Here is a 71,414-nt window from a genome sequence, read left to right as displayed (position 1 = left end):
ACTGGCCATGCACTGCCCACTCAGGTTAGGCCCAGGCCTATGATCCATTTTATGAAGCAGGGGTACCAGGACAAAATTGGCTAAGTGGGGCTGCCACCTATGTCACAATGCCACTCACTCACTCTTCACAATGGGGAGTGGGACACTGAGGTCAGTCCTGAGCAGCAGAGCACCAGTACCTGAACCAGACCAGCAGGAGCTTCAGTGCCCACACCTGGCAAGGAGCTTCAGTGAGGGTATGCATAGGGGATTCAGCCGGGGAAGGGAAGAGGGGAACCCTGGGGCAGGGGTGACATGAGGGGCTTTTCCTAGAGCTCAGCGATGGGTTCATTTGGCCCTGCCTATCACCAAAAAACTTGGTGGCAAAGCACTGACCAGTGACAGCTCCATGGCCCGAGCTAGGGGAGCAGAGCTTGTAGCTCAGTCCCAGGGCTAGTAGCCAGTGAGCCTGGTGTGGAGACAAGAGACCGTCTCTGACAAACTGCTCCCTGTGCCAGTCTGTTACCAGAGTGAATCCAGAAACTTGTCACCTGCAGCTCCTGGTCCTGGGCAGCCTCTCTAGGACCAGGGCTTGTAGTGTCAGAAACTGCAGCATGGTGTATTACCACCTTTACTTTGTGCTGCACTGTGCCCCTAACTCCTGCACTTTGCCCAAACCCCTGCACCGCCCTCCTGCACCCACATGGGGAAATAGAGCAGCTGGCACTGCTGATTGCTCCCCCCTCAAATGTTATGGGGGGAGGGATAGCTCAGTGGTTTGAGCCTTGGCCTGCTAAACCCAGGGTTGTGAGGTCAGTCCTTGAGGGGGGCATTTAGGGAACTGGGGTAAAAATCTGTCTGGGGATTGGTCCTGCTTTGAGCAGGGGGTTGGACTAGATGACCTTCTGAGGTCCCTTCCAACCCTAATCTTCTATGATTCCTCTGCATACCCCTAGGGGGGTAGGAGCAACATCAGGGCTCCCTGCATTCAGGTCACTTTCCTCACTTGGGCAGTTTTCAATTAACAAAACTAGAAATTAAATCAAACAAACCCCGAAAACTTCCTGTTATTAACACTGGTGTAAGGTTCCCCAGTGACAGATTCAGCCCTTTCAGGATGTCAAGTTCATCAACATTAAAATTTCTGTAAAACCAGGAAATATAGAGTTAATGTACATGGCAACACAGCCTTAATTCTGCCCTCTTTGAGAGATGATCCAATACAGACTACAGATTTTCTTCACACCATACTTAGCTGATGATGTTCCCTTGCCCGTTTCATGTTACTAATGTGAAGTAGCTGCTGTCAAATAAGCAGTTGGGACAGTATGTCACTTTCCTCCATGCGGCTCTAGGCCCATTTTGTATAGATTTATCATGACGTTGGCCCTTTCAGTGCCTCAGAGCTTGTTTTATTATTAAAGAAGGTATCCAATGCTAACCACAGGAGTTAACCATGGTTTTAACGATACTTTGAGAAACAGTATGGAAGAAGTTAAATCATTCCCAGCACTCACTGTACAGCACCACCCATTGTTGACATTAATTGGCAACAATCAGTAAATTTTGTAGCGTATACATTGGCTTCAGTGAGGACCTGAGTAGGGAGTGAAGCACTGTAGGGGCACCAGATACTCAATAATTCTTATGTGGAAGGATCCACACTGCACGGATTTCAGTCCCTTCACATGGAAGCAGTGGGAATTCCTGCCTTGTGAACAGGTAGACAAATGAGGAAAATGATGTAACCAAGCAGAGAAGAACTCAACAGAGAGCCACAAGGGAGTGAGGAAATCTTCCCTTTCATTATAGCTTGATCAAGACAACAAGAGAGATATGTGACTTTGAAAGATAGAAGTTAAAATCAGGTCGCACTATTCCTATTAGTGTCCCTTTTTTGCATACTTTGTAGGGTCCTTGATGATCTGTGACCACAATATCTTCTGTGCAGCAGTTAGCAACTTGGCTGACTGGGGTCAGTGCAGCCCACAAGTGGCATGAGGTGATAAGTCCCTCTGCAGGTTTAATAGGCATCAGGTAATAAAATCCCCAAACCCTTACTCCCTGGTTTGGGAACACAGTTCAGGGGGTCTCCCAAACTATTTCTCAGACCAGCTAACTAAAGGATGGCGCACTCACAACTCTGCAATGGATCCTCAGGTTCAGAGGTGACTCTGGACTCCTCAGTCACTGCAGAGGGGCTGATGATCACTGCTGGCAGGTGTTCCCTTCATGCAGGAGTCAGACTGCTTCTGGTCCCAGGATTTCCACTCCCACAAAGAGATGCAGGGCTAAAGGTGCAGAGTACAATAACTCTACTAGAAATCCAAGCTTTAGCCTCCTACTCCAGTGCACTGACACACTCCCAGCAGCAGCCCTGGACTAGAGCAAAAATGTGGAGCCATGGCATGACTGATCTCACCTGGGGAGCTGGAGGGCTAACTCGGCTGGGCTGGGATGGGGGATATTTCCCTACAAAGCTCTCTAAACTGGGAATCACCTTGGAGTGGGAAAGGCCCAAGCTGAGGGATGTTGCCTTCATGCAGGCCTGAGACTCACCAGCCCCCACACAGCCAGTCCTGCTCTTTCTGTGGCTGGCTCCAAACTGGCTTCTCCCTTTCCGGGAGAAAGCATCTCACGCTAGCTCTTCTTCTCAGACTTTCCCTGGTCAATTATTTGACTCTGCTCCCTCCTCTGAGCAGGCCCAGCTGCCTGCCATCCTCCCACAAACCAACAGGGCCCCTGTTGTTATACATAGTGTCTCTCCTCTCTCCAATGGAGCTCAGCCCCCAGTTGCTATGATGATTTGCTATGATGAGTACGGTTACCAAACCTTCTGTACCGTCTGCCAGGAATGACCAGGAGTCATTCCCATTTTTACCCAGGTGCCCCCAGCCGACCTTACCGAGGCTAGCCAGGAGCACTCACGGGCTGCTGCTGATGATGGATAGCAATCACATTGTACCTTCTGCTACCGAGAAGAGGATGCTGGTGTTCAGCGCTGCAGCACCCCATCTACCAGCAGCATGCAGTAGACATATGGTGACATTGAAAAAAGGTGAGAAACGATTTTTTTCCCTTTTCTTTCGGGGGAGGGGGAAGGGTGTAAATTGACGATATACACCCTGAAACACCCGGGAAAATGTTTTTGACCCTTCAGGCATTTGGAGCTCAGCCAAGAAAGTAAATGCTTTTCGGAGACTGCGGGGACTGTGGGATAGCTGGAGTCCTCAGTACCCCCTCCCTACCTCCATGAGCGTCCATTTGATTCTTTGGCTTTCCGTTACACTTCTCACGCAGCACTGTGCTGAGTCCCTGCTGTGGCATCTGTCTATCATAGCCTGGAGATTTTTTCAAATGCTTTGTCATTTCGTCTTCTGGAATGGAGCTCTGATAGAACAGATTTGTCTCCCCATACAGCGATCAGATCCAGTATCTCCCATACGGTCTGTGCTGGAGCTCTTTTTGGATTTGGGACTGCATCGCCACCCATGCTGATCAGAGCTCCACGCTGGGCAAACAGGAAATGAAATTCAAAAGTTCGCGGGGCTTTTCCTGTCTACCTGGCCAGTGCATCCGAGTTCAGATGGCTTTCCAGAGCGGTCACAATGGTGCACTGTGGGATACCGCCCAGAGGCCAATACTGTCGATTTGCGGCCACACTAACCCTAATCCGACATGGCAATACTGATTTCAGTGCTACTCCTCTCATCAAGGAGGAGTACAGAAATCAGTTTAAAGAGCCCTTTATATCGAAGTAAAGGGCCTCATTGTGTAGACGGGTGCAGGGTTAAATCGGTTTAACGCTGCTAAATTCAGTTTAAGCGCGTAGTGTAGACCAGGCCTCAGATGCATGAAATAGTTGGAGGAGACCCTGCCACCACCATGGATACCTCCAAGGAGCCTGAGTCACAGGCCCTACCATGAACTGTATGGATGAGGATGGGGGACATGCAATTGGAGGGAGAGGGGGTGTTCAGTTACACCATGAGACAGGACTGGTTCAAAACTCCACCACAGTTCAATCAGTCCCAGCAGTCAAGCACAGGTGAGCCCCATGCAGGGGAAGGAACCTCAGTAAGCATGTAAATATATTTCACATTAAATTGATGGTGCCTCCAACTTAACAGGACACAGATATTGACTTTTTTCATTAATTTACTTGTACTGGAAAAGGTAGAGATGTTATCTGCTTTTCATCCCCCTGCAGAGTTTGGCAGGGGAGCCATGCAGAGCAGTTTGTTTATGTACACGGGGATGTCCCTTGCATCCTCCTGAGAGTTCTCAATGAACCTTTCATGAAGGTCCTCTGAATGTTTCTAGGGATGGCAGCCTTATTTCTTCCTCTGTAGTAGGACACATTCCCATGCCATTTGGCGATATGTTCAGCAGGCACCATTGCAGCAAACAGGCTTAGTGGCATACAGGCCTGGGCGGCTCCAGGACAACAGCAGCAGCTATGCTTTCTGCAGTGCTCAATTAGCCACTGGGACAATGGGGCTCATGCCCAGGGGGATCCCCAAAAATTTCTGCCAAATTCCTGGCCTCCGGGTGGGTGGGCAGGCGAGCGGGGAAAGCCCCAGCACCTTGATACCATCCCCGGCAGAAGCCATGGGATGGGGGAAGCCCCAGCACCCAACCCCACTCTCTGGCAAAAATGCAGGGTGGATGAGGCAGGAGAAGCTCCAGTGCCCTGGTCCTCGTCCTCCACAGAAGTGCGGGGAAATGACAAAGGAAGCCCCAGGACCCCCTTGCAGCCCCAGGACTGGAGAAGCTTTTACTCCCTCCTGCAGCACTGGGGCATGGTGGGGGATAGAGCTTCTCTGGTCTTGCGGCCATGGGAGGGGGGCAGAAAGGAGCAAATGGATGGAGGGGGCTGAAGTGGGGGGCAGAATGTGGGAAACCCTGGGTGGAAGAGGGATGGGCCCCGGGGAAGGGGCAGAAAGAGGCAGGTCAGTGGGTGGGGTTGCAAGCAGAAGGGGTAGAATGGGGGCAGGATTGCAGGTGGAAAGGGTGGGGAGGGGACCCCCACTTGCTCTGGCCCAGGGCCCTAGGAAACCTTCATCTGCCTCTGGCTCTGTTCCTTTGTTACACTCAGGAGTGAAATAGCTAAAATCACCACTGACTTTGGAAAATGGTTCCAGTATTCCGTGCCACTGCCCTATACTCATAGTTTCATGCAACTGAATAATTCTCTCTTCATTTCTCTGACCTTGGCAATCCAGGGTCACCATGGCTGGTGCTGTGAGTGAGGGCTGTGCACAAACACTGTGAAGCAGAAGTGTCAATAACAGGCAGTGCCTGTGGGTAGCAGTGTGTGGAGACCCTCGGCCCACCCTGCCTAGGAGCCCCGGGGAAGTGCCACAGCACCCGCCCCCGAGCTTGCACCCCCACCTCTTTCCCACAGCCCCCTTCTGGCCCCCAAACTCCCCCCAGAACCTTCACCCCCTCTCTCCACAGCCCCTCCTGCCCCCAAACTCCCTGCAGCTCTCACCCCCTCCTATACCTCCAGCCCTTGCCCTGGCCCAGAGCCTGCACCCCCTCCCTCTGCACCCCCTCCCATCCCCAAACTCTGTCCCAGAACCTGCACCCCTCACCCACTCCTGCACACCCACCCCCTGCCCTAGCCTGGAGCCTGAACCCTGCACCCTGCACCCAAACTCCATCCCAGAGCCTGCACCCTCATCCCCTTCCCACCACCCTCTCCTGCCCCCAACTCCCTCCCAGAGCCTGCACCCCTCACCCCCTCCTGCACACCCACCCCCTGCCCTAGCCTGGAGCCTGCACCCCGCACCCAAACTCCATCCCAGAGCCTGCACCCCAGACCCCCTGTAATGATGCGGTTCTGGTGGGACCCAACTGAGAGTGCCAATTCAGGACAAATCACTTAAAACAGGGCTGTTACAACCAAGGTGGGGGTTTTTCCACCTCTAAGGTAAACCAAACCAGCCAGACAAAGAGGACTTTGGTCTCACCCCACTGGCTAACCACAAGTCACACAAGCAATTCCCTTAGACACTCCATTTTTCCAGTATCACCCCCAGTGCCACTCATCCTGGGGATGAATTGTTATGAAAACCAACACCCCAATTAAAAGAAAAAGGTTCTCTCAATCCCAAAGAATCAAGCCCCAGACCCAGGTCAATATACAAATCAGATCTTACCCACAAATCACGCTGTTGCCAATCCTTTAGAATCTAAAATCTAAAATTTTATTCATAAAAGGAAAAAATATAGATGAGAACTAGAATTGGTTAAATGGAATCAATTTCATACAGTAACGGCAAAGTTCTTGGTTCAGGCTTGTAGCAGTGATGAAATAAACTGCAGGTTCAAATCAAGTCTCTGGATGTATCCCCCGCTGGGATGGGTTATTCAGTCCTTTGTTCAGAGCTTCAGTTTGTAGCAAAGTCCCTCCAGAGGTAACAAGCAAGACTGAAGACGAGATGGAGATGAGGCATTAGCCTTTTATAGTCTTTTCCAGGTGTAAGAACACCTCTTTGTTCTTACTGTGGAAAATTACAGCAAAATGGAGTCTGGAATCACATGGGCAAGTTTCTGCATACTTTGCTGAGTTACAAGGCATATCTGCCTTCTCTCAATGGGTCAGTTGTGTAGCTGATAGTCCTTAATGGGCCATCAAGCAGGCTAGGTAGAGCTAACACCAACTTGTCTGGGGTGTCACCAAGAAGCACAGCATAAGTTTGAAATACAGACAGTATAGAGCCAATACTCATAACTTTAACTACAAAATGACACATGCATACAGATGGCATAATCATAACCAGCAACCTATAACCTGGTCTTAGACACCTTATATGACCCCTTTACATAAGATTTGGTGCCATTACAGGACTTTGGTTGCAACCATGTTCTATATGGTCCCAGATTATGTCAATAACATCACATCGCCTGCCCCCACCAAACTCCATCACAGAGCCCAACCTCTCACCCGTCCTGCACCCCAATCCCCTGCCCCAGCCCAGGGCCTGCACTCTAGACCTCCTCCCGCCACCCAAACTCCCTCCCAGGGCCTTAGGCAGGTGTGGGGAGGAGTTGGAGGGGGGCGGGCTCTGGGCATTCTGGGCACCACCAAAATTTCTACAAACCTGCTGCCCCTGGCTGTGTTTTGTGGATCGCAGTCTAAGGGTGTGTCTACACTACAACAGCTACAACAGCACTGTGCCATTGTAGCATAGACACTTCCTACATCAATCGAAGTGGTTTCTCCATTGAAATAGTTAATCTACCTCTCCAAGAGGCAGTAGCTAGGCTGGCAGCAGAATTCTGCCATTGACCTAGCTGTGTCTTCTCAGAGGGTTAGAGTGACCTAAATATGTCACACACAATGTGAAATTTTTCACAGCCCTGATCAATGTAGCTAAATCAACCTACATTTTAGGTGTAGACCAGAAAGAATAAGGGTATGTCTATACTGCAGCCTTTATGCTGCGGTAGCGCTCTAGTGCAGATGCTTCTGGAATCATTAACAGGAGTTTTTCCACCACTGTAGTTAACCCACCTAACCAGGGAGATGTTGTCTAGCCATGGCACTCAGGGCATGGAATGTTTTGCAGCAATGAGTGATGTAACTGGGTTGGTCTAAGTTTTGAGAGTAGATCAGACTTAAGAGGGCTTTGCCTGGAACTAACTGAAAACATAGAAGCTGACAGCTGTGTGTGTGTGAGAAGCAGAAAGCCAAGAGAGCGCTAGTGAGTGTGGTCATCTTGGGAGGAAACTGAGGCCTTGTCTACACTACAAGACTATTTCGAATCTACTTAAGTCGAATTTGTGGATTCGACCTTATGAAGTCAAATTTGTGTATCCACAGTAAATACACTAATTCGAATTTCTGAGTCCACAGTAACGGGGCTGGCGTCGACTTTGGAAGTGGTGCACTGTGGGAAGCTATCCCACAGTTCCCGCAGTCCCCGCTGCCCATTGGAATGCTGGGTAGAGCTCCCAATGCCTCCTGGGGGAAAAATGTGTCAAGGGTGCTTTTGGGTAACTGTTGTCATTGAACCGTCAATCACGCCCTCCCTCCCTGAAAGCTCCGGCGGGAAATCTGTTCGCGCCCTTCTCTTGTCAGTTACATCGCGTACGCCACAGCACTGCGAGCATGGAGCCCGCTGCGATCATCGCTGCACTTATGGCCGTTGTCAACTCCTCACACCTTATCGTCCACCTCTTCCACAGTCAGCTGCTGAGAAATCGGGCGAGGAGGCTCCGGCAGCGCGGTGAGGACAGGAATTCACAGAGTGGCGCAGACCTCTCACAAAGCAGGGTACGCCGCGCCGTGGAGATCATGGTGGCAATGGGTCAAGTTCATGGTGTGGAACGGCGATTCTGGGCCCGGGAAACAAGCACGGACTGGTGGGACCGCATAGTGCTGCAGGTCTGGGATGAATCACAGTGGCTGCGAAACTTCAGGATGCGTAAGGGCACTTTCCTTGAACTCTGTGACTTGCTGTCCCCTGCCCTGAAGCGCCAGGACACCCGGATGCGAGCAGCCCTGAGTGTGCAGAAGCGAGTGGCCATAGCCCTCTGGAAACTTGCAACGCCAGACAGCTACCGGTCAGTAGCGAACCACTTTGGCGTGGGCAAATCTACAGTGGGGGTTGCTGTGATTGAAGTAGCCCACGCAATCGTTGAGCAACTTCTCTCAAAGGTAGTGACTCTCGGAAACGTCCAGGACATCATAGATGGCTTCACCGCGATGGGATTCCCAAACTGCGGTGGGGCTATAGATGGGACTCACATCCCTATCCTGGCACCAGCCCACCAGGCCAGCGAGTACATTAACCGAAAGGGCTACTTTTCAATGGTGCTGCAAGCACTGGTGGACCATAGGGGACGTTTTACCAACATCTTCGTTGGGTGGGCGGGCAAGGTTCATGACGCGCGTGTGTTCAGGAACTCTGGTCTGTTTAAACGCCTCCAGGCAGGTACTTTCTTCCCGGACCACAAAATAACGGTTGGGGATGTGCAGATGCCTACAGTGATCCTTGGGGACCCAGCCTACCCGCTAATGCCCTGGCTCATGAAGCCCTATACAGGCGCCTTGGACAGAGAGAAGGAACTCTTCAACTACCGGCTGAGCAAGTGCAGAATGGTGGTGGAGTGTGCTTTCGGACGTCTCAAGGGGAGATGGCGGAGCTTACTGACTCGCTCGGACATCAGCGAAAAGAATATCCCCGTAGTTATTGCTGCTTGCTGTGTGCTACACAATCTCTGTGAGAGCAAGGGCGAGACCTTTTTGTCCGGATGGGAGGTTGAGGCAAATCGCCTGGCTGCAGTTTACGCTCAGCCAGACACCCGTGCTGAGAGAATATCCCAGCGGGAAGCGCTGTGTATCCGGGAGGCTTTGAAAGCAAGTTTCCTCGGAGAGCAGGGTAACCTATGACTCTCCACTTGCTTTCAAGAGAAACTGACCCTGGGCCTGTGTCTGTATGTGTCGATTTCGATCTGCGGTTACATACCCCGTTCTCCAAGTTTCCCCCACTTCCAAAGCACGTTTTAAAGCAAATTAATTGTTACACTCATTATTAATAAATCTTTGTTTTACTTTGCATTTCTGTTCAGGTGTTGAAACATGGACGCATACTGTGCTGGGCACGGTGTGCACTGATGTACAGACCGCTTGTTCCATAGAGGAATGACATCCTCCTGCTCCTACATAGGTCTCTGGGGTGGGGGACGGTTGCAAGTGGTTGTGCATGAAGGGGAGGGATTGCAGGAAGGGGTGGGTTTGCAGGAAGGGGCGAGTGGTGCCTTCTTTGGATAGGGGTTTGGATGACGGCAGTGGGCTGCGGGTTTGGGTGTAGGAAGGGGTGAGGGGTGTGGGGGAAGGGTGAGTATCTGTCCGTGGATGAGGGCTCTTGTTGGGGCTCAGGGCAGCGGAGAGGCTCGTTGCTACGGTGGAAGTGCATGGTAAGGGCAGCGTGCCTTAACATTAAGGGGGTGGCAGGCGCTAGGACCCTGGACAAGCATACACATCACAGAATGACCCGGGGCAGCATACACCACACAGAGTGACCCTGGTGCCTACTGACTGCAGTGTGTGTGTGCCCTGCAGTTGATCATGCCCCCAAGTCTGTACCCTGGTAATGTAGGCTATACCGTGCAATTATAAATCCCCTCCCCCCCCCCATACACAAAAAAATCCTCTGACACGAAAGACGTGACCGAAACAGTGAATAACAGCAAACAGCTTTTAATAATCTAATACACAGTGGGGGGATGAAACTTGGATTTGGGACTGGGTGAGCCTGTAAGGGAAGCACTTCTACAAATTTATAGCATGAGAGGTGTGTGGTACATTAGCGCTATGCAGTGGTGCAGTGACAGTTCTCACGGCCCCTACCGCCCCTCCGTCTTGTACTTTTGGGTGAGGGGGGGGGCAGGACTTCTTGGCGGGGGAGGGCGGTTGCAGATACACTGCAGGGGGGCTCTGTCCTCCTTCCTGCGGTCCTGCAGAACATCAACAAGGCGCCGGAGCGTGTCCGTTTGCTCCCTCATTAGCCCAAGCAGCGTTTGAGTCGCCTGCTGGTCTTCCTGCCGCCACCTATCCTCCCGTTCGATGTGTGTGCGATGCTGTTGACATAGGGTCTCCCTCCACTGTCTCTGCTCTGCCGCCTCGGCTCTGGAGCAGGCCATCAGTTCCGCGAACATCTCGTCCCTAGTCTTTTTCTTTCGCCGCCTAATCTGCGCCAGCCTCTGCGAGGGGGATGCCGGGGCAGTCCGGGAAAGAGCCGAAGCTGTGTGATGGGAAAAGTAACTGATTTCCTTGAACAGATACATGTTTGCGAACAGTGAACACAGTCTAGTCAGTTTCTCTGAACAAGACCATACAGGGCAACAAGTCTCACGAGATCTCAGGACAAGTTCGAGATTTCGGAATACGCTCTCATTGGCTGCGCCATTGCACAGGAGAGCGGACAAGTGGGGAGAGACAGCTGAATCCATCTAGCAGACAGTCCTGGTAAGCCTTACAGTACATTCTGCTTATCAGTTAATGGATAGCTGTGCCCTCCCGCTAAAGGCAATCTGGAAATCATATACTCTGACCCTTTTCCAGCCACTCCCGCCAGTGCACGGGAAAGATCAATGTATGCTTTTCCTATGTGGCCTACAACACGTGTCTGTTAAGCGAGGGTCATTGTTATGCAAAGTAAAAGTCAACCATTCACAACAGTAACAATACACTAATTGCCCTAATTAGATGCAGCATTTCATGAACGAGATCACCCTGATGCGGGTCCCTCGGAGTCACAAAGAGCGGATGCTAAGGGAAGCCCTGCAGAGACCAGGACCATATGCGGCCATGCTTGTGGAGGCGATGATTCCCATCTACATAAGGATGTCCTGGCGCGGAAGAGTGTGCTTCCACGGAGCACCCAACAAGGCACCTCTCCCCAGGAACCTCCTGCGGAGGCTTTTCGAGGACCTAAATGAGACCTTTCTTGAATTGTCCCTGGAGGATTATTGTTCAATCCCTATATGTGTGGACCTACTTTTCATATAGTTTTTCATTGAAAATTTTATATATAGTATTTCTATTTTTTATACCTGTTTTATAAAAAATAAATGTTTACATGTTTATAGCACTTACCGCCTGATCCTTCCCCTGATTCAGAGTCCGGGTTAACAGCCGGGGAGGGTTGGTAGGGGATCTCTGTGAGGGTGATGAAGAGATCCTGGCTGTCAGGGAAAGCGGTATTGTGTTCGCTGTCGCCTGCGCCGTCCTCCACAGACCCTTCCTCATCTTCCACATCGGCGAACATCGAGGAGGAACTGTCCAGGTTCACTATGCCATCCACTGAGTCCACGGTCACTGGTGGGGCAGTGGTGGCAGACCCACCGAGAATGGCATGCAGTGCCTCGTAGAAGCGGCATGTCTGGGGCTGGGCTCCGGAGCGTCCGTTTGCCGCTCTGACTTTTTGGTAGCCTTGTCTCAGGTCCTTGATTTTCACGCGGCACTGCATTGCATCCCGGCTGTATCCTTTCTCTATCATTGCTTTGGAGACCTTCTCGAAGGTCTTTGCATTCCGCTTGTTGGAGCGCAGCTCCGACAGCACAGACTCCTCGCCCCACACACCGATCAGATCCAGGACTTCCCGTCTGTCCATGCTGGGGACCTCTTTCTATTCTTGGATTGGCCGGACTCCTCTGCTGGAGAGCTCTGCATCGTTGCAGGTGCTGCGGAGCTCGCCCCGATGTCCAGCCAGGACGTCAGATTCAAAGTGCCCAGACAGGAAAAGGAATTCAAATTTTCCCGGGTCATTTCCTGTGTGGCTGGTCAGAGAATCCAAGCTCCGACTGCTGTCCAGAGCGTCAACAGAGTGGTGCACTGTGGGATAGCTCCCGGAGCTACTAAGTTCGATTTGCATCCACACCTAGCCTAATTCGAGCTAGCCATGTCGAATTTAGCGTTACTCCACCTGTCGGGGTGGAGTACCGAATTCGAACTAAAGAACCCTCTAGTTCGAATTAAATGGCTTCCTGGTGTGGACGGTTGAGCGGTTAGTTCGAATTAACGCTGCTAAATTCGATTTAAAGTCCTAGTGTAGACCAGGCCTGAGAGACAGAGCTTGCTTCAGGCACATGGTACCCTGGAAAGGCAGACTTGGATTTCTGGGTAAGGAAACTGTTTGCTGCTCTCTGTTTCTATTGTGTTCAGGAAACTACTGTGTTCAGGAAACAGGACTTTGTGGACAGACTTTGTAAATAAAAAAGATTCCACCAAAGGAAAACCTGATTTGTAATTTCTCCTCCCAATTGAAACAACCTAGCAGGCCCCAAATACTGGCTAACAGCTCAGGTCAAAGTAGCAACAGTATAATTCAAGTCAGAATCTAGACCTGTGGTGGCAAATGAGTTGATGGAAAACATTTGCAAGGGACCACAGGCAAAGAACCCGTGCAGGAGAATAGACTGTTGCAAGTTATAGACTTCAGCATATCCAGCTTTCTGTGCCAAATACTCCCCTTCTCCCCGAGCTGACACTCCTCTCCCTGCAGTCAGGCAAACCAAACTCAGGATCCCTGACTCATGTTTGCCCCCAGCAAATCCAGTCCATAGAGTGATCATGAGCTCAGTATTGGTCCACGGAGAAAACATGATGGGAAGACACAGAGGCAGCTGAAAGTGAGTAGAGGTGAAGGATTGTTGATTTCTCTTCTGTATATGGAGTTTTACAAAGTTCAAAACTAAAATCTTCTTTCTAGGTCTTCTCTGGTGTTTTGAATGGCCTGGATTGTAAACTTTAGATTGTAAAGTAATAAAGCTTAAACAATTCACCATAAAATCACCCTTCAGTTCAAGGGTTGCTCCTGATTAATGAGTTACTGAGGTTTTTTTGTGGTATCACGAGCACACAAGCTGCCTGTGACCTTAACCCCAGGAGCCCCTGTAACTGGTCCCAGGTGGGTGGCTAGATGTTCACCAAGACAAATAAATTCACTACAATAACCCAACTGGGTTTAGTTCCCATCTATTCTTATTTCAGTGCAAGTGTTTGTTGACATCCTTATTATGAATGAAGAATGTCCTGGTTTGATTGAGGGTATGTCTACACAGCATGTTGGGGTGGGAGGGTGTGATTCTCAGCTCGGATAGACATACTCTTAGCACACTAAGAATAGCAGTGCATCTGTGCCAGCAAAGGTGGTGGCTTGGGCTAATCAGACAGGTGCAGTCCCTCCTTACCCCTGGGTGCTTACTGTGTAGACAAAGCCTTAGTTTAAGATTTTTCATTCATTTGTTTGTTTCCTTCCTCACTTTTCCTTTCATTCCCTTTCTGCTTCTTCCCATCCCACTGCCCCCATTCTTTGTGTCACTTAATTCCTTCTTCCTTCTTTTTTTATGTTCCTCCAGCTCCTCCTCCCAGCCTCTCCTTTTCCTTCACCTCACTCTGCTCCTGTAGGCAGCTGATACAAGGTGCAACAGGGACCTCCCATTACCAGCAAAACCATTTCTGATGCAGAGCAGGAGGCAGAGAGAACAGAAGCCAAGAGAGCCGAGCAGCCATGGCCTCAGTGACACCTGTAGAGGAAATTCAAGATGAAATCAAATGTCCCATCTGCCTGAAGTATCTGACAGACCCAGTGTCCATACACTGTGGGCATAACTTCTGCCGAGTCTGCATCACTCAGTACTATGAGACATGGGCAAAGGGGGACTATGACCCTGTGTGCTGCCCCAACTGCAGAGCCCTCATCCAGAAAGGGTCTCTCCGGCCCAACTGGCAGCTAGCGAATATAGTTGACAAAATTAAACACATGGATTTAAAACCAGGAAAAGAGAAACTGTGTAAGAGACACAATAAAACCCTGGATCTGTTCTGTGAAGAGGACGGGGAAGCCGTGTGTGTGGTTTGTGAGAGATCCCCAGAGCATGGGGCTCACACAATGATTCTCATGGAGGAGGCTGCCCAGAAATACAAGGTAGGAAACAGTCTGGATCCTGGTTAATTCAATCCTTCCCTTTTCTGACTAAGCCTCTCACATCCACAGACTCTCCCACTTTCCCAGATTTTCTGTCTCGTGCTCTACCTAAATCTCTCCATTGCATGACCCCCTCCTTCTGGACAGGTGCAGGGAGCCCTGGCCACCGATGCTGCCCCAGCCTGTCAACGCCGCACCGTTCATTAGAGAGATGTGGGCACTTTCCTCACACACAGGATTGCAGCTGGAGGTGTTTGTGCTGCTGCCAGGCCAGGGATGGAGGGAATGGGCTTCTCCCATAGGCACTGACTCTGTGGGTGCTCCGGGGCTGGAACACTCATGGGAAAAAAATAGTGGGTGTTCAGCACCCACCAGCAGCCCCCAGATTAGCTCTTGCCCCCCAGCACATCCCACCTGCTGATGGGCCCCGTCAATCAGCTCCTCCCCCTCCCCCCAGCACCTCCTCCTCACCACTGTCAGCTGTTCAGTGGCATGCAGTAAGCACTGGGGAGAGGGCAAGGAGCAAGGGTGGGGGGGTGTTCGGGGGAGGGGCCAAGAAGAGGCAGGGCAGGATAGAGCAGGGGTGGGAAGAGGCGTGTTGGGACTTGGCAGTAGGGGTGGAGTGGGGGCAGGGCCTCGGGCTGAGCAGGAGTCAAGTACCCCCTGGCAATTCTGAAAGACTGGCTGCTCCCACCACACCCCTTACAGGCCAGGCACTGCCAGCAGGGCATTCACATTCATGGTAAGCACAGCAGCCCTCGCTGTTGTATGGAACATAAGTTCAGGAGTGGACTTAAGACCTCTTACCTAGAGACCCATCTCTGGAGCCACCTGATTAAAAGTGACCCTCAGGTTTCATTATAAAAAATTCAGGAACCAAAAAGTAACTTTCTAGCCCATAGGATTGAAAAGAAAACTTTGAAAATGTGGCCCAAGCAGAACCGACACAATGACATGCGCCTGAGTCTGTAGAGAGCCTGAGACAAAAGCTCTGAGAAGAGGGAACTGTCCCATGGATCTCAATGGGTGTGTTCACTTCCAGAACTACTGTTCTGGGGTCCACCTCTCCCCAGCCTGTGTGTGGCAGGAAGGAAAGAGATCAGTGGCCTCAGCAAGAAAATATACATGATACACAAATCTGTGCTGGCAGCTTGGCAGTCCCTGCCCCCAAAGAGCTTTTAATCTATTAAACTGAGTAGAGACAAAGAGAAGGTGGGAGGCAAACTGGGAGGGAGCAGCATGTCCCATTTGCTCTCCCTGTCTGAAACATGGGTTCTGTTCACGTGGTGCATTAAATAGACCAGAGCCATTTACTTTCCATCCCGGCTGAGCTGAGCACAGCGCAGGATCAGACAGGGAGGGCAGAGATGGCTGTAGGACATCTTTTCACCTTCGGTGGAGCCTGCTCCTCCCGGGGCCTGGCTGGATCACTGGCTTCAGGGGCTGCTCTAACTCCCACTCTGCTTCCAGGAAAAAGCTAACAATCGATCCAGATAAACACACACCAAGGGGAGGTAGGAAGCCAGCTGGGAGCAGCGTGACTCCTTTGCTCTCTCTGTATAAAACACACTGTACAGGGGCTGTCGACATTTTACATTGAACAGGCAACAGTGAGTTACCCCACCCCTACTACCTATTCCCATTTATCCACATCCCTCGCTCCTCTTCTCCCTAACAACCCCCTCCACACACCTCCACAGCAAGCATTTGGATGTGTAATTTATTTACTTTTCAAAAATAGTTTGGCACTTTCTGAATTTTTGGCTGTGCTCAGATTGCATTTCCCCCAAATAAATAAATAAATAAATAAAAATACTCCTTTGGCAGAGGCAGGCAGTAGCAATACCCCCTGCCTCCCCTTGAAATTTGTGATTTCTGCCAAGAGCAGCATTAGTGTAAATGAGAATCGGGCATTTAAAACACTGATTCCAGATTAACCACCTTTTTAGCATTTAAATTTAATATCACTCCTTAAACACATAGTCCATGCCCCTGCAGGCTCAGCATCACAGGCAGGGGTGCTGGAACCAGGGGGGGCCAAGAGGCCCATGGACCCCTCACTTTCAAAAGTGAGAGGGCCAGAGGCAATGTTTTTTGGTGGGCATGCTGGATCAAGTGCCCCCCCCCCAAATTGGCCTGCCTGGGGTGCTGGGGGAGGGGAGAAGAGGGGCTCTATCTGCCCCCTGCCTGTGCCCCTGGCATGCTCATCCCCTGTACCTGGCAGCTAGGCCTGGGCGGGGAGCAGAAGGGGTGGGACCAGCGGCTTCTCACAGCAGCCTGCCCCACCCAGGCCCAGGAGCTAACACCCTTCCTCCTGAAAGTCCCGGGGGGTAGCACAGCAGGAGAAGGAAAGACACCCCCCTGCAGTTAATGTGGGGGGGAGAGCGTGATGGATCCAGGCTGGGCAGAGGAGAATCGGGGGTGGTCAAGTGTCCTCCCCTTTAGATCGTGCCCCCTCCCCCAAACGGCCATGCCCATCCCCTTTTTAGCATGGGCGTAGTAGCCTTGGGCAGGTGTGGAGTGTTGGTGGCAAGGTGATAAGGTGAGCAGCTTATCATCCCCAGCCTCTTCCCAATGGTCCTCTTGCTGGAGCCTTCTGCACCAACTCTTTCCCCCAAGGCCCCACCCCCTGGCCAGGCCAGAAGCTGGAGCCAGGCCATGATAAGAGCCACCCAGGGAGACCAGGCTGCTGTGGGAAGCCCTGCATCCCTCAACACCAGCACAGGGACTGATTGTGGGACCAAAGTCCTACTGGGACACTTTTCTGAAAAGCCTCAAGAGCTGTAATGTTACCAGTGAGCTCTCACACAGTGCTGGGAGGCATCAGATACAGTCTATGTTGTCCTCAGTGCAGAGAAACTGGTCAGCAGAGAACATAAGAACGGCCATACTGGGTCAGACCAAAGGTCCATCCAGCCCAGTATCCTGTCTACCGACAGTGGCCAATGTCAGGTGCCCCAGAGAGAGTGAACCTAATAGGTAATGATCAAGTGATCTCTCTCCTGCCATCCATCTCCACCCTCTGACAAACAGAGGCTAGGGACACCACTCCTCACCCATCCTGGCTAATAGCCATTAATGGATTTAACCTCTATAAATGTATCTAGTTCTCATTTAAACCCTGTTATAGTCCTAGCCTTCAGAACCTCCTCAGGCAAGAAGTTCCACAGGTTGACTGTGCGCTGTGTGAAGAAGAACTTCCTTTTATTTGTTTTAAACCTGCTGCCCATTAATTTTATTTGGTGGCCCCTAGTTCTTATATTATGGGAACAAGTAAATAACTTTTCCTTATTCACTTTCTCTTCACCACTCATGATTATATATACCTTTATCATATCCCCCCTTAGTCTCCTTTTTTCCAAGCTGAAAAGTCTTAGTCTCTTTAATCTCTCCTCATATGGGATCCATTCCAAACCCCTAATCATTTTAGTTGCCCTTCTCTGAACCTTTTCTGAAGCCAGTGTATCTTTTTTGAGATAAGGAGTAGTCAAGATGTGGGCGTACCATAGATTTATATAAGGGCATTATGATATTCTCTGCCTTATTCTCTATCCCTTTTAAAATTATTCCTAACATCCTCTTCATTTTTTTGACTGCCGCTGTGCACTGCGTGAATGTCTTCAGAGAACTATCCACGATGACTCCAATATCTCTTTCCTGATTAGTTGTAGCTAAATTAGCCCCCATCATATTGTATGTATAGTTGGGGTTATTTTTTCCAATGTGCATTACTTTACATTTATAAACATTAAATTTCATTTGCCATTTTTTTGCCCAAACACTTAGTTTTGTGAGATCTTTTTAAAGTTCTTCACAGTCTGCTTTGGTCTTAACTATTTTGAGTAGTTTTGTATCATCCGCAAACTTTGCCACCTCACTGTTTACTCCTTTCTCCAGATCATTTATGAATAAGGTGAATAGGACTGGTCCTAGGACTGACCCTTGGGGAACACCACTAGTTACCCCTCTCCATTCTGAAAATTTACCATTTATTCCTACCCTTTGTTCCCTGTCTTTTAACCAGTTCTCAATCCATGAAAGGACCTTTCCTCTTATCCCATGACAGCTTAATTTACATAAGAACCTTTGGTGAGGGACCTTGTCAAAGGCTTTCTGGAAATCTAAATACACTATATCCACTGGATCCCCCTTGTCCACAAGTTTGTTGACCCCTCAGAATGTCCTACGAATAGCCGACTGGCTGAGTTTACAGGCAGCAAAGGGAGCAGGAAGGGAGAAGGGGTGTGGGGAGCACCTAGAGTTTCTCAGCTGTTCTGTGAAGAGGATTAAGCCCCCAGGTGTGTGATATGTGACAGATTCTGGGCTCACACCATGGTACCCATAGAGGCCTGCCCAGGAGAACAAGGTAGGGCACTTCTGTCCAGTCTATTTCATTCTAAATAGAATTTTAATTACAAGTTATTTCACCACAACTTGCCAGTTATACTTGATTTTTCCCTACTACAGCTACCGATGTAACCATGTCATTCAACTCTGTCACACCTTAATTGTATGAAAAATGGCATTGAAAGAAATGTACAGGGCAATATGGCAAAAGAGGCAAAAATGAAGATATTAAAGATTATGGTTGTGGGAAACATTTCTCTGGGGAGCTGAAGCTATTTCAAATCTAATTCCAACTCAGCTGAAGCTGTTGAATGATCAGTAAGGTTTAAATCACATGAGCTGCAGGCCAGTCTCTGATAGATTGTTGCCTTCAGAATGGAAAAGGAGGGGTTACAAGCTGTTGTTATTGTTTCTGATTTGAATCCCAGTGTTTATTACTGTTATTTACATAAAAGAATCACAGTGTTTATTACTGTTATTTACATAAAAGTAGCCCCTAAAAACCCCAGACAAGATCTGATTTCCATTGTACTGGGCTCTGCACAAAACCCAGGGAGGGACAATCCCTTCTCTGAGCAGTTTACAGTCTAGCAGACAAGACAGAGAAAAGGTGGGAGAGGAAACACAGGTACGGAGAGGGGCAGTGACTTGCCCAAGGTCACTCAGCAGGTCAGTGTCAGAAGTGGAAATAGAACCCACCTCTCCCAAGACTCAGAGCCCTAATCGCTAGACCAGTAGTTCTCAACCAAGGGTACGTGTAGCCCTGTCACTGTGCAGAGGTTGTTCAAGGGGCACATCAACTCATCTAGATATTTGCTTAGTTTTATAACAGGCTTCATAAAAAGCACAAGCAAAGTCAGTACAAATTAAAATTTCATATAGACAATGACTTGTTTATACTGCACTGTTTACTATATGCTGAAATATACCGTAAGTACAATATTTATAGTCTAATTGATTTATTTTATAATTATATGGTAAAAATGAGAAAATAAGCAAACTTTCAGTAACAGTGTGCAGTGACACTTTTGTACTTTTATGTCTGATTTTGTAAGCAAATTGTGAGGCAAAACTAGGGGCTATGCAAGGTAAATCAGACACCTGAAAGGGGTACAGTAGTCTGGAAAGGTTGGGAGGCACTGCACTAGACCATTTTTATGGCCTACCAGCACTTGCCAGTAATGAACTGTGGCCATTAGGAGTGCAAAACTCGTTGATAAAGGTCCCAGGCCCAGCAGGGAGATGAGGTTTCCCACTGGGAATCTGAACTCCTGTGCTGCTCCATGGGGGTTTAACTCCGATGATGGTCTGAACTAGAAGAGGTGACTGTGCTAAACACTGTGTGGACCGCGAGCACCTTGAGTCCACCCACAAAAGGGCTCCAGAGAAAAAACAACCTGTCAAAGAGGGTTTGCCCTTGTGCTTATGTAAGCAGGGAAAGGGGCCTGCTATTGTGGGGAGCTTTCCTGGCGTATACACTACCCCGGTGAAGTGGGCTAGCGAAAGGATCTGAGTCCTCGCTCCCCCTTCCTTTACCCAGAGGCCTGCCTGACCTCAAGGGCTCCCCTTCCACTCTCCTGTGTGGCAGAGTCCATGTAAGCCCAACAACGCTGGACCCAGGATTCCTGGGGGCTCAATCCACAACCTTGTTGTGGTCACTTAGGGCAGGGGCTAGGGTGTCCACACTCCAGGGTGCGCTTTCTGCCTGGACACTTCCCTGACCCTCTGATCATTACATATAGTTCAAGGCAAATACAATTTATTAAACAACAATCAATTAAAAAAATAAGGAAAAATGGGAAAGGTTAAAGGAAAACACATCACCCCTTTCTGTTACACAGGGTATGTCTACACTACAGGATTATTCTGATTTTAGATAAATCGATTTTTGGAAACAGATTGTATAAAGTCAAGTGCACATGGCCACACGAAGCACATTAATTCGGTGGTGTGTATCCATGTACCGAGGCTAGCATCGACTTCCGGAGTGTTGCACTTTGGGTAGCTATCCCATAGTTATCCCATAGTTCCCACAGTCTCCCCTGCCCATTGGAATTCTGGGTTAAGATCCCAATGCCTGATGGGGCCAAAAATTTGTCGCAGGTGGTTATGGGTAAACGTCGCCAGTCAATCCTCCCTCCGTGAAAGCAACGGCAGACAATCATTTTGCACCCTTTTCCCTGGATTGCCCAGGCAAATGCCATAGCATGGCAACCATGGAGCCCGTTCAGCCTTTTTTCACTGTCACCGTATGTCTACTGGATGCCGCTGACAGATGCGGTACTGCAGTGCTACACAGCAACATCCCCTTGCCTTTGCAAGTCAGCAAAGACGGTTGCCAGCCATACTGTACCGTCTGCTGCTTTGTAAGTTGACAATGATAGTTGCCAGTCATACTGTACCGTCTGCTGCTGTCATGGGTGCTCCTGGCCGGCCTCAGTGAGGTCGGCTGAGGGAGCCTGGACAAAAATGGGAATGACTCCCCAGGTCATTCTCTTCTTTAAGTTTTGTCTAATGGAGAGTCAGTCCTGCCTAGAATATCAGGCAAGCCTACTAAAGAACCAGAGAGGCAAATGTCTGCTTCAGGTCAGAGCCCCAGACATCCCGCAGAAATGATGAGCTGCATGCCATTCTAGGGGGTGCCCCTGCAACAATCCCAGTCGTTGCTTCCCTTCTCCCCCACCCCTCCTGGGCTACCGTGGCAGTTATCCCCACATTTATGTGATGAAGTAATAAAGAATGCATGAATTTGAAACAACACTGACTTTATTGCCTCTGCAAGCAGAGATCAAAGGGAGGAGGGGAGGGCGGTTGGCTTACTGCGAAGTAGAGTGAACCACCATTCTGCACTTGCTCAACCTATAGCTGAACATGGGAATCTGTGATAAGCACTAGGATAGAAGCACAGGCAGGACTGAATCTCCATTTGTGTGTGGGCCTTTGGTTGAGACTGGTAAAATACAAAATGTCCCAGAATATGTATGTTGGGGGACAGTTCTAAACAACAGCTTAATTTTTTTATTTGCAGCAAAATGTAGAGGTCTAAGTATCTGATTGTGAGCCCTGGTAGCAACGGGTAGGCACGACCGCACGGTGCTGCTGACTGGGAGAGCAGCCTGAGGCAGAAGCCTCCAGCTAGCATGATATTCCAGGCAGGACTGAATCTCCCTTATACAAAGCTTAAAGAAGAGAATGACCTGGAGTCATTCCCATTTTTGCCCAGGTGCCCCCAACTGACCTCACTGAGGTCATCCAGGAGCACCCATGGGACAACAATGACAGATACCAGTCCTAATGTACCATCTGCTGTCGGCAAGGCAAGGCAAGGCAAGGCAAGGGGATGCTGCTGTGTAGCGCTGCAACACCGTGTCTGCCAGCAGCATCCAGTAGACATACGGTGACATTGAAAAAAAGGCAAGAAACGATTTTTTTCCCTTTGCTTTCACAGGGCGGGGGGCATGGAGGGGCTGACGACATATACCTTGAACCACCCGCGACAATGTTTTTGACCCTTCAGGCTTTGGGAGCTCAGCCCAGAATTCAAATGGTCTTTGGAGAGTGCAGGAACTGTGGGATAGCTACAGTCATCAGTCGCCCCTCCCTCCATGAGCGTCCATTTGATTTTATTGCTTTCTGGTACACTTGTCTCTCAGCTCCTTAGGTTTCACGCTGCACTGTGTTAAGTCCCTGTTTTGGCCTCTGTCCATCACGGCCTTGGAGATTTTTTCAAATGTTTTGGCATTCCGTCTTTTGGAACCGAGTTCTGATAGAACAGATTCATCTCCCCATACAGAGATCAGATTCAGTATCTCCCGTACAGTCCATGCTGGAGCTCTTTTTTGATTCTGGGACTGCATGGTCACCTGTGCTGATCAGTGCTCCACGCTGGGCAAACAGGAAATAAAATTCAAAAGTTTGCAGGGCTTTTCCTGTCTACCTGGCCAGTGCATCCGAGTTCAGATTGCTGTCCAGAGCCGTCACAATGGTGCACTGTGGGATAGCTCCCGGAGGCCAATACCGTTGAATTGCGGCCACACTAACCCTAATTCGAAATGGCAATGTTGATTTCAGCGCTACTCCCCTCATCGGAAATCGATTTTAAGGGCCCTTTATATCGAAGTAAAGGGCTTCATTGTGTGGATGGGTGCAGGGTTAATTCGATTTAACGCTGCTAAATTTGACATAAACTTGTAGTGTAGATCAGGCCACAGAGACATCACAACCAGCAATCTCTGGAATGCAAGGGCAGTTCAGAGTCTGTTCCTCACACATCCCAGGCCTCCTTCTTAGGCCCTGGCTGTGCTGCAGGGATGCTGAGGGTCGGACACTTGCTCTGGTGCTGGCCACATGCCCTCAGGCTCTAGGTGGCAGGACCCTTCTTCCCAGCATCAGCCCCCGTCCCCCTCAAAGTCTGGCCTGCAAGGTCTCTTGGATGGTGGGGTCTCCCTGCGCTGAGCCTGTGGCCCAGGGTCCCCCTCACTCTATCCAGATGGCTGCTCACCGCACCTGGCTCCGGACTGCTCCAGCTCCAGCTCCACTCTGCCTCAGCACTGATGCTGCTCTGCCTCCAGCCCCAGGGGCTGCTTCTCTGGCCCCTCTGGCTCTGGTTGTTTCTAGGGCGACCAGACAGCAAGTGTGAAATATCAGGACAGGGGGTGAGAGATAATAGGAGACTATATGAGAAAAAGACCCAAAAATCAGGACTGTCCCTATAAAATCAAGACATCTGGTTACCCTAGTTGTTTCAGTTCTTCCAGCACAGGACTGCTCTCGGGGCTGCTTCTGTGGCTTTTGTTGCTGCAGTCCTGCTCCCAGCACTGACCTGCTCCCAGGGCTGCTTCTCTGGTTCTCTGGCTGGCATGACTCTGCTCCCAGCTCAGCTCAGGCCCCTGCTCCTTACTTAGCTCAGCCCCACTCTGTCTGAGCCAGGCAATTCCAGCTCGCTCGGAGGACGGGAGCCCCCTGGCCTCCTGACTCCCTGATTAGCCTGCCCGCCCTGTCAAATAGGCTGACCTGGAGCATTGGCCTCTCCCCATTTCCCCTGGGGACTGGCAGTCTCAGGGACCAGGTCCTGATTTCCCATCGACCCTTCCCCTTTCTTTTGGTGCTGGGAGATAGCCAACCAAAAAACTAACCCTGAGTTTTAGTAATGAGCCAGCGCTCCCCTTTCAGTTAGATCAGTTCTGTCCAACCTGTAGAATCTCCTGGGGTTAAGGGCTGAAATTCAGTGGTAGTTGGGCTCCTTTGAAAATCCCAGCACATGTGTCTAACCCCTATATTTGTCTGGGATCTGTATCACTTTTTAAGAAAATCTTATTCTTATACTACCATGTGAATCCATTTTCATGATGGTTTAACTCAATGAAGAAAGAGGACAAATAATGTTTAACAGTCTGAATGTACAACTCTCCCAGTCTCCATTAATGAGATTTCATTTCCTTGGTATCTCTGATGTCATAAACCTAGCAGGGCCAACTGTCTTGGATTTGGGGTGGACACTCTCAAGCTCAGACCACTCAAATTGTTTTGTCTCTTCAGGAAAAGATCCAGGCCCATTTGGAGAGTCTGAGGGAAGACAGAGAAAAGCTGCTGGGATTTAAAGAGACTGGAGAGGGAAAAAGTCAGACGTATCTGGTAGGTTCCCATTGTGACTAACCTGCAGGGACTTGCAGTGGGACATCTGTTTGTAGGCAGTTTCCTCTGTGGCCTTGGGGAATGTGGACTTCTTTCTGTTTCTCCATGACCATGGGTGGTTGTGTTAGAGTTGTGTGTCTGTACACACACATACACATACACTGGCCCTGAGAAACCCTCTTCAACATCATATTCTGCAGAATCTAAGACAATCTAACTCATTCCAATTAATCAGTTCATTTCTAGCCCTTGTGGCTTTCACAAAACTCCCAAGGTGAGCGGACCGTATCCCGTACAGTGCTCACTGCCGATGTCTGCAGGCATTTCTTGGGTTGTTTATTTCTTTTTCTCTCCTGGCATCTCTGTCAATGTAGTGCTGAGTCCTGCCTGCTGCTGCTCTGGATCAGGATAGGCACAGACCTCTAATAACAGTGTGCCAACCATGTCAGAGTTGGAAACATCCCATCAAGAGATATTAGGGCCAAATGGGATGGTGTTAGAAAATCCTTTCCTTAGTATCCACAGAGTATAGGCAAGTGTTAGACATCTTAGAGTTTGCAAAGAAATTCTCTCTCCTGCGCACTCAGAACTCCAAGAAAGGACCATAGACTCTCTCTCTAACCCTTACCTCTCCTTTCCTTAAAAAACCCCAACCAGATTCAGACACAAACCGAGAGGCAGAAGATTGTATCTGAATTTCAGCAACTGCAACAGTTCCTGCAGAAACAAGAGCGACTCCTGCTGGCCAGGCTAGAAAACCTGGAAAAGGAGATTTTGAAGATACAGAATGACAATGTCACTAAACTCTCTGAGGAGATTTCCTGTCTCAGTGACCAAATCAGTGAGCTGGAGGGGAAGTGTCAGAAGCCGGCAAATGAATTCCTGCAGGTGAGACTGAGTTAGAAAAATCCCAAATCCATGCAAAGGGACAGGACAGCTCTAGACATTTCGCCGCCCCAAGCAGGGTGGCATGCCGTGGGGGGCGCTCTGCCGGTCGCTGGTCCCGCGACTCAGGTGGACCTCCCTCAGGTGTGCCTGCGGAGGGTCTGCTGGTCCCACGGTTCCACCAAAGCGGAGCCCTGCCTGACGCCCTCCCAGCGACCAGCAGAGCACCCCCCGCGGCATGCCGCCCCTGGGCACTGGAGTCCAGCAGTCAGAGATCACAGTGTAACGCAGTGTATGCATTGCTGAAAGTGAATTATGGATGCTCTTTGAAGAATTACAGACTCATTTATATCAGAGATGACATTAAGTCAGCAGAACCATGGCTCCGGAGCCAGGGCAGTGCCTCTTTTCCTCAGCTGAAAAATCTCTTCCCTGCGATCCCTGATGGCAATCATGGCATGTGGGACTAAGGTTGTTTTTCTGTCTCTCTCCCCTCTAGGATTTCAGAAGCACCTTGAGCAGGTACGTGGCTCTTTCTCTCTCCCTTATGTTTCACTATCCTATGAAAGGGCTTGGAGAGCATGTTGCCTGCACATTTCCCCTGGGCTCTACAGCAAAATGTGAGGCAGGGTCACATTTTGGAAACAAATCTTGGTGGTGAACTTAATCCTGAGGTTCTCACTCTTTTATAAAGGACTCTGGAATTATCTATTCAGTGGGAAAGATTGACCAAAAGTAGTTCCTGAAGATGTGACATCATTGAGGGACTGGTTGCCTCACAGTTCTGGGAATGCAATACAGGCCTTTCACCTCTAGGGCACTAGTTACAATCATGCCCTTGTCAGCAGTGTCCAAGCATCTTTTCCCTCTGGGGACTGTTGGAGACCTGTGTGAAATGAGCTGGTATCGAAGGGTCGGGGGAAGTCTGAGGTCTCAGTCTTGTTCCTGAAAGAAAGATCCCATAACACTATGTACGCAAGAAACATGAGAACATACCAGGATTAGCGCATGGAGACGAAGGAGTGAATTGGTCATGGAGACTCAATTCCCTTTTTATCTGCAGATCTGCTCTGTTCAGGCCAGAGTGAAGAACATAAATGGGGTCTTTGGGGAAAGGTTGAACAGACATGGCCTATGCTGCACCTGCTCTGAGGTTGAGAGAAGTGGGGGAATTCTAACTCCAGGCCCCATAAAGCATTAGCTTCCCCAGTAGCAATTAATTATAATGAGTCAGTGAATTAAATGTAACAATGTGAAATTCTCTCTGTCCAGGTGTGAGAAGGGGAAGTTCCAGCAGCCAGTGGAGATTTCTCCTGAGCTGGAAAAGAGACTCAGTGATTTCTCCCAGAAAAATATTGCTGTAGCGGAGACTCTGAGAAAGTTCAAAGGTACGCAGAAGGGATCTAGGAGGAGAAATCAGTATTTGGGTCTTCAACTGTGGGAGGAGATGGTCTCTGGCCAATTGGTTCATAATCTATTTAATAAAAGGGGGAAATAGCTGAATTGAGCAGATATAGCAGGGATCTGTCAGCAAGGGTGTATTACCCTGATTCACTCTATGAGCTTTGGTAACATCATTAAGGTAAAAATATAGCAAAATTTGGAGTACCTCAGTTTCTCTCTCTCAAGTACAGAACTGCAGAGCACGTGCTCCAGAGCTGTTTAGCCTCCCCATATACTGCTGATCTCTCTCCAACTGTTTTTCTCATATAATTAAAACATAGTTATGTCAGTTAAAAGTAGGACTGCCATTATGGATATGACAGCCTGAAATCTCATCTCCTATATACTTTCCCTCTCCAGACACTCTGTGCTGCAAACTGGAGACAGAAAGAGGGAAATTACTACGATCCTTCAGACCAGGTGAGATTTCAGGGGGAGATTATCATTCCATTAAGAGAAAACACATATGAAAATATTTTCATGAAAATGCAGCTACAGTTACAAACCAAACCAACACTGACCATGACACATGGTTCTAAAAATAACATGCAAACATGAAATACTAAGAAGATCCCATGCTGAAGTCACACAAACAATCCTGATACCAATTTCAATGGTGCATCCATCGATGCACCCACTGATGACCAGAAACAGTCTCACTGACCAACACACACTTACCTTGATGTTTCCAGACACATCCAGATGCCTTTGAAATATTTAATTCGGAGGGTTGTGACATTCCTCTCCTTTCCCCTGTGTGAGGGGCTCTTTCCCATTGTTCTTCGCCTGCATCCCGCTTTCTCCTCAGGGGGAATCTCTGGGATCACACACCAAGGGGGAGCTCTGCAGGAGATTTTCCTTTAACTAACAGAAAATTGCTATGGAAACAACTCTCCTCCATACCAATAACCAGACACATTCTCACTGCCCAGCCCCTGAACCACCTTAATTGTGACCTGGTCATTTGTATTGACATCAACAAGCCGTCTAATTCAAGGCAGTCAGTGGAGAGATCTCCCTGCTCCTGGCTGTCACATCCTCCAGCTCTTCTCCAGCATCCTACCTTTCCTTTGGGCAGGGTTGGGCTCAGCTGCTTTGTGGGTTGGGGAGATAGTGTCTCTCTAGCGCTGTCACCTGCAGCCCTCTCATCTCTCTGGGCTGGAAAGGGGCTGCCCCACCCAATGGCACCTCCTACATCCTGGCCTTGAACCACTGGCTCTTCCCCAGTGCTGCATCTTCACCTCTTCTCTTTGGCCTGGGAGTGGAGGATGCATTGAGGAGAGGAAGCTTCCTTTTGGGGTTCAGAGTTGGTATCTGCCTCCTATTCTCCTTCCTAATAAAAAGCTTCTGGTGCCTTCTTTGCTGTGTCTCTGATGCTGGGAATGAAGCAGCCCCAGCTATGGAACAGGGAGCTGCAGCATCTATAGCCAAATTAGAAAGTACAAAAGTGGTTCCTTTTGTACTTTCCAAAACTACCTCAGCTGAAGAACTGCAGTGACATCTCTGCTGAAGCTCATGCACTCAGCACAGAGGCAGCTCTCTGGGATCCAGGATCCCAGCCAGAACAGGGCTGCCTGGGAAGTGTGAGAAATGGACCAGGACTGAGCTCTGCCCCTAACAATCTGATTCTCTCTCTCTCTCTCATCAGTAAATGTGACTCTAGATCCAGACACGGCTCATCCCGTCCTAGTCCTGTCTGATGATCAGAAAAGTGTGAGATGGGGAGACACACGGCAAGATCTACCAGACAATCCTGAGAGATTTGACACTGAGCTCTGTGTGCTGGGCTGTGAGGGGTTCACCTCAGGGAAACATTCCTGGGAGGTGGAGGTGGAGGATGAGGGACACTGGGCTGTGGGAGTCATCAGAGAATCTGTAAGGAGAAAGGGAGGGATCAGCCGTAACCCTCAGGGGGGGATCTGGGCTGTGGGGCAGTGGGGGGATCAGTTCAAAGCTCTCACGTCTATGGAGACCCCACTGCCCCTGAGCTGGGTCCCCAAAAGGATCCAGGTTTTTCTAGACTATGAGAAGGGGCAGGTGACATTTTTTGATGTTGATAAGGAGGCCCCAATCTTCACTTTCCCACCAGCCTCCTTCACTGGGGAGAGAATCCGTCCCTGGCTCTGGGTATGGGGATCCCAGCTCAGACTATTTCAGTTACAGGGGGAATAGCCATTGGGGACCCTGAAATCATCCTCTTTAGCCTCACACACCCTAGTTACCATGACCCTGGAGGACTTCTCTCTTCCTCAAGACTTTCTGCAATGCAGTCTCAAGGACCCTGGATGATCCATGGGCTCTCAGGTCTGGACTGTCAAACCACAGGGATCAGGGAGAAGCCAATCTCATCACCCCAGAGATTGTCCAATCTGTTTCTCATTGTTCTCTATGGTCCAGGAGGATTCTGGGGATCCTGGGTCACCGAGTGTCACGGAAACGTGGGAGACTAGGCCAATGGAAATGAAAAAAATAGGCTTTTCTAGCCATAGTCATCCTAGTGTCTATGACCTTGGAGGACTGTCATCTAACTAACCCCTCACTCATCTCTCTGACTGTGGAGGACTCATGTCCTCCCAAACCCCAGTACCTCATCTCCCTGCCAGGAGCAAAAGAGATGGGAAGGGTGTGTGTGAAAAACTCTTCTAGCTGCAGAAGGAGTAGATATACGAGGAGGGGAAGGGGTAGATTGTCAGTAAAGGGAGAAGCCTGAGGAAAGTGGCGGAAAATGAAATGAAGAGTGAAAGCAAAACAATCCTGAGAAGGGAAAATGCTCAGAGGACACAGAAAGAGGATAGGAAAAACTCAGGGGAGAGAACTGGAACCTGAGGTGGAATGATCTGTGAATGTGACTAGAGAAGAACTAAGGAGACACAGAGAAATGGATGGAAAACGTGCTATAAGAAATGATGTGTAGAACTGGATAGAAAAGGAGTGAAGAAAAGAGAACACAAGAGGGATGTGAAGATTTATAAAATGGTGCTGAAATTCAGACTGGTTATGAAAATTCCTTCTCAGCTCCTTTTGAGCCTGACATTTACTTAAGAGAAACGAAGCATATTTTTTCCTTGTTTATTTCCTTTTTATTTCCCAGTTGTAATTTTGAAGGCAGACATGGGATTCCCCCTCACCCCCAATGGTTGTGTCACCCCAACAGCAATGGGGGGGGGGTATGTGTGTGTGCCAATCTGATGATATCCTGAGCTTTACTGTACTATGTTGCTATGCAGCCTGCATTCTGTGCCATGAGCTTTATATAAAGGGTATGTCAGGAATTGTTCAGCTGTGCTCTGGAGAGAGCTGGTTTGGTCACTTCAACTCTCAACCACCAAACCTGCCAGTGTGACACCAGCAAACAAAATATGTGGCAGATATTTGCAGTGTGGGACACTTGGGTTTTATGGCTCATCATTCCACAATCAACAGCCCATAATGGTTTTAATGATTGTGTGAATTAAATAAACTATTTAAAAAGAAAACTAAGATATATACCAAATGGAGGCACACAATTACCACTCCCACAGCAACAGAGTTTGTATTATGACCTCTCTGGTTCCCCACACTCATCTCCACCACTGGAACAAGACAAGAAGAATTGCTATTATGTGTGAGGACCAACCACTGGAGAGGGATTTGACAGACACATTGACAGTGGATTACACAAGGGCCTACTAGACAGCTTAGAATATTAGAGATCAGGACATGGGGGTTCTCTTCCTGGCCTCAGTGTGGGGTAATGATAACCATATTATTTCTATTCTATACATTCATTCTGCAAGGCAGTAGAAGGGAGTGGCCATTGTGCAGTGGTGAGTAGTGACAAGTAACCAGATCATGTGTATTGTCTTTTGCTATGTTAGAGCTGAAAACACTTCTTTCCTGGGTGTCTGGCTGGTGAGTCTTGCCCACATGCTCAAGGTTTAGCTGATCACCATATTTGGGGTCGGGAAGGAATTTTCTTCCAGGGCAGATTGGCAGAGGCCCTGGGTGGTTTTCACCTTCCTCTGCAGCATGGGGCATGGGTCACTTGCTGTAGGATTCTCTGCACCTTGAAATCTTTAAACCATGATTTGAAGACTTCAGTAGCTCAGCCATAGGTTAGGGGTTTATTACAGGAGTCAGTGGGTGAAATTCTGTGGCCTGCATCATTGTACAGAAGGTCAGACTAGATGATCATAATGGTCCCTCCTGACCTTAAAGTCTATGACTCTATGACTTGTGGTGGGACAGCATTTCTGCCTACCTTGCATCACCTTAACTCAGCCCTCTAGTGACTCCAGACAACAATCACAGGACTTGGATTAAGGCATGTTAGTGTGTGTGGACCCAGATTAGATGTAAATGATATTTAAAGACACAATCACTTTTATTCCACCACATGTGTTGAGTGATTCGGTGTCTCCTATTTATTTTTTTAAATGCCTCCATAGCATGGAGCTCTCTTCATAACATCACTGGCTCAGATTTCCAAGACCTGCCTGTTATTTTGCAATTTGGGCCAGACCCAGGGAGGGGCTGGATCCTGAGTCTCTTTGATATGAATTGTGGGTGCTCAGCAGTTTGTGGAACTGGGCCCTACATGTTTGTATGTTTAAATGTCTTGTTGTAAAGTTACTTTCCTGAACAGTGGAAAAGAGCCAGGTTCTGTTGCAGAGTCTGAGGCTGAATCCCAAGATACTACAGCTCATCTGAGGGAAGAATGATATTGATGGGTCTCTGAGGCTATAATAACAAATATCATGTGTTTTAATGATTTGTATGCTAACGTGAGAGTAGAACACTCACTAATGACTCCCTAAAAGGCAGCGGATTGATGGCTGATTAGAGTCTTTGTCAGAAGTGAAGCCCAGGGCACAAGGAAGTTGGAGAGATTCCATCAGAGACACCCAGAGTGAACTTCACTTCAATGAACAAATCCCAAGTCTTTCGTCTCTCAGCAGGTGAAGTGAAGGGCAGGGAACTGGCTGCCACCCCTCTCCCTGGGCTCCCAGCACAGAACAGCTCCCACACTCCAGGGTGTGTCCCTACCTGTATGTGTGCTGGTGAAAGTGCAGGCTGGAGCTTGGGAGAGGGCTTGGCAGGCTGGTCACAGTGTAAAGGGAGCCCAGGCTGGTGGGTCAGGGGGACTCAGCAGTACCCCACTTCCAGGTGGCACCCCTGGGAGAACCCGTCACACTATGATCAGGGAAAACCAATACTTTCTTGTTGTTAGCGATCCATTCTCAGTGGGTGACGTTATTTTCCCTTAAGGCAAGTGCAGCTTTAGCCACAACAAAGATCTTGTTGGAGCAAGTCTTCTGTCATTGGAAATGCCTCACTAAGGTAGAGTCTGACAGAGGAACACATTTTACTGGACAAATGTTCCAAACATGTTTACAGTTGTTGAAAGTGCAACAAAATTGTGTATTCCCTAACGGCCTCAATTGTCAGGGATGGAAGAACAAAGAAATCGCACCATCAAACTAATGCTGCGGAAACTGGTAGATGCCAATCGATGTAATTGGGACACCCTGATTCCAATCATTTAAATGACACTCAGGGCAACTCCAGCTGCTTCAACAGATCATATAACCTACCTTTGAGGTGATGATTTGGTGAATGATGTGAATGCCAGAGCATCTTTTGTGGTTACCAGTGGCACACAGCCAGAGCCAGGGGCGGCTCTAGGCACCAGCAAAACAAGCTGGTGCCTAGGGCGGCAAAATGTAGGGGGCGTCCCCTGCTGCCGGGGAGGGCGGGAGGCTGGGCTGGCGGACCTGCCGCAGTCATGCCTGCGGCAGGTCCACCGGAGCCCGGGACGAGCGGACCAGCCGCAGGCATGACTGCGGAGGGGGCGCTCGTCCCGCGGCTCGGCTGGACCTCCCGCAGGCATGACTGCGGCAGGTCAACCAGAGCCGCGTGACCACGGCACCCGCCGCAGTCATGCCTGCGGCAGGTCCGCTCGTCCCAGGCTCCGGTTGACCTGCCGCAGTCATGCCTGCGGGAGCTTAACCGGAGCCGCGGGAAGAGGGGACCCGCCGCAGGACCGGGGAAGGGCGGCGCAGCGCACCGCGCTGCTTGGGGCAGCCTGATTTCTAGAGCCGCCCCTGGCCAGAGCGAGTTAAATTGGAAACCTCTCTGCAAGCATTACAAAAACATTTGAATCAGATTCACTTGCAGGTAGCTGTTAAAGTGGGAAAATCCAAACAGAAGGCAAAAGCCTATTTTGATAAAAGCCAAAAAGAAAATACTTTTACCAAATTAAATTGGAAATCAGGTTATGCTCCTATTATATGCTGTACCAGAATACAATTTATGTAACCAATGAACAGGCCACACTATATTCTGGATAGACTCGGTTAGTCTGTATAGAGATTCAGCATAACATACACACACAAAAAGAAAGAAAGATAGATAGAAAAGATCAGTAAAGAGATTAGCATAATAGAATTAAAGTTGTACCGGAAAAGAACTATTTCTCCACAGGCAGAGGAACCAGAAACACTGACTACAAAAGAGGAAGCAAAGGATCAGAGATAGCCAGGGGAAAAGAAAACAAATGCATGTCTTAACACTGATGTGGTATTATTGCCTTAATACTGCACTTCAGACCAAACAACAGACTGTTCCAGTGCAAGAAGAAACAAGAATAATCGAGGTGAATCAGAATGTTATGTTGGAACTAAACTCAAACTTGCCTATTAAAACTCCAAATGCAATGATAACAGTGATCTGGGTGCAATAACAAATAAAAACAAGATCAAAGACTAAAAGGAATACCACACCTTTCAACTGACATTTTCTTTGAATGCAATTATCAACCAGCACAAGGACAATTTATACATAAGATTTGGGATAAAATGTTGTTTATCTAGTTGACTAATAGTACAACTTTGGCAATACATAAGTTACAGAGTCACATGTCAAGTCTGTATAAATTGGAATTACATTTTGTATTAAAGGATAAGTGAAGATTTGTATTGTGGAAAAATTTTCCACTGGAGGTCCAGAGATGTGGAGGAAGGTATGTGAATTATTTTCCAAAAATTTTAGGCTAATGCTTCTTCCAACTATTCATAACAAGTTTTATCAAAAGGTGAAAAGAGTAATTGGTAAGAAACTTGTTCTTGAATCCGACATAAAAGAAAATGAGCAAATGCGTTTTGTGGTTTAGAAAGGAGAAAAATTTCTCCTTCAGTTAAGAAATCTGGGGGGTGGAGGGGAGAGAAGGATAAAACATATATTACAAGTGAAGGTAAATCTTCACCAATAAGTAGGGGAATCCCATATGAATCATGAAAAACAAAACCAAATGTCAAAGCTCAATTAAAAAAAAGGTGGCACATTGACCATATATAACCTAGGTTATGAAAATGAAGGAAAATATGAAGCTTGTATCCAAATTAAGTCTTTGGGTAGTATAAAATTCATTAATAAATATTTTAAAGTAAAGGTACAGGCAATAGTAGTGGGCAAGAACTATGATTCACAGGATCCTATGGAATATCCATTTCCACAAGATGGCCTTGCTAGTGGTCTCACTGCTACACCTATACCAGAGGAATTAAGTACAATTTATTCATATCCCTGTTGTGTTAAATGTAGCTACTTGGCAAATAAGTAAATTTAGTTACTGTAAGAATACTAAGGTTGCATCTTTTTTTTTCAGTACTCCTCGTAGATAAGATTACCACTTATCAATGAGTACAGAATATTTCCAATTTAGGTATCAAGATACAAACTAACATTGATGTTTCTAGAAGAAAACAAGGAATTAATTCTTTTGGAGTTTTGAATAGTATCACAGGTTTATTTGGCACAGAAATGTCAATTTGGAATAAGGTTAATATTGAAAGAATCAAAAAGCATATCAATTATGTGATTCAGGAAGACATTAACAAATTAACCCACTGTTAAAGGGAATTTATGGCTTAGCAACTGAAAAATCATTTATGGTGTATAATATGCATGAAATAACCAAATTGTTTAATTCAACTCAAAATAAGTTTAATCAATTGATAAATATAATAATAATAATCAGAAAAAATCATTGTTTTGGAAAAGAAATTATTTGTTCAGTACATGGTGAATATGTAATTAATAATAATGTATTAATAATACCTTATAATTCTTAAAACTGAAAGAAGTACCAGAATTAATCAGAGATCAGAATTGGTATTGCCCACATTGTATTAAAAAACATGGAGGAGAAAGAATCAAATGGCAAACTAAATGTAAAAAAAATTATCATTTGTTGCAGTTAGAAACTTGGGATCTGTAACACCACATCCAAATCATGACACGTTATTTAAGAACATACTGTACCGTCTTCCATTCGCAAGGCAAGGGGATGCTGCTGTGTAGCACTGCAGTACCGCGTCTGCCAGCAGCACCCAGGAGACATATGGTGACAGTGAAAAACAGGTGAGAACCGATTTTTTCCCATTGCTTTCACGGGGGGGGGGGGGGGGGGAGGCTGACGACATGTACCCAGAACCACCCGCAACAATGTTTTTGACCCATCAGGCATTGGGAACTCAACCCAGAATTTAAATGGTTGGCAGAGACTGCAGGAACTGTGGGATAGCTACAGTCATGAGTCACCCCTCCCTCCGTGAGAGCAACTGCAGGCAATTGTTTCGCACCTTTTTTCCACGCAGATGCCAAAGCATGGAGCTCGCTCAGATTGCCGTGGCAGTTATGAGCACTGTAAACAGCACACGCATTATCCTTCAGTATATACAGAACCGGAACCTGCAAAGGCAGGTGAGGAGGCAATGGCAGCGACGGCAAGGCAGTCACGAGAGTGATAAGGACATGGACACAGACTTCTCAGGAATGCCGATTCTGGGCCTGGAAAACAAGCAAAGACTGGTGGGACCGCAGAGTGTTGCAGGCCTGGGATGAATCCCAGTGGCTGCGAAACTTTCTCATGCGTAAGGGAACTTTCATAAAACTTTGTGACTTGCTTTCCCCTGCCCTGAAGCGCAAGAATACCAAGATGAGAGCAGCCCTCACAATTCACAAGTGAGTGGCGATAGCCCTGTGGAAGCTTGCAATGCCAGACAGCTACTGGTCAGTCAGGAATCAATTTGGAGTGGGCAAATCTACTGTGGGGGCTGCTGTGATCCAAGTAGCCAAAGCGATCTTTGACCTGCTGCTGTCAAGATTAAAAGCAGCAAAGAGTCTTTTGGCACCTTATAGACTAACAAACGTTGCATGCATCCGATGAAGTGGGTATTCACCCATGAAAGCTCATGCTCCAAAATGTCTGTTAGTCTATAAGGTGCCTGTCATGGGTCTACCCTCACTTGAAACTGGGCGGTTTCAAAGTGAGGACCCGCATGTCACCATGTCAAAGGTCTCACCCCCACTTGGAGCTGTTCGGCTCCAATGTGGGGACCTGACTTGGTTTCCCTCTAAACTAAAATCCTAGTTTAGATCTAGTAAGCTGCCACCATGTCATGGGTCTACCCTCACTTGAAACTGGGCGGTTTCAAAGTGAGGACCCGCATGTATTCTGCCACCGTGTCCTATGGGATCTCACCCCCACTTTGAGCTTGTGGGTTCAAAGATGGGGACCCGCAGGTATTCTGCCACCACCCTAACCCTTAGGGTAGAGTTCCTTCTCGCTGCCACCACTCAATTAGGAAATGTGAATTGAGACACAGTCCTTCCCCAAAATCCTAGGGGATTCCAAGAGCCCCAAATCCATGGAGTTCTTACACCCAGGAGAAACAAACCATTCCCCCTGCTTCCTCCCCCCCTCCCTTTTCCTAGGAGAGATACCGGGATCCAACTACAGAGGGATACCTCCCCCTCCCCTTTCCCTGAGAATCCACCCAAGGAAAGACCAACAAGTCCTTAATAGAAAAGAATTTATTAAGAGAACAAAAAGAAAGTACAGAATCTCTATGAGCCCAAGCTGGACACTCATAGGGTATAACCTTATCAATCTCTGGAGAGAATCCCCTCTCCCCCTTTTCTCAGTAAAAGTAATATCAGCAAACAGGAATAAAGCATTTCCTTTAGCAAACACACAATTGCAAATATAGAAATCAAATCATAAGACTAATTCGCCTTTCTAATTAATACTCACTATTAATTAGTAGAAACTACTCCAGGAGAACTTGGAGACATGACTGTCCTCTGTTAGATCCAAAAACAGTTCTCACACAAAGAACACAGACAAAGGCTTTCCTCCACAGAGATTTGAAATTATCTCGTCTCTGATTGGTCCTCTGGTCAGGTGGTTACCAGGTACTACATGTTAACCCTTTACAGGTAAAAGAGACCTTAACCCTGATCTGTTTATTTATGACAGTGCCACAAGACTCTTTGCTGCTTTTACAGATCCAGACTAACACGGCTACCCCTCTGATACTATCAAGGGTAGTGACTCTGGGAAATGTGCAGGCCATAGTGGATGTCTTTGCTGCAGCGGGATTCCCTAACTGTGGTGGGGTGGTAAACTGAACGCATATCCCTATCTTGGGATCGGAGCACCAAGGCAGCCAGTACATAAACCAAAAGGGATACTTTTCAATGGCGCTGCAAGCACTGGTGGATATCAAGGGACGTTTCACCAACATCAATGTGGGATGGCCGGGAAGGGTTCATGACGCTCACATCTTTAGGAACTCTGGTCTGTGTCAATGGCTGGAGCAAGGGACTTTCTTCCCAGACCAGAAAATAACCATTGGGGATGTTGAAATGCCTATATTATCCTTGGGGACCCAGCCTACCCCTTAATGCCATGGCTCATGAAGCCATACACAGGCAGCCTGGACAGTAGTCAGGAGCTGTTCAGCCATAGGCTAAGCAAGTGCAGAATGGTGGTAGAATGTGCCTTTGGACATTTAAAAGTGCGCTGGCACAGTTTACTGACTCAGACCTCAGCGAAACCAATATTCCCATCGTTATTAGTGCTTGCTGTGTGCTCCACAATATCTGTGAGGGTAAGGGGGTGTAAACGGGCCGACTCACCCCTGCCGCGCCTCCTGCTGGTTGGTCTCCGAATTTCACTAAGTCCGGCCCTGGAGCGCCCTCGGCAGGCTGGTGATCCCCCTGTCCGCAGGCCCCGTGTCCCTCGCTGGACCCGGTGCCCCTTTAACTATAATTGGGTCTCCCCCCTCCCAGGGGAACCCCCACCCTACTATCCCCACTTTGCCTCAGTAGTGGCCACTGACAGTCATGGTCTAGCCCCACACCCTGGGGCAGACTGCAGTATCAGCCCACTCATCACAGGCAATAGGGGTTTGGACCTGCTGCTTTGTCCTACCCCTGGGCCGCCCTCTGCAACTCCCAGTACCTTTGGCCCTTTGCTAGGCCGCAGCCTGGGGCTTTCCAGGCTGGAGCTTCCCTAGCTCCTCAGCCTGTCCCCCAGCCCTGCTTCACTCAGGTATCTAGCCTCAAGTCCTAAGCAGCCAGGCCCATCTCTCTCTGAAGGCAGAGAGAGACTGTCTGGGCTCTGGCTTCCCTGCTTCTTATAAGCCCCAGGGCTTCAGTTTGGGGCATGGCCTCCAGCTGCAGCCACTTTCCCAATCAGCCCAGCTCTGTCAGGCCACTTTTAACCCCTTAAACCCCCGGAGCAGGGTCCACCCTGCTACAGGGGGAGACATTTATGGTGGAGTGGAGAGGTTGAGGCAAATTGCCTGGCCGCTGATTACACGCAGCCAGACACCAGGGCGATTAGAAGAGCACAGCAGTGCACAGTGCGCATCAGAGAAGCTTTGAAAAACAGTTTCATGACTGGTCAGGGGGCTACGGTGTGAATAATGTGATGGGGAAAGGAGTCCAGGAGAGCTGGCTGTATTTTAAGAATCCTTATGGAGGTTGCAGGAACAAACCATCCCGATGTGTAGAAAGAATAGTAAATATGGCAGGTGACCAGCTTGGCTTAACAGTGAAATCCTTGCTGATCTTAAACACAAAAAAGAAACTTACAAGAAGTGGAAGATTGGACAAATGACCAGGGAGGAGTATAAAAATATTGCTCAGGCATGCAGAGTGAAATCAGGAAGGCCAAATCACACTTGGAGTTGCAGCTAGCAAGAGATGTTTGTTGTCAGAGGTGTTGTCAGATGCTACCGGTGTGGTGCTCTGTCCTCTCCTTGTTGGTATCACTCGGCTGCGTTCGTGTGTTCCCTCTGTGTGCTGCCCCAGCTCTGCGCAGATAGCTGACACAGCAGACCCAAAGAGAACCCCCAATGACCACAGAGTCTAGTAAGGTACGAAGGCACGTCGACCAGGTTTATTGCCGTATTGGATACAGTAGTAGTTCTCCGCAGATTACTTAGTCTACCGAGCATACTACAAATATGTACCCACAGTCAATGGACTTGGCTCAGTCAGTGGTGGGACTTTCCACTGCCCCCTACGCCGGACAAAGACACTGCCCCAGGGATACATTCTTATACACAGGTACAAACAAGTTACACATCACTCCTGACGTATGAGGTGCAACCCCTCTACGCAGCAAGGTACAACCCCTTTACGTAGTAAGGTGCTGCCTCTCACCTTGTACATGTTGGTTCGATCAAAACAACTCTATCCATCATATTACCCTTTTGCCCCTGTCATTGGGATGGGCCAGCCTGTTCTTTGTTATCTGTGTGGAATGTGCAAGTATGTGAATGTTCTGATATTTAGTGTTCAGTACCTTTTAGGTACGTATTTGCTTGCAGCATCAGCCCTTTCCTTGCCAGCTTCTGTGAGCAGGGCCTGCCTCTGGCTCACAGCTTAACTTTGCTTTATGTTAGCAAAGTCTTGACCATTACTTTAGTTCAGGCCTCAGGCCTCATACCAGGCCTCTGATACCAAGGTTTATATCTTAGGGCCTCCTCTTACTACAGACAAGTGCAGAGGCCTGCATTTAGGATGTAAAAATCCCACACACTGTGACAGACTAGGGACCAAATGGCTAGGCAGCAGTTCTGCAGAAAAGGACTTAGGGGTTACAGTGGATGAGAAGCTGGATGTGAGTCAACAGTGTGCCCTTGCTGCCAAGAAGGCTAATGGCATTTTGGGCTGTATAAGTAGGGGCACTGCCAGCAGATCGAGGGATGTGATCATTCCCCTCTATTCGATATTGGTGAGGCCTCATCAGGAGTAGTGTGTCCAGTTTTGGGCCCCACACTATAAGAAGGATGAGGAAAAAATTGGAAAGAGTCCAGCGGAGGGCAACAAAAATGATTAGGGGGCTGGAGCACATGACTTATGAGGAGAGGCTGAGGGAACTGGGATTGTTTAGCCTGCAGAAGAGAAGAATGAGGGGGGATTTGATAGCTGCTTTCAACTACCTGAAAGGTGGGTCCAAAGAGGATGGAACTAGGCTGTTCTCAGTGGTAGAAGATGACAGAACAAGGAGTAATGGGCTCAAGTTGCAGAGGGCGAGGTTTAAGTTGGATATTAGGAAAAACTTTTTCACTAGGAGGGTGCTGAAGCACTGGAATGGGTTACCTAGGGAGGTGGTGGAATCTCCTTCCTTGGAGGTTTTTAAGGTCAGGCTTGACAAAGCCCTGGCTGGGATGATTTAGTTGGGGATTGGTCCTGCTTTGAGCAGGGGGTTGGACTAGATGACCTCCTGAGGTCCCTTCCAACCCTGATATTCTATGATTCTAAGAGGTTGATGGGGAAAATTCTTCCATCAATCTAGTGCTGGCTACATGGGGATTTAGATTGGCTTAACTACACCATTTTCCACACCCCTGAGTGATGTAGTTATGATAACCTAATTTTCAAAAGTAGACCAGCCCTTAGTGTAAATGAAAATCAGGCCTGTGAAACACTGATTCCAGATTTAGTATCTCTCCTTAGACAAACAAACCCTCCTCCTGCAAGTTCAGCATCCCAGCTGGGCACTGATGCCCAAGTAAAGCTCCAGAGACCCATCAGCAGAGGGGTTAGTTGCAAGATCAGAGCCTTATTGGTACATTTTTCATAAAAGCCTCGAAGGCTGGAACATCAATAACTGGCTCTTTCCAGCTCAGCAAACAGCATGAGTCAGTTCCAGGAAGGGAAACACCCAGTTATTGTTGCAGGCGGGGCATATTTCTGAGTTCATAAAAGTGAAACTAACCCTGTTACACTGTCAAGAGGGAGCCATGGCTTCAGAGAACCCCATGGGAATTCTCCAGTATGAAGCTACTTGTCCCATCTGTCTGGAGGATTTTAAAGACCCAGTAATTATAGACTGCGGACACAATTTCTGTCGAGCCTGCATCGCCCAGTGCTGGGAGGGATCCGGTACAGCCGCCTCCTGCCCCCAGTGCAGAGAAACTGTGCAACAGAGAAACCTCAGGCCAAACAGACAGTTGGCAAATGTCCTAAAAATAGTCAAACAACTGAATTTACAGATAATGAAGGATGCAGGAGGGGAGAGAGTGTGTGTGGAACACCAGGAGCCGCTCAAACTGTTCTGTGAAGAGGATCAAACCCCCATCTGTTTGGTGTGTGATAGATCCCGGACGCACAAAGCTCACACTGTGGTTCCCATAGACGAGGCTGCCCAGGAGTACAAGGTAGGGAATCACTGTCCAGTCTAATTAATTCTAATAGAATTTTAATTACTGGTTAATTTCATCACAACTTGAAGGTCACATTAAATTTTTCTCTATCACAGCTATTGAGGTAACTGCATTATTCAGCTCTGTAAAACCTTCAGTGTATGAAAAATTATATGAAAAAAATGTACAGGGCATGGTGGCAAAAGAGGCAAAAACAAAGGCATTAAAGATCACAGATGTGGGAAACATTTCTCTGGGAAGCTTTGAAGCAATTTTGAAACCAGTTCCCACTGGTGAGATAAGGAATCTTACAGCCCAACTGGAACTGTTAAATGACCAGTGAGGTTTAAATCACATGAGCTGCAATCTATGTGAGAGAGTTGCCTTCAGAGTGGAGAATGGGATGTTACAAGCTGTTGTTGTTATTACTGATTTGTATCTGTGACCGTGGTTGCTGGGGGGACCTCATTGAGATTGCTTAATCAGGGCAAACTGCAAAGAATGGGGCAGACGATCCTCAAAACTAGTGGTTATTTCTAATAATTAGATTTACCAATTCAGCAACAAAACAGCTTCTACAATATCTTACTGGTTACCCAGAAGCCAAAAATACAGTTCCCTTAAAGCAATCCAGCCTTGGGCTCCCACCCAGACACCCAAGTCAAATATGATGAGGATCACTGAAGATTTTATTCATCATATAAGAAACTTCTACCAATCCCAAGGGATCAGACACATCACCCACCAGGTCAATGAATATTTCAGATCTTACCCAAATACATGCTTATAGCCAATTCTTATTAACCAATCTAAGATTAATTGAAAAAGAAAAAAGACAGAGTGTTGTGATTAAAGATCATTATACATGCAGATGTTCCTAGGTCAGTTTCATAGTAGAGGTGGTGAGCTGTTGCCTTATAACAAGTTCTTTCAGAATCAGTTCCAAAGGTTATAGTTCAATAGGCAATCCCTGTAGAGCGTTTAAATTCTTCCAGGGTAATCCAGGCTGTAGCTGTAGCTCAGTCTTGCAACTCAAAACTTCCCATGGTAAAGTCCAAGCAGACTTGAGATGAAAGGATTGTGGCATTAGAGTCTTTTATAGATCTCTGGCAGGCTACCATAGCCTCTTGATAGCAGTTAACCCAGCAGGGATTCCTTGGGTGAAGAATAAGTGATGTGCATTGTCCTTTGACGTAAAACCTCCCATAATTAGTTGCATTGATTAGCATAAGGCTATTAACTATTCAAAGATAGTTTGCTACAAACTTTAAAGAGAAATAAAGACAATGATGTTATTACACCCAATTTTCATCTAAATGCATGGGTGGTGGGTATAATAGGCCAAAGGAGGCTAAGCCTCCCCAAACAGCTGCTGATCTGCTGCCTTTGGGAAAGCAGATGCTTGGGCCATGGTCCCGCTTGCACTCCACCCCGAGGTCCCATCCCTTTGATCTCTGACTCAATAGATCATAGTAATAGACAGGAAAAGAAGTTTCGTATCCACCAGCTAATAAAAATCATATTGTGAAGCTTCTAACAGATAACGGTAAGCACAGACAAATATAGTTAGTATTTACTTCTAATTCTCTAACAATACAGACTTGCATTTCAAACATTCTGGTCTGCTAACATGGCTTTGATAACTATCCACAAGAAATGGCCCTGATTACCATTTCTGTATCTCTTTAAAGGTTGAATTTGGGTCATTTACCTTGCTGGCTGTTTAACCCTCGTAGGCTCATTGTCACAGTATCACAATATTTATTATTGTTAATATTATTTGCATCACAGTATCCACTATAGAGCTCAAAAAAGATCGGGCATCACAAAACACAGTGCAGGTTTCCCTGAGGAGTTTTCAGACTAAATAGACAAGACAGATAAAGAGTGGGAAGGGGAAACAGAAGCACAGAGATGGGCAGCCCAGGGTCACCCAGCAGCAGACCCAGGAAGATACCCCACATCTCCTAAGTCCCAGACCAGTGCCCTAACCACTAGGCTGTAATTAAGAAAGGCCAGAAAAGAACCCTTGAGAAAGGTCCCAAGTTCATCAGGATACTGAGGTTTCCCACTGGGATTCTGAATTCCTATTCCCTGAGTGGTTAAACCCTGGTGCCAGCCTACATTAGTGGGGTTCACTGAGTTAAATACTGCCTGGACCTTGAGTCCACACACAAAAGGGCTCCAGATAGCATAGGTCCATGCCAAATACCATTGGGATTAGACTGAATTTCAGCAGAACTGACGACTAGGTGGTGCTGACCTGTGTCAGTCTGAGCTGTTTTATTGTATTTGTGAGAAGACCAATCAAGGTTTTCCATTAGTCCCACCATGAAGCCTTTTGGAATCTCCCAAAATCCACTGCTTCTGGGCACTTTGCTTTGTAGGCTAGCTACCCAGAAGGCATTACAAATGAGAGTGTTTAGGACCGCACTTTGTCAAACCCCAACTATTTCTAACACAAATCAGCATGACTCATGCAGTTTGTCCTAGTGCTTAGACCAGCTCTGTCCAACCAGTGCCATCCCCAGAAGTTCAGGGCTGAAGTTCAATGGAAGTTGGGCTCCTTTGAGAATCCCAGCCCATATTTCTAGCCCTGATGCCTTCTGGGATTTTTTACCACTTTGTAAATTAAACCATCTCAAAAATGGGTTTATTGATTCACCACCATGTGACTCCAGTTTCCTGCTGGTTTAACTCAAGGGGAAAAGAGGACAAATAATTCCAAAGACTGAATATAAAACACTCTCAGTCTCAATTAGTTTCATTTCCTTGTTGTTCCTGCTGTCACATACCTAGTAGGGCCAACAGTCACCTACAGCGTCTCTGGTGGAAAAACAACTCGACCCACCCCTCTGCAAACACTCTCAGCCCTCAAAATATAAACAGACATATCATTTCTGTTTCTTCAGGAAAAGATCCAGGCCCATTTGAAGACATTAAGGAAAGAGAGAGAAAAGCTCCTGGGATTTAAAGTGACTGGAGAGGAGAAATTCCAGGAGTATTTGGTAGGTGTCCTTTGTTATTAACCTGCAGGGACTTGCAGTAGGAGATCTGTTTGGAGACAGATTCCTCTGTGGCCTCAGGGAATGTGGGCTTCTTTCTGTTTCTTCATGATCACAGATCGCTGTGTTTGATTCATGTCTGTGCGCGCACACATACATATACAGGGCCTGAGAAACCCTCTCTCTTGAGCAGGACAACATCATATTCTGCAGAATCTGAGATCCCATCCCAATTAATGAGTTAATTTCTAGCCCTTGTGGCTTTCACAAAACTCCCCTCAAGGTGAACATGTGTCATGCAGAGTTGTCTGCCCAGGTCTGCAGTCATTTCTCACATTGTTTAATTCTTTTTTCTCCCTAACATATCTGTCAATGGAGTGCTGAGTTCTGCCTTCTGTTGCTCTAGATCACGATAGGCACAGGCCTCTGATAACACAGTGTTCTGACCATGTCATGGAAACATCCCATTAAGAGATGTCAGGGCAAAATAGGAAAGTGTTAGAAAATAGTCTCCCTAGAAACCCCAGGAAACAGTCAAGTATCAGATGTTTTAGAGTTTGCACACACACACACAAAAAAACTCTCCTGCACACTTAGCACTCTGTGAAAGTATCCTAGACTATGTCCCTTGCCTGCTTTTTCCTTTTCTTTTTAAACAGATACAGACGCAAACCGAGAGGCAGAAGATTGTGTCTGAATTTCAGCAACTGCGGCAGTTCCTGGAGGAACAAGAGCGACTCCTGCTGGCCCAGCTGGAGAAGCTGGACAAGGAGATTGGGAAGATACAGAATGAAAATATCACTAAATTTTCTGAGCAGATTTCCTGTCTCAGTGAGCTGATAAGTGAGCTGGAGGGGAAGTGTCAGAAGCCAGCAAGTGAATTCCTGCAGGTGAGACTGAGTTAGAAAAATCCCAGATACATGCAAAGGGACAGGATAGCTCCTGAATCATGGGCACAGGAGTCCAGCTGTCAGAGATCACAGTGTAACTCAGTGTGTGCATTCCTGAAATGTGAATTATTGTTGCTCTTTGAAGAGTTACAGACTCATTTATGTTAGAGGTGACATTAGCTCAGCCAGTGCATGGCCCTGAGGCCAGGGCACTGCCTCTTTTCCCATATTTGCAAAATCCCTTCTCTGGCTTCCCCAGAATGTGGCAGGTGGTACTGAGATTGTTTTTCTGTCTCTCTCCCCTCTAGGATTTCAAAAGCACCTTGAGCAGGTATGTGGTTCTCAATCACTCCCCCTTGTGCTTTACGATGTTGGGAAAGGGCTTGGACACCACATCTCCCCAGGGCTCTACAGCAAAATGTGTGGTGCAGGGTCACATTTGGATACAAATCTCTCTGATGACTTTAATCCTGAGGTTCAAATCCTGTTATACAAGCCTCTAGAATGATCTATTCTGTGGGAAAAATGTATCTGAAATATTTTCTAGAGATGCTACATCATTGGGGGACAGGCTGCCTCAGGATTCTGGGGATGGAATATGGTTCTTTCACCCCAGGGCACCGGTTAGCAGTGATCAATAGTCTCTTTACCACCTGAGGACTCTTTGGAGACCTGTGTGGAATGAGCTGGTTTGGGAGGAACTGAGGTCTCAGTCTAGTTCCTGAAGAAAGGTCCCATAACACTATGCACACAAGAGAGATGGAAACATACCAGTATTAGTGCATGGAGACCAAGGAGAGAACTGGCCATCAAAACTTGATTCCTCTTTTATCCTCAGATCTGCTCTCTTCAGGCCAGAGTTGAAGAATATGAATGGGGCCTTTGCGGGGAATGTTGTACTGCCATGGCCTGTTCTGCACCTGCTCTGAGGCTGGGGGAAGTGGAGGAATTTTAATTCCAGGCATCTTAGGCCTTGTCTACACTACGCGTTTATACCGAATTTAGCAGCGTTAAACTGATTTAACCCTGCACCTGTCCACACAACGAAGCCCTTTATATCGATATAAAGGGTTCTTAAAACCGATTTCTGTACTCCTCCCCGGCAAGGGGAGTAGCACTGAAATCGGTATTGCCATGTCGGATTAGGGTTAGTGTGGCCGCAATTCGACAGTATTGGCCTCTGGGCAGTATCCCACAGTGCACCATTGTGACTTCTCTGGAAAGCCATCTGAACTCGGATGCACTGGCCAGGTAGACAGGAAAAGCCCTGCGAACTTTTGAATTTCATTTCCTGTTTGCCCAGCATGAAGCGCTGATCAGCACAGACTGTACGGGAGATACTGGATCTGATCGCTTTATGGGTAGACAAATCTGTTCTATCAGAGCTCCGTTCCAGAAGATGAAATACCAAAGCATTTGAAAAAATGCAGAAGCCACAGCAGGGACTCAACACAGTGCTGCGTGACAAGAGTAACGGAAAGCCAAAGAATGAAATGGACGCTCATGGAGGGATGGGGGACTGAGGACTCCAGCTATCCCACAGTCCCTGCAGTCTCCGAAAAGCATTTGCATTCTTGGCTGAGCTCCCAATGCCTGAAGGGTCAAAAACATTCTCCCGGGTGGTTCAGGGTATATGTCGTCAATTTACCCCCTCTCCCCCCCATAAAAGAAAAGGGGAAAAAATCGTTTCTCACCTTTTTTCAGTGTCACCGTATGTCTACTGCATGCTGCTGGTAGACATGGTGCTGCGGCGCTGAACAGCAGCATCCCCTCCCCTTCCTTTCCTGATGGCAGATGGTACAAAATGGTGGAAAACCGTCCTCATCATCCCGTGAGTGCTCCTGGCTGGCCACAGTGAGGTCGGCCGGAGGTGCCTGGGCAAAAATGAGAATGACTCCTGGTCATTCTCGGCAGATGGTGCCAAAGGATTGAAAACTGTCCTCATCATAGCAACTGAGCTCCATCAGCCCCTCCCTTTCATGTCTAATGAAGAATCTGTACTGCCTGGACTATCATAGCAGCAGGACACTGCCTCCCCATCATTTTATCTCACTAAAAAGTCAGTGTTTCTTATTCCTGCATTCTTTATTACTTCATCACACAAATGAGGGGGACACTGCCACGGTAGCCCAGGAGAGTTGGGGAAGGAGGGAAGCAATGGGTGGGGTTGTTGCAGGGGCACCCCCTAGAATGGCATCATAATTTCTGCAGGATCTCTGGGGCTCTGACATGGAGCAGCTGTGCTCTCTGGTTCTCTAGTACACTTGCCCCATATTCTAGGCAGGACTGACTCTATTTTTAGACAAAACATAAAGAAGGGAATGACCTGGGGAGTCATTCCCATTTTTGTCCCTGCACCCCCGGCCAACCTCAGCGAGGCCAGCCAGGAGCACCCATGACAGGAGCAGATGGTACAAAAGGACTGATAACCATCATTGCCAATTTCCAATTGCAAATGGTGCAAAAGGACTGATAAACATCATTGCCAATTTGCAATTGCAGACAGTGCTATAGCTGGTAACCGTCTCTGCTACCTTGCAAAGGCAAATGAATGCTGCTGTGTAGCACTGCAATACCGCATCTGTCAGCAGCATCCAGTACACATACGGTGACAGTGACAAAAAGCTAAACGGGCTGCATGGTTGCCATGCTATGGCGTCTGCCAGGGCAATCCAGGGAAAAAGGGTGGGAAATGATTGTCTGCTGTTGCTGTCATGGAGGAAGGATTGAGTGATGACATTTACACAGAATCACCCGCGACATTGTTTTTGCATTGGGATCTCAACCCAGAATTCCAGTGGGCGGGGGAGACTGCGGGAACTATGGGATAGCTATGGGATAGCTACCCACAGTGCACGCTCTGGAAATCGACGCTAGCCTTGGTACATGGATGCACACTGCTGAAATGATGTGCTTAGTGTGGCCACGTGCACTCGACTTTATACAATCTGTTTTAAAAAAACAGTTTATGTAAAATCGGAATAATCCCGTAGTGTAGACATACCCTTAGAGCAGCAACTTCCCGTAGCAAGGAATTATAGTGAGTTAGTAAATGAAATGTAATAATGTGAAATTCTCTCTCTCTCCAGGTGTGAGAAGGGGAAGTTCCAGCAGCCAGTGGAGATTTCTCCTGAGCTGGAAAAGAGAATAAATGATTTTGCCCAGAAAAATATTGCTGTAATGGAGACTCTGAGGAAATTCAAAGGTACCAAGAAGGGATCTAGGAGGGGAAATGAGGGTGTATCATTGAGCTCTGACTCTTTGATCATAATTAGGTTATATATCTATGTAATAAAAAGTGGAAAGTAGACAAACTATTCAGATGTCATTGCAGAAGCCCAGGCATGAGGATTTCTCACACTGATTCACTCTATTAGCTTTGGTACAATCATTAATGTAAAAATACATCAAAATGTAGGGCCTCAGTTTCTCTCTCCCAACTACAGAACTTCAGGGCATTTGCTACAGTGCTGTTTAGCATCCACAGCTGCAGCTGCAGTCAGTACGATCTGCAGGTGCCCAATGTCATTGAGAACCAGACTCCAAGTGCCTAAAGATCGGCACCCAAAATGTAGACCCTAAATTAAAGGCACTTTTGAAATGTGGACCCAGTCTGTCATTGTGCTCTGGCAGGTTGTGCGGGCCAAAGGGGCTGTAGGGAAGGTGCACACCTTGGAGAATTCCTCCAGCACAGGAGCCTCTTGTGCCTACACCACAGCAGCTGCAGGTATAATGTTGACAGACCCTGGTCGTCGGGATCAAACCTGGGATTTCTCAAGTTGAGTGTATGAGCCTCTATTGGATGAGCTAAAAGCCACATGAATGTAGCAGATTCACCAATCTCTAGATGGTCTAGGTGCCACTAGAGGGAGACAGAGCACTACACCAAGCAGGTGTGGGTTACACAGGCAGGAGGAGTGTTCCTGGGAGAGCGAGGAAAGTGGAGTTGTTGAGGGCAGGGCAGAGGAGAGAGGGGTGGAGTAGGGAGAGAGGGGTGTGGCCAGGGTAAATATGTGCCTCTGATATTCTGCTCCTGTCAAATCCATATAAGGGCCAGTGAAACAGAGGAGCAACTGTAGCTAGACCTCAGGACTTCTATAGCCTATCCCAAGGTCTGCGCTAGCCCCTGAAACCAAGAATAGGAGACCCACAAATTGCTTCCCTTCTGTCTCTTTACCAGTGCAGGGGTGAATCAGGCCCATTGAGCCAATCCTCTCCCTGCCTCAATTTCCACACCTGTAAATAATTTTGTTGTTTGTATTTCAGTCTATGAAGAACGAGAGCCCCACTTTGCTGAGCTCTGTACAGATACTGAGTAAATAGACACAAAAAGCTTACAATGCAGGATTAGGGCCTTGAAAAGTCTCAGTATTCCAGATCTCAAACAGGCCAAAGTGTGTAAACTTACATTCATGCTAAAACTTTTGGAAGATCTGTCTAATTTATGACAAAATGCAAAAGGAGAATGAGACAAACCAACTGGGGTCTGGAGGATGAGGGAACAGGAAATCTGTCTTCCACATCATATCTCCTTGGGTGGCCTTGAACTTAATTGGATATTGGTTCTGTTGATTTGAGATGGCTGAATGAAAAAGAAAATAGAATGTTTCAGATTAGCTTTTTAAAGACAGATCTGGGGGTGTCTCTGTCTGAAACTGTTTCTCTTTGATAATTAAAACAGAGATATGACAGTTAAGAGAGGGGATGTCGCTATAACTATGACAACATGAAATCTCATCTCTTTTATCCTTTCCCGCTCCAGATGTGCTGCCCTCTGAAGTAGAGACAAGAAGAGGGAAATCCCTGGGACCAGGTGAGATTTTGGAGATTACCATTCAATGAAGAGAAAAATCCTGTGAAAACATGAACTTGTAGCTAAACTTACTGAACTTTAATTTAAAAGAAAAAATATTATGAGAACGGTTTTATAAACAAATAGCTAAAGGCACAAATCAAACCAGCACTGACCATGACACACAACCCTAAACATTAAAAACACAAGCATGAAATACCGAGGAGATCCCAAGATGAAGTCACACAAACAATCTTGGCAGCAACATTTGCACTGAGTCCATGCACCCATCGATGAAAAGAAACACTCTCACTGACCAATGAACATGATTAATGCTCACCCTGGTATTTCCATACATGTCCATGTGCCTTTGAAATATTCACATGAGATGGTCAGTACCAGGTTTACCATGGTGCCATGGTGCCAGGCCCAGAGTCAGAAGGGGCCCCAGCCATCCCGCTCCCCTGGCCAGCTGAGCCCGCCAGGAAAGCTGCCCCTGCTCCTCCCCCGCCCCACCTTTTCCCACCCCTGGTCTGCCCCAGCCCCGCCCCTGCTCCACTTCTTCCCCTGAGTAACCTCCTGGGGACTGCAGCAGGCAGGGGGCAGGCCTGCTCTGCACTCACTGGGCGGCAGGAGGTGGAGTGACCCAGCCCCAGCCGGCTCCGCCGGCTCATGCTGGTGGGAAGTTCCTCCCTCCCCAAAAGTTCGGGAGCCAAGCGGAGTGGGTTGGGGCCGGGTCACTCTACTTCTCGCCACCCCATGAGTACGGGGTCGGGCCCACCCTGCAATCACTGGGTGGCATAAAGTGGAGCGACCTGGCCCCAGCCCGCTCCACCGGCTCATGCTGGGGTGCAGTTTCCCCCTGGCCCCCAAGCCTGGGGAGGGGATGGAGCAGTGGGGAAGAGGCATGGGATGGGGAAGAGAAGGGGATGGGGAAAGCAGGGGCAGGGGGAAAGAGGCAGTGGGGAAGGAAGGGGGTGGGATGGGGAGGAGATGGAGTGGTGGGGAAGAGAAGGGGATAGGGGAAGCAGGGGCAGAGGGAAAGAGGCAGTGGGGAAGGAAGGGGGTGGGATGGGGAGGAGATGGAGCAGTGGGAAAGGGGCATGGGATGGGGAAGAGAAGGGGAGGGAGGAAGTGAGGGCCCAGCATGCAGATCCCCTTGGCAGCAGCTGGGGCTCCCCTGTTAAGCAGGCCCATCAAACCCTCACGCTGACAAGCCCCACCTCCCCTGCATCTGTACCACCCCGATGAGTGCCAACCACCTACAACTAGATCCCCACCCCCGCTGCACCCAGACCCTCCACCCCCACTGCGCTCCAACCACTTTCACTTGGTCCCCCCCTGCAGACTCCCATTGCCCCTGCACCTGGAACCACTCTGTGAATCCAGATCCCGCACTGAGCTGCCTGCACCCAGACTGCCCCACACAGAACCCTCTTACCCCCATCTGGATCCCGCACACTGAGCCCCTCTGCACTTGGATCCTGCTGTCAGGCTGAGTGTCCCTGTCCACATCTGGTGTGCCTGGCGCAAAAGGGGCAGGGTCCCAGGGTGCTTCTGTGGCAGGCATGGCCCTTGTGCTGTGTCAGGGTCAGGTGCAGCCTCACCGCCAAGTCCCTGTCCCGGGAAGTGGGGGAGGCTGCCGGGGATTCTCTCACCTCCATGCAGCCAGTGGCCTGTGCTCCCCGCTGCCATGGTGGAGCTTCCACATTTATTTATTGTAAAAAAAAATTGCAGAATTTTAAAATATTATGCTCAGAATCTGAGGCACTGTACAGCTGTGATGAGGGAGCTGGACAGTAGGGAGCATTGCCAGCAGACTGAGGGATGTGAGGGTGAGGACTCATCATAGAATATCAGGGTTGGAAGGGACCTCAGGAGGTCATCTACTCCAGCCCACTACTCAAAGCAGGACCAATCCCATAACAGATTTTTGCCCCAGCTCCCTAAATGGCATCCTCAAGGATTAAACTCACAACGCTGGGTTTAACAGGCCAATGCTCAAGCCACTGAGCTATCCCTCCCTGGAGTACTGTGTCTACTTTTGGGCCCCACACTACAAGAAGGATGTGGAAAAACTGGAAAGAGCCCAGTGGAGGGCAACAAAAATGATTAGGAGGCTGAAGCACATGATTTATGAGGAGAGGCTGAGAGAACTGGGATTATTTAGTCTGCAGAAGAGAAGAATGAGGCGGGATTTGATAGCTGCTTTCAACTACCTGAAAGGGGGTTCCAAAGAGGATGGATCTAGACTGTTCTCAGTGGTAGGAAATGACAGAACAAGGAGTAATGGCCTCAAGTTGCAGTGTGGGAGGTTTAGGTTGGATATTAGGAAAACCTTTTTCACTAGTAGGGTGGTAAAGCACTGGAATGGGTTACCTAGGGAGGAGGTGGAATCTCCTTCCTTAGCAGTTTTTAAGGTCAGGCTTGATAAAGCCCTGGCTGGGACGATTTAGTTGGGAATTGGTCCTGCTTTGAGCAGGGGGTTGGACCAAATGACCTCCTGAGGTCCCTTCCTGCCCTGATATTCTATGATTCTAGGGGATCTGTGGGTGGGGCATCTGGATAGCATGTATGGTGTGCAGGGTGCTGTGCAGTTGTGGTGGGAGGTTGACGGGAGGAGTCTCTGGGCAAGGGGTGCTGGGCATAGCAGGTCCTGGGGCACTGGGCATAAGGATCTGTGGGGAAGGTGTCTGGGTGAGGGGGTGCTGGGCATCAGGGCAGGGCACTGGGCAGGGGGGCACTGTGGAAGGGGCATGCTGGCAGCGCAGGGCTGGGCGGGCCAGTGTGTGTCTAGCAGTTGTGGGTTTGTAAACAGTGCCCTTGTGCTGGGCTGAGTGGGGCCGCTCCCACTGTGCTGCATTGCCCCCAACCGGCCCCTCGCTTTGCAGACCGCTCCCCATCACATGTCCTATTTCCCCAATGGGAACCCATAAATATGTTTGGCGCTGGGTCCACAAAAAGTTCATCCAGCCCTGGAGAGGGTTGCCACATTCCTCTGCATTCCCCCATGTGAGGGGCTCTCTCCTATTGCTCCTCACCAGCATTCCACCTTTCTCTTCAGCTGGCTGGGCTGAGATCTCCCATTTGAGCTGGTTCCTTCTTCCTGTGTTAGAGATACAGTCCCCCTCTGATGCTGCCACCTCCTCCCTTCTCTCTGAGCTGGGGAAGGGGCTACTCCTCCCAATGCCACCTCCTGGTTACTACTCTCTGGTCTTCAGTGGTTCTTCCCCAATGCCCCACCCCCTTCTCTTCTCCCAGGCCAGGGAGAATGGGCTCAGTGTACACCTACCTCTGGGTTTATCTCTGTTGCCTCCCTCCTCCCACTCCCCTCCCTGCAACTTCAGGTTCAGATCTTCCTCTCTAACCCTCAGGGAAGCAGCCCCAGCAGGGAGATGCAGCTGGGAAATGGGGAGATAGGCAGTTTCTGCAGCCCCATAGCAGCTCCCAGCAGCCAGGGGGAGGAACTGCCAGGGCATCTCTGCTTGGGCTCAGGCACTCAGGGCAGAGAAGCAGCTCCCCAGGCTGGTGTTGTAAATCAGAGAACATGTGCTCTAATATCTGTGACCCTTTTCCCCTCCAGACTCTTTGCCACCTGAGCTAGAGCAGGAAAGGTAGGGTCTCTGGGATCACACACCAAGAGTGAACCCTGGGGGAGATTTTTCTTCAATTCACAGAAAATTCCCCCGAAAACAACTCTCCCCGACACCAGTAACCAGACGCATTCTCTCTGTGCAGCTCCAGAACCCCTTAATTGTGATCTGAGAATTTGTATTGTCATTGACAAGCCTTTCCAATATTCAATCCAGGGTAATCAGTGGAGAGATCTCTCTCCTCATGTCTGTCACATCCTCTCCCTTTCACCTGGCGGGAGACTCTGCCCCGACTCTTTTCCAGCATCCTACCTTTCCTTTGGACAGGGCTGGGCTCTGGAGCTGCTTTGTGGGTTGGGGAGATGGTGTCTCTCTAGTGCTGCCACCTGCAGTCCTCCCTTCTCTCTGGTTTGGGGAAGGGGCTGCCCCACTCAATGTCACCTCCTGCTTCCTGCTCACTGGCCTGGAGTCATTGGCTCTTCCCCAGTGCTGCATCTTCGTCTCTGCTCTGTGGCCTGGGAGTAGAGGATGCAATTTTGGGAGGGAGCTTCCCTTTGGGGTTCAAAGCTGGCACCTGCATCTCTGGACCCTCCTAATTCAAAGCTTTTTGTGCCTTCTTTGCTGTGTCTCTGCCACTGGGCATGAAGCAGCCCCAGCTACAGAACAAGGGAGCTCCAGCAGGGGTCCCAAATTTTAACAACCCATGAACCCCTTTCACTGAAATATCAAGCCTCGTGAACCCCCTCCTAAAAATGATATTTCCAGGGATTTTCTCCCTCACCTCAGCATAAATTATAAAAGCAGTGATCTTAGAAATTAAAAATTGTTTGTATGGCATGCTTATTACACACTATTAATTATTATTTATCATTACAGTATTTTTATTACATTATGAAAATGGCAACACTCTTCCAAGATCTACTTTTGTAGCTTGTATCACTTTTGATTAAGCCTGTTATAAGACAAGGCTCCTATCAGAGGCATCAGTAGAAAAAAGGGGTGCAGGGGCAAATCCCCCACGCACCTCGAGACCTGGGGGTCATTGCCAGAATAGTGGGGGGGGGCCCACAGGGGCTGCCAGAAAAAAAGGGGTGGGACCCGCGTGCCAACATAGGGGCAGCATGTGACCCTTGTCACCCTCCACCCATACTGGTGCTTCTGGCTCCTATGTTACATCAAGGAGTATCAGATGTGAAACAGCATGAACATAAGAACGGCCGTACTGGGTCAGAACAAAGGTCCATCTAGCCCAGTATCTGTCTACCGACAGTGGCCAATGCCAGGTGCCCCAGAGGGAGTGAACCTAACAGGCAATGATCAAGTGATCTCTCTCCTGTCATCCATCTCCATCCTCTGACAAACAGAGGCTAGGGACCAGGGCCGGCTCCAGACCCCAGCGCGCCAAGCGCGCGCTTGGGGCGGCATTTTGCCGGCAGGGCGGCAGGCAGGTCCGGTGGACCTTCCACAGTCATGCCTGCGGGAGGTCCACCAGAGCCGCACGTCCATCGGACCTCCCGCAGGCATGACTGCGGAGGGTTCGCTGGTCCCGCGGCTCGGGTGGACCTCCCGCAGGCATGCCTGCGGATGCTCCACCAGAGCCGCGGGACCAGTGAACCCTCTGCAGCTGCGGGAGGTCCACTGGAGCCGTGGGACCAGCGGACCCTCCGCAGTTATGCCTGTGGGAAGTCCGCTGGTCCCGCGGCTCCGGTGCACCTCCCGCAGGCATGACTGCCTGGGGCGGCCAAATTCCTAGAGCCGCCCCTGCTAGGGACATCATTCTTTACCCATCCTTGCTAATAGCCATTTATGGACTTCACCACCATGAATTTATCCAGTTCTCTTTTAAACGCTGTTATAATCCTAGCCTTCACAACCTCCTCAGGTAAGGAGTTCCATAAGTTGACTGTGCGCTGCGTGAAGAAGAATGTCCTTTTATTTGTTTTAAACCTGCTGCCTATCAAAGAGTTCCTTCTACACAAACCTTAAGGTCTTGAGCATTCCAGGCAAACAATGCACATGACAACAAAGCTTTAACTTGTTCTTCATAATAATTTAAAAATAACACTGGCAGCCTATTTAATTTTAAAAACAACAAAAAATATCCACCTCCCTTTCTATTTCACATAAGGAGTCTTGAAGTTTAAATCTCAGTATGATAGGTGTGCTTGCTTTGATCTGCTTAGCTCTTGGAAGTCCCCAATGCTCTGGGCTGCTGGCCCCAGGCTGCCCGGGGTCCCTATGGACAACTCTCTCTGCCATTAGGGATTTTTTTCCCGAGAACCCCCTGTAACATTTTATGAACCCCCAGGGGTTCACGAACCCCATGTTGGGATCCACTGCTCGATAGCCAAATAAGAAGATGCAAAAGTGGCTCCCATTGCTGAGGCTGAGGAACTGCAGTGACATCTCTGCTCAGTCTCAGGTGCCTAGGGCAGAGGCAGCTCCCTGAGATCCAGGACTGTCCAAGCAAGAACAGAGCTGCTGCGGAGTGTGAGAAAAGGTCCCAGCCTCCCCCGAAGCTGAGCTTTGCCCCTAACGCTCTGATTCTCTCTCTCCCCAGTGAATGTGACTCTGGATCCAAAAACGGCTCATCCCCAACTCGTCCTGTCTGATGATCGGAAAAGTGTGAGGTGGAAAGACACACGACAGGATCTGCCCAACAATCCTGAGAGATTTGACACTGAGATCTGTGTGTTGGGGTGTGAGGGATTCACCTCAGGGAGACATTGCTGGGGGGTGGAGGTGGGTAATAGGGGATCCTGGGCTGTGGGGGTGGCCAGAGAGTCTGTGAAGAGGAAGGGAGGGATCAGCCCTAACCCTGAGCAGGGAATCTGGGCTGTGGAGCGGTGCTGGGATCAGTTCCAGGCTCTCACTTGCCCTCGCACCCCTCTGCCTGTGAGCTGGGACCCCAGGAGGATCCGGGTTTGTCTAGACTGTGAACGGGGGCAGGTGACATTTTTCGATGCTGGTGACGAGAGCCCACTGTTCACCTTCCCACTGGCCTTGGTCCCTGGGGAGAGAATCCGACCCTGGTTCTGGGTGGGAGGATCCCAGATCAGACTTAGTCCCTGAGAGGGCAGGGGGAGAGGGGGAGATATACTCAGGGGAACGTGAAATTAGCCTCTCTAGCCTCACACTTCCTTTTTCCTATGACCCTGGAAGTCTCCTGCCTTCCTGCAGACTTTCTACCCTGCAGTTTCTATGACCATGGAGCCTCTGTGGGGTGTCTGACCTGTCAGACCATAGAGAGCAGGGGGAGATTGAGGTAGAGAAGCCAATCTCATCGACCCAATGAATTTTTCAGCCTGTTTGTCACTGTCCTCTGTGGCGCAGGAAGTCAGACAGTGGCACTGAGGCATGGTGGGAACAGCCCACTGAGAATAAAAAATGGGCTTCTCTAGCCAAAGTCGTCCTAGTGTCTGTGATCATGGAGGACTCTCATCTACCTACCCCCTGGCTCATCTCTTTGACCCTGGAGAACACCTCTCCCCCCAACCACCAATACCTCATCTCTATGGCACTCCTGCCCCCTCCCTCCCAGCAGCCCTGGGAAGGGGGAGGGGTTGAAGAACCCCTGGAGCAGCTGATGGACCCTGAGGGCCAGACGTGGAGGCTGCAGGATAAGAACTGATGGAGGGTCAGGGACAGAAGTGCTGTGGGGTCTGGGGGTCTAATTACCAGTTGGGCAGAAGTGGGGGGTGGCAGGGACACCAAACTAATTAATTAGGATATGGGATTTTTGGGGAGAATCTGGAGGCTCTGTACCAGCTGGGAGCCTGGTCACCAGGGAAGGGATGCTATGTTGAGGAGGAGCTGCTGGGAGGTGGTGGTGGGGGGAGGAATGTTGTGACACTTTATGATATTATTGATACCAGTGTTATAAATTTAAAATGAATCTTACCAGATATGCCGTATCAATGAAAAAGTTATGATTTGCCAAGTGTGATAATCTTGTTTATATGTTTGTATCATCAACGTACTGTGAATTACAAATGTGTGATATATCTGTATTTCAAACTTGTGCTGTGTTTTGGGTGACACCCCTAGACAGATTTGCATCAGCACTATCTAGCCTGTTCAAAGGCCCATCAAGAGCAATCAGCTGTACAAGGGCACACTGCTAACTCATATCTAGCTTCTCGTCCACTGTAATCCCCAGGTCCTTTTCTGCAGAAGTGCTGCTTAGCCAGTCGGTCCCCAGCCTGTAGCGGTGCATGGGATTCTTCCTTTCTAACTGCAGGACTCTGCACTTGTACTTGTTGAACCTCATCAGATTTCTTTTAGCCCAATCTTCCAGTTTATCTCTGGACCCTATCACAGAATCATAGAATCTCAGGGTTGGAAGGGACCTCAGGAGGTCATCTAGTCCAACCCCCTACCCTCCAACATACATCTCCCCCCAGCTTAGTTTTGTCTGTGAACTTGCTGTGTGTAATCCATCACATCATCCGGATCATTAATAAAGATGTTGAACAAAACTGGTCTGGGGACTGAATGACCCATCCAAGCTGTGGACGTGTTACAGAGGAAAATTAATAGCCAGCAAACTCACTGCTAAGAATCTGATTTATGGACTCTGAAGTCTAACGTATGTATCTGACTTCTTTAATAACATTCTTCTTTTCTTTTCTTTTCTTTTCTTTTCTTTTCTTTTCTTCCATAAAAAAATCTTCAGTTTTAGATACTAAAGATTGGCTGGCTGCATGGTATTTTGGGGAGAGAAGAAAAACCCAGGTAATAATGAAGTAAAACAAAAGTAAACAGAGAAGCCTGGGAAAAGGAGTATGGTGGTGGGAAACTGAAGAAAAGAGTGAAAACAAAGCAATCCTGAGAAGGGAAAAACTAAGGGGGAAGTCCAAGGGGAAGGGATAAACTCAGGGAAGAGAACTGGGAACACAAGTTGGAATGATCTGTGATAGGGAATAAAGGAGATTTAGGGGGAGACAGAAAAATAAATGGATGAAAAATGAGGGCAAGAGACAATGATGTGCAAAACTGGATGAAATGAAGTAAAGGAATCTCAGTCCCACCTGACACTCACACACATGGAGATCCTGTAAAGGATTTTGCTAATATGGTGGAAAAGGCCTTGCTGAATGGGGTATTTCCATCTCCAATATCTATGTGTCTGTAACCCTTCAAAGATCAATAGTCATTCACATTTCAGGCATGCCTACACTGCGATCTCTGACTGCTAGACTCCAGTGTCCACAATTCAGAAGCTGTCCTCTCCCTGTTTTGAGATCTGGGATGTTTCTAACACAGTCTTATCTGCAGGAATTTACTCAGTGGCTTCTGATACTTCCCCTCTAGCTCCCTGATCAGCTCCCTGAGAGAGTAAATCTCTTCAGAGAGTTTAGTGATTTATTTTCATTTCATAGTAACACCAGCTCCGCAATGTTGAGCCATGATCAATATACTGAGGTTGACGCAGCATGAGTGAAGACACTGCACTGACAGAACAAGGAGCAATGGTCTCAAGTTGCAGTAGGGTTGGATATTAGGAAAAACAAATTTCACTAGAAAGGTGGTGAAGCACTGGAATGGGTTCCCTAGGGAGGTGGTGGAATCTCCATCCTTAGAGGTTTTTAAGGCCCAGCTTGACAAAGCCCTGGCTGGGATGATTTAGTTGGTGTTGGTCCTGCTTTGAGCAGGGGATTGGACTAGATGACCTACTGAGGTCTCTTCCAACTCTAATCTTCTCTGATTAGCTGTCACCTCTTACAGTCCTCCAGCAGGTGTCCCACAATGCCCAACACTGTACACTTTGGTCACAATTGTTAACTCCACTGCATGGGGGTCACACACACTGAAGGACCCACTCCTCTTTTAAGTCTGCAAAAATTTTAAATGGCTTTTCCTGATTGCCCAGCTTGGTGAGCACACATAGTAGCTCTCCACCATTGGGTGAAACTGCCCAACTGACCATTGCAGCTACAAGCTCCAGAGGTGCTCTGGCTTGGAATAGATACTGGATCTCCTGAGCCTGTGGGGAGAAGAGGCTGTGTAAGCACATCTATGGGCCAGCCATAGAAATGTCATCATCTATGAGCATATTGCACAAGGGATAGAGGAGAAGGGCTACAACAGTGCTGTGTGAAAGCAAAGGAACTGTAGCAGGCATAGCAGAATGCCAGGGAGGCCAACAGTCACTCCAGTGATGAGCAGCAAACTCCCCTCTTTAGCTAGTTGGGACAACTTGGAAGAGAACTGCCCCCCTCCCCACCACTGTGGATACCTCCAAAGAGCCCAAGCCACACTACTGACGAGGATGAAGAGGAAGTGGAGGATGATGGGAGACATGCAACTGGGGAGTCCAGCTATGCCAGGAGCCAGGACCCATTTGAGACGCCACTGCATTCCACTTAGTCCCAGCAGTCACTCACGGGTGATCCCAATGTAGTGGGAGGATCCTTGGTAGGTGTGTAAATTTATTTCCCGTTACAGGGATAGCACCCTAACTTAGCAGGACAGAGCTACTAACATTTCATTAATGTACTTGTACTAGAAGGTATGAGTACAACAAAGAGAGGTAGCGTTGTTATCAGCTTTTCATTCTCCTGTAGAGTTAGGCAGGGTTGGAGAGGAGGGAACAGTTTCTTATGTATGCAGGGATGTCCCTCGAATCCTCCTGAGAAATCTCAATGAAACATTCATGGATGTACACTGCAATCTTCTCCCGAAGGTTTCTAGGGATGGCGGCCTTATTTCTTCCTCCACAGTAGGACATTTTCCTACGCCAGTCAGAGATAACATCAGCAGGCACCACTGCAGCACACATTATAGCACATACAGGCCCATGCGGCATCAGGACACCAGCAGCAGCACTGCCCTCTCTGCCTTTGTTACCCTCAGGAGTGAGAAATCAGCTAAAATCATTGCTGCCTGTGATGGTAAATGGTGCCAGTATATCTGAACTGTTTCAGCTGTTCTGCTTCCACTCTACTACTAAACCAGTTCATACTGACCCAGACTTAAGCAGTAATCAGACCTGCTGGAAAACCATCGGCTCTAACCAGTTATTAGACCTTTTGTAAATTACTTGCTGTGGCTTTGTGGGTGGATGCAAAGTTTCCTGGAAATGTTTCTAGGGGCTTAAACTAGTTTGATTTCTCTAGTGTGAATTAGCTCTTTGGGATTCATGCCTCCCTGGTCCTGTTGAGTCTGAGTGCACACTAGGCTACATAATGAAGCTCCTCTGTAAATCAAAGAGCGGGGCAGCCCAGACAGGGTCCCCTTTACACTGCTTCTATTGTTGTCACTGCAGATTCACATGCTGCTTCACAGACACTCATTAATACATTCCCTACCATGTTATAGGGCCAGCCATGTCCCCTGCAGTGTGGGATGATCAACCTGCCCTGGTCTTTCTCCTCCTGGTGTCTGAGCCAATAATCACCTTTGTGCTGGAGAAAATTACCTTTCCTGAGTCAGCAGAACTGCAGATCACTCATGGGGGAAAATTAGCATTGCAGGAGGGGAATGGGCTGGGTGTGAGGAATGAACTTTGAACAGCTGTGTGCAGGAGAGCAAGGAGGTGTGAGGAGAAAGCTGTGGGCAGTTGATATCTGCTGGACCAATCTTTGCCATTTACAAAGGTTTCATCAGTTTCCACATGTCTTTCTCCATCATGATTACTCTGTGTGATAGTCTGCAAACCTCTGCTGAATCTCAGCAAGTCCAAACATGTGCCAAGCCCTTTTCTCTCTGAGCTCTGCCATGAGCCATACCAGCAGGTCACATGGTTCGTATCTCATGTCATCTGAGTGCATTGCACATACATGGGACTTCTGATATCCCTCCATTCCCCCACAACTCCCTGGCAGCCATCCTCCCATCCCTTCTATTGCAAGGACTACCCCCTCCCCCCATGCCAGGGGCTCTGTGGCCCCATGTCTTCCTACCCCCATGTCATTTCCACCATTTTGCTCCCTTGACAGGACACTGTGTGACCCCATTCCTCCTTGGCAAAGGGTCCCCTGTTCTCTGAAAACAACTCTAATCTGAGGCCTGACAAATTCACTCCAGCAGACACTTGTTTTGCAGGGTATTTATCTATAAGCAGTAACAGGTATGGTATCTGAAGAAAGCTCATAACTTGTCAGGATTCACAATCATTGTGAGATGTAGGTACAGGTAGTATTTAAGGAAATGCATAACTATGTTGAAGGTATGCTCTATGGTCTTGGGTATGAAAGTTAGTTACCAGAGGTAATGGGTCTCAGTGATTACTCATTCCAGCAAGAGGAATTTGTCATCCTCCCTTGTTAAGCAGTGAGACAATGCAAGGCTCAGTTGTGTAGCGTTTATCCATCCCAAGACTTTCCGATGGCAAATCATGACAGACAACTGGAAACAACTGAATCCACTTGGAGGTTAAAAAAGGAACATTGCAACAAAGCATGGTCCTGTCTATGAATAAAGACAACAGACTATTTCAGTATAACACAGAGTGGGGAGAGGCACTCAGGATCCATTCAGTGAGGAAACCACTTGTGGAGCAGGGGTATTTTCGTGACTGGATCTTGGTTTTTGTGAAGCCAGCCAGCTCTGCAACAGACTGAACTTTGAGAGTGGGGGCAACCTACTTGATTAGTTAGGAAAGATAACTACTAATAAATGTAGGGCCTGGTTCATATGTATCTATCTATGTATCTAGTATTGGGAACATTTGTATTCACCACTCTCTCGTGTTTCTAGTTAAATCTATGTTCTTTCTTAAATAATCCTATGTTTGTTTTGCTTACAAGTACTGTTTGTTTACAGGAATGGTACTTAAAAATAAAACTCGTAAACTGCCACCCCACCCCCCCCGTGTTACATCAGTGTAAACAAGAACAGAATTTCCTCCTTTTTATCTTGAACATCTCTGCTTGCTTAAATTCCACCCACATGCTACGGCTCACATTTTATAAGAACTCTTTCTCCCCAGTTTTCTCACATTATCTATTAACTGGACAGTTGCTGCAGGTTTTAGAAGGAGCTAGAGGATAAGATTCCATTCAAAGTGAATGCGTAAGTACAGACCATTTTACTGCTTTTAATCAGGCATTTTGCAATAATTTATTTGTTAATGGGTCGTACTTGGGGATGTCGTTCCAATATAGTTTTCTTGCCATTGTTCCCATGTCTTTGATCTAAGTGATACAGAACATTCTGGGGTGAACTACCAGGCAGGCATTATTATCTGTAGCTGATATTCCAGTATTCAGCTTTGTCATAGTAACATAGGAATTGCCAGACTGTATCAGACTTGAGATCCTATTCCAATATCCTGTCTCTGACAGTGGCCACTATCAGAGAAAGGTATAAGAACCCCACAGTAGGTAGAAGCTGATTTAAACCCCAAAGCAGGAAGTTCAATATCCCCTCCAGCATTGTTGTTAACTCTGGATGTTATGATAACTCTGGATATTTGTTATCCATTGAAATGCCCAATCCCTTTTTGAATCTTGGTAAGATCTTGGTCTTGATGGATTCCTGTGGCCTTGAATTCTAGAGTCTAATCATTAGTTTTATGACAAAATATTATGGTTTATCATTGTAGAATGTGTCACCTTTTAATTTCATTGACTGTCTCATTGTTAGAATCATAGAATATCAGGGTTGGAAGGGACCCTCAGGAGGTCATCTAGTCCAATCCCCTGCTCAAAGCAGGACCAATCCCCAATTAAATCATCCCAGCCAGGGCTTTGTCAAAGCTGACCTTTAAAACTTCTAAGGAAGGAGATTCCATCACCTCCCTAGGTAACCCATCCCAGTGCCTTACCACCCTCCAAGTGAAAAAGTTTTTTCCAATATCCAACCTAACCCCCGCCCCAATAAAGGTAATCATAAAATATCAGGGTTGGAAGTGACCTCAGGAGATCATCTAGTCCAACCCCTTGCTCAAAGCAAGACCAATCCTCAGACAGGCACTGGGTAAAAGCACTGCTGTGTTTCCAGGAAACAGCCCACCACCGCACAAAGCAGGATGAAAGAGCCTGCTGAAGTCTGGGATTGAAGCAGGGACCTTTAGATCTTCAGACTAACACTCTCCCAACTGAGCTACCTCAGCACCTGCTTCTGCAGCACTTGTGTTATGAGACACAGAGAACAAAGCTCTCAATCTGCCTTCCCATCTATACCCTCTTGAACACAGTTGCACATTGAGCAAAGGTCTTTATTTAACCACCTGCAGTGATGTGAAGGTCCCTGTCTTGAACTGATACATTTTATTTACACCCTTGTAAAGTGCACAAATTCATCACAACCAGACCCTTCTTGGACACACACCTTGTTCCACACTGGTGTCTCTGGGTTGCTATTACAGCCTTTCTACCCCTCTAAGGTTCCTCTGAGGACACTTGCCTGTGAATATCAGGAGATCCTGACTGCTTTGCCATACTCTGCTCCAGTGGCCCTGCAGATCTCTTACAACCCCTCACTAATGGATTGACTACTCCTCCATCTCCTGTGTTTGAAAAGACTCTAAGCTTTTAATGAACCAGACTAAACATAACACAACCATAACAATAGTGATCAGTAACACTTCTTCTTCTCCGGGGCTTGTCTACACTGGAAACCCTACAGTGGGTCAGTGCTTGTTGGCTTAGTTAATCCACCTCCCTGAGAGGCAGTAGGGGAAGAATCCATCCCCGTCTACACTGGGGATTAGGTTGGTTTACCTACGTAGCTCAGGGATGTGGATTTTTTATACTCCTGAGTGATGTAACTGGGTTGACTTAACTTTCGAGTGCCTTACTCCTCTAGGGAAATCTAGGGAAATCTAATCAGATAAAATTCAGCCAGTGCTTTTCTTCTAGATCACAACCTAGCGCACTCTGCAATACTTCTCCCTCTGTCTTCAGGAGCCACACAATAACCTTAAAATTAAAGTGCCAAACAAGCCGCCTGGGTAGAGCTTCTTCCCAGAAGTCCCTGTCTCTGGGCACCCAATGGCATATAGTTCTTTTGATCTTCACCCAACAACATACCCCACTGTAAAATAACAACCTCTATCCTAGAACATCTCATAACATACACATTCCAGGTAACACAGTCCCTTCTCTTTGCGTATTGCTTTGCATTTATCAACACTGAACTTTATTTGCCATCGTGTTGCCCATTCACCCAGCTTGTTTCATTATCTCTGAAATTCCTCACAGTTCTTTTTGTTCCTGGTTAATCTAAATAACTTTGTGTCATCAGCAACTTTTGTTACCTTACTATTCAGCCCACTTTCCAGATAATTAGTGAACACGTTAAACTACACTTGACCTATTACAGAAGCTTGGTCATCCCACTCTCAACTTTTTGCCATGAGGAAACATGGACCTACTTTTTACTTTCTCTCTCCTAGCCAGGTTTTGATCCTTGATCAGGGCCGCCGGGGGGGGCGGGGGGGGAATTTGCCCCGGGCTCCGCAGGGGCCCCCAAGAGAACAGCTGAGGCTCCCACCTCCACCTCTCTCCTGGAGCCTTAGCGCATCAAGCGGCGTCTCAGACAGCGCCGCAGCGCGCCTCCGGCGGGGCCCCTGAGCCCTGCCCCGCACAGAGCCGCGTGGTGAGGGGGGCGGGGCTGCGAGCTCCAGGCTGAGCTCAGCTCCCTCGGCTCGGCGTGGCGCTCACAGCCCCGCCCCCTCACCACGCGGCTCTGAGCGGGGCGGAGTTCAGGCCGCACCAGAGACATGCTGCAGCTGTTCAGCGACGCGCTGAGGCTCCGCGTGAGGGGGAGCCGGGGGTAAGAGGCTGGGGCCAAGGGGGTTGGCTAAGGGGCAGGGAGTCCTGGGGACAGTCAGGGCACAGGGAGGGGGCAGAGGTTGGGGGGGCGGTCAGGGGGCAGGGAATGGGGGGGTTGGATTTTGGACGTTCTGGGGGGAGGTGGTCTGTCAGGACTCAGCGGGAGGGGGTGGATAGGGGTTGGGGCACACAGGGAGCAGGGGTGGGGTCCCAGGGTGGTGGTGGGAGGGGTCTCTGTGGGACGGTGAGGGGACAAGGAGCAGGATGGGTCAGGGATTCTGAGGGAGGCAGTCGGGGGCAGGAAGTGGGTGGAGGTTGGATAGGGGGCAGGGCCAGGCTGTTTTGGGAGGCACAGTCTTCCCTACCCTAAAGCTCATTCAGCAGTTTGAGGCTTGCAGAAGAGCCAAGCTGTTAGCTTTTCCATTAGGGCTACCATCCCTTTCACTTCTCTAATGCCAAATTATAGTCTATATTTAATTTCAGTGCCATAGGGAGATTCATGTCAGGGGAGGGTAGCTTCATTTAAAATTAGCCACTGGGGGAGGGATCACATGAGAAGAGCAATATCCTATCCTATACCACCTACCTCCTTCCCAACCCTGCCAAGGGAGACCCCCTTCCCCTGCATTCCCAGAGGCTTCAGAGGGGTTAATTCAGTGATTCTCAAATTTTTGTCCTGGTGACCCTTTCACATAGCAGACCTCTGAGTTTGACCCCCTCCCCTTATAAATTGAAAACACTTTTTAAATATTTAACACTATTATAAATGCTAGAGGCAAAGCGGGGTTTGAGGTGGAGGCTGACAGCTCACGACCCCCAGTAATAACCTTGTGACCCCCTGAGGGGTCCTGACCTCTAGTTTGAGAACCCCTGGATTAATTTAATTTTAGCACCCTGTGTCCATTCACATGCATGTGCTATTTTGAGCATTTCAGTTTTGACAACATAGGCTCATCCCAGATTCTGGAACAAGCTCAAATGCTCAGTTTGTGGAGTATGTACATAAGCTATACTAAAGACAAACCCACAAACCTCCAGTTTGTGAGGGACCCCATGGAGCCAGTCTCTAGGAAACAGAGAAATGCATGGAGATTAAGTCCATTAATGGCTATTAGCCAGGATGGGTAAGGAATGGTGTCCCTAGCCTCTGTTTCTCAGACAGTGGAGATGGATGGCAGGAGCGAGATCACTTGATCATTACCTGATTGGTTCACTCCCTCTGGGGCACTTGGCATTGGCCATTGTCAGTAGACAGGATACTGGGCAGGATGGCCTTTGGTTTGACCCACTATGGCTGTTCTTATGTTCTAACCTAAATGAACCCAAAGTTATGGAGACAGATATGAGTCAAGGAAGCCAGCAGAGTATCAGAAACCTGGAAAAATCTCTGCTTGGATGGGCTCAGGTGTTTGGTTACAAGCTGAGGTGGTTCAAAAGTTTTGGATTTTTTTTTTAAGCAGAATTTTTTTATTGTTTCTTTAAACAATCAAACACAGCAAGCAGCAAATATTTGGCCACATACTTCTGAAACCCCAAACCATGTTCAGGTTTTGGCAGACTAATTTCAGCTTTTCAATCAAAAAAAACCACAACAAATTTTGAAGGAAAGCAGACGACGTCCGTGATTTTTTTTCTGCTTTTTAAAAACCCCCAGTTTTTGATCCAGAAAAAGTTTTGACGGAAAATATTTGTCGAACACTTTTATTGAGCTTTAGTGCCTTTTATCACTAGCTGATGCTGAGAACTAGTGATACCTTGTAAAGAAGTTTTCTCAAAACTGGGTTTGTGCCGAAATGAGGAAGGTTTATTTTTCCCAGGGGCGCCCGTGGGAGGGGGGAGCAAATGGGGCAATTTGTCGTGGGCCCCACAAGGGCCCCCAGAAGAATATAGTATTGCAATTTTTTTATAGAAGGGGCCCCCCCAAAATTTCTTTGCCCCAGGCCCCCTGAATTCTCTGGGCAGCCCTGTCCTTGATGATACTTTGCCTCTGCCCCATGACTAAATAATTTCTGTAGTAGCCTCTAATGAGGAACCTTGGAGAAAAGACTTTTGGAAGTCTAAATACATTTTGTTTATTGTAAACACTTCTTATCCACTAATTTCTTGACACATTCAAAGAGATTAGTGAGACACAGTTTTCTTTTACAGAATCTGTGCTGGTTAGATCCTATCAGTCCATGATCTTCCAGGTGTTTTCTTATTATATATTTTAATTGCTTCCACCAATTTGCCAGGTGCAGATTTAATGTTTGCTTCTCTCTCATTCCCCATATCAATACTAGAGCCTCTTTTATGTATATAGTTACAACATTTGCCACCCTCCAGTCTACTGAAACAGTAGCTGTTTGTAGTGAGGGATTGGATATTTTTAATAGCAGTTCAACCATATCAAACATAATCTCCTTCGTAAATATTGGATGGCCCATCTGAACTGTGACAAATATCATCTCCGTTATAGGTGACCCTAACATTAATCTGTTCAACACAAAACTCCTCACTTTAATTGACATTATACTGATTCTCATGTTCCCCTTTTCAGCCACCAACACTGCTAATCTGACTCCTATGACATTGCTTTGCCTGCACATTCAGGGGAATGCTTTACAAACAGACAAGTGACATTTCTTTCCCCAAGCATTTTGTTCTTCAAATTATTTCAGCTTTGCCAGAGATACATTTGCAAAAATAAGCAGTTCAGAGAAATAAAATTTCCCCATAACCACAAAATCTATTTGACAGTTTAAGTTTCCATATGTGCCTGATACAATACCTCCTGAGGTCAGTGAAAGTATTTCCACTAATTAGGATGAGGAATGGATCCAGCCACGTATGAGGAAATTATATAGAATAATTCTTTTTTTAATACATTAATATGAAAGAATGTGGAAGAACTTTATCTGGTGACTAAGAATTCATAAATAAATCCTCTGTGATAGCCCCAGGCTATTAGTGAAACTGAAAGGGAAATATCAGATCTGTAGGTACTTTACAAAGCTGTTTGCACAGACCATTGTACAGTAGATAAACATGGGTGTATAGGCTGCTTCATGCATTAATGGATAGTTTCACACCCTAGAATTCCTTTCTGCATATACTAGTTTAAAGTTCTCACATTCACACAATAAAACCCACAGATTGAATAACACGGCGATATAATACAGCTAGCATGATTTACTTCGGGGTGAACACCTTGCATATTTTGTGCTTTGAATTAATTTAAGGATTGAAGTGAATAGTCATATAATTCTTTAAAGTATTTCCCCAGCTTAAACTTTGCTGAAATTGTAATTTTATTTCATGCAAAATCTATATTAAATGAATGCTAAGTATAACAATGCCCCTTGAGGGGGGCTGAATCCCAGACTTCTAGATTGGAAAGCATAGACTACAATGGCTCAAGGTGCAAGTTACTGTGCTCGGAGGCAGTACCAGACTCATAACTGTGCACACAATGTAGTCAATGGAAGGGGACAGAAAGCCATACTGTTTCAGCGTGGGTTATGTATATACTCCTACTGGTTAGAGTAGCTCAACCCCACACTGATGCTCAATTGTAATGATGGCACTGTAGAGACCTGGTCTACACAACACAGTTAGGTCAACACAGGGCAGCTTACATCAACCTAACTGTAAGTCTCTGCAGTAAAATTTTGATCCCACCAAAGTCACTGCCCCACCAATTTAATAACTCCACTTCCACAAGAGGTGTAGAATCAATATCCATATAGTTAGGTCGATGAAGTGTTCGCGTAGACACTGCGTTGCTTACCTCAACTGTTACTGGCCCTCAGAAGCCATCAGTGCAATCAATACAAGTGCACCTCCTGAGGATGCAAACCACCAACCCAAGAGCAACATGTAGAAATGCGCAAGTGATGTAATTATCACAATGGCCATATGATGATGTAAGTTAGGTCAACTGAATTCTGTAGCATAGACATGACCTAAGGCAATCTGTGGGGACTGAACCCAGGCTCCCTGTATCTAAAGGCAGGATTCATTACTGTCTCAGATAAAGCACTACAACAATCAGCTTGAAGTCTATAGCAGACTCATAAACCTCTCTGTCTGGTATGGGTATTATCTGGAGAAAAAGAGACAGACTGTTATTGTGGGTTACATGAGATGGCATGGTAATATGCTCAGGTATCAGGGAACTGCCAAAGTTAAGAATGCCTGTGTGCATTGGTTCATTTAGAGTGAAATCCCAAAATTCACAGACATAGTTTCCCTATGTGCCTGACAAAATGCTTACTGAACTCAGTTAAAGTATTTCCACTAATTAGAATGAGCATGGATCAGCCATGTATGAGGAAATTATACAGAATATTTTTTTCTTTTATATTAATATGAAAGAATGTGGAAGAACTTTATCTGGTTTCTAAGAATTCATAAATAAATCCTCTGTGATAGCCCCAGGCTATTAGTGAAAATGAAAGGGAAATATCAGATGTGTAGATACTTTTCAAAGCTGTTTGCACAAACCATTGTATAGTAAGTAAACATGGGTGTGTAGGCTGCTGCATGTATTAATGGATAGTTTCACATCTTAGAATTCCTTTCCGTATTTACTAATTTAAAGTTCTTACATTCATGCAATAAAACCTAAAGATTTAATAACAGAGCTAACGTGATTTACTTCTGGGTGAACACCTTGCATATTTCATGGTTTAAATTCATTTCATTCATTCGTACACATAAAATTTAGGTCCAGAAGGGACCATTGTGACCTTCTACTCTGACCTTCTGCACATTGCAGCCACAGAACTGCACCCACCCACTCCTGTAATAGATGCGTAACCTCTGGATGAGTTACTGAAGTATTGAAATCTTGATTAAAAGACTTCAAGTAAGAGAGAATCCCCCCTTTACTCTAGTTTATACCTGCAAGGGACCCATACTCCAAACTGCAGAGGAAAGTGAACTCCTCCCTGACCCATAGGGTCTCTGCCACCTCATCTGGTAGAAAATTCCCTCCTAACTCCAATTATGGCAATCAATTACACCCTGATCATGTGGGTGAGACCTACCAGCCAGACACCTGGGAAAGAATTATCTGAAGTAACTCTGGGCCCTCCCTATTTCGTATCCTCCTTTGAGGTCATTGCAGTATTTACTACTAGCAGTCACAGCTGGGCCACATGCTATAGTATGCAACCTTGTCATACTATCCCCTCCATAAACTTTTCAAGCTCAGTCTTGAAGCCAGTTAGGTTTTTTGCCCCCACTTCTCCCTTTGGAAGATCATTCCAGAACTTCACTCCTCTGATTGTTAGAAACCTTCATGTAATTTCAATACCGAACTTGTTGATGGCCAGTTTATATCCATTTGTTCTTTTGTCAATATTAGTGCTTAATGGAAATAACTCCTCTGCTTCCCTGGTATTTATCCCTCTGATGTATTTATAGACAACAGTCATATCTCCCCTCAGCCTTTGTTTGGTTAAGAAAAATAAGCAAAATTCCTTGAGTCGCCTCTCATAAGGTAGGTTTTCCATTCCTCTGATCACCTCATAGCCCTTCTCTGCACATGTTCCAGTTTGAATTAAATGTTCTCAAACTTGGGAGACCAGAACTGCACACATTATTCCACATGTCTCACCAGGTCCTTGCACAATGATAACAGTTCCTTATTTTTCCTGGAAATATCTTCTCTGATGCATCCTAGGATTCCATTAGCCTTTTTCACAGCTGCATCACATTTGTGGCTCGTAGTCATCCTGTGATCAACTAATACACCCAGGTCTTTCTCCTTCTCTGTTGCTTCCAACTGGCACAACTCCAGTTTATAGAAAAAAACTCACCTTTGTAAATAATGAGGACAAATCCAGAGAGGTTTGTTTGTCAGAGAATTTAGCTCCATCAGTGTTGGATTGTAAGCACTAGGAAAATATTTTTTAGGATTAATTTTAGAAGTGTTCATCAGTCACACACCTAAACTATCATTACTGAAGTGTCACATATTGTCACATGAATGTCAACACAACTGTCGTTGTGTACACTAGATGCTTTGTGATGTTTAAAGGTGTTCACTGAAGCATAACAGTGAACACCTTTGCTAACACACCTCATTTCCCCAGTGTAGACAAAGCCTAAAGGCCAGATTCTGCCAGTGGATCTCCTTGCAGAGTGTACTGCACTTTCATGTACCAACAAAAAGAACAAGCAGCTGAGAACTGGCTAAATCTAACTTTGGTTT

The 71,414-nt window shown here is 47.7% G+C and overlaps 2 protein-coding genes across 2 annotated transcripts; both read left to right on the top strand.

The window, feature by feature from the left end:
* Positions 1-14,006: 14,006 nt before the first annotated feature.
* On the top strand, positions 14,007-28,989 carry LOC123345419 (tripartite motif-containing protein 10-like). Its single transcript, XM_044982280.1, has 7 exons — positions 14,007-14,423; positions 24,309-24,404; positions 25,062-25,292; positions 25,789-25,811; positions 26,562-26,677; positions 27,093-27,152; positions 28,381-28,989. Exons 1-7 carry the CDS (start codon positions 14,007-14,009, stop codon positions 28,902-28,904), a joined length of 1,467 nt encoding a protein of 488 aa, XP_044838215.1. The 3' UTR covers positions 28,905-28,989.
* An 11,808-nt stretch (positions 28,990-40,797) lies between these two features.
* On the top strand, positions 40,798-57,979 carry LOC123345420 (zinc finger protein RFP-like). The gene is made up of 7 exons (XM_044982281.1): positions 40,798-41,230; positions 44,128-44,223; positions 44,880-45,110; positions 45,419-45,441; positions 48,200-48,315; positions 49,873-49,923; positions 56,056-57,979. The coding sequence occupies exons 1-7, from the start codon at positions 40,814-40,816 to the stop codon at positions 56,565-56,567; spliced, it is 1,446 nt and encodes a 481-aa protein (XP_044838216.1). The 5' UTR covers positions 40,798-40,813; the 3' UTR covers positions 56,568-57,979.
* The last annotated feature ends 13,435 nt before the right edge of the window (positions 57,980-71,414 follow it).

This window comes from Mauremys mutica, chromosome 12 (assembly GCF_020497125.1).
Source record: "Mauremys mutica isolate MM-2020 ecotype Southern chromosome 12, ASM2049712v1, whole genome shotgun sequence".
NCBI classification, from domain to species: Eukaryota; Metazoa; Chordata; order Testudines; family Geoemydidae; genus Mauremys; species Mauremys mutica.
The sequence above is the reverse complement of the archived record's forward strand: the minus strand, read 5'-3'. Positions and strand labels throughout refer to the sequence as shown.

Coding starts and splice junctions, on each gene's coding strand:
- LOC123345420 (XM_044982281.1), top strand. CDS start 40,814: ATGGCTTCAGAGAACCCCATGGGAATTCTCCAGTATGAAGCTACTTGT. Junction 41,231..44,127: donor AGGCTGCCCAGGAGTACAAG/GTAGGGAATCAC, acceptor CTGTTTCTTCAG/GAAAAGATCCAGGCCCATTT. Junction 49,924..56,055: donor AGGGAAATCCCTGGGACCAG/GTGAGATTTTGG, acceptor CTCTCTCCCCAG/TGAATGTGACTCTGGATCCA.
- LOC123345419 (XM_044982280.1), top strand. CDS start 14,007: ATGGCCTCAGTGACACCTGTAGAGGAAATTCAAGATGAAATCAAATGT. Junction 24,405..25,061: donor GAAAAAGTCAGACGTATCTG/GTAGGTTCCCAT, acceptor AACCCCAACCAG/ATTCAGACACAAACCGAGAG. Junction 25,812..26,561: donor TTCAGAAGCACCTTGAGCAG/GTACGTGGCTCT, acceptor CTCTCTGTCCAG/GTGTGAGAAGGGGAAGTTCC.